A 69,418-nucleotide genomic window follows, 5' to 3' on the forward strand; every position below is an offset into this window, starting at 1 on the left:
TTTAGTCACCTTTTAGAAGTTAAAATTTTAGGAGGCTGGAACCAAATACCTCCTAAATATGCATTTGATTTTGCTGCTGCTCCCTCTCATAGGTAGGTTTAAAAAATAAAGTAGAGATCTGTTTGGAACAAAGAAATCCAGAACATAATAAGAAGGATGAGTGAAAAGTGAAAAACTACGGGATTCTAAAACATGGGAATGGAAAGTTTAAACTGTTTGGATCGCATAAAACTTGCATAGAGAGGTTGCATTGAGGTCCTTTACAGGCATGTCTCAGTACTCTAAGGTCTTTGACAATTGCCGCTCGCTGAGCTATGCTCTCCACTTCACCAACGAAGAAGCTAGCGAGAACAAGCTCGACCCCAATGAAAATTATGCTGATTCAGGTGTGTAGAAGCTCGATCCCGACCAAAAAGATGCAAATTTACGCGAGGAGTACTTCCACCAAGAGAGGTGATGATTCAAGTAAGCATAAGAGAGCAGTGGACAATGAGCAAACATTGGATAAGTGAGGAAGTCGATTTTTACATGCCCGCACGGGCAAAGAAAACCTCGCTAGACTAAGAAAAAAGCTTGTTCGATAAATCGATAATTTTCGTCGCCTCCAACAAAAGCAGTAAACGAAACCGATGCATGTACTACAGTTCAAACTAGTCCCTGAAGAAAAAAGTTCAACGAAACTTTGTGAAGTAGCACTAAGCACTGGCTTGAACATCTGGATGCCCACGTACAAGACAGATGCTCGTTGTTCCACCGTGTTTCTTGTATGAGATAAGTTTATATCAAATAAAATGGCAGTAGTATTTAAAGCACATGTGAAGGAAAGAACAATCGTTCAAGTTCCATGTAACATAGTTGTATATAAAAAAATACACACATACACAAGCAAAACAATTTAATTTGAATAGTTCTTAACCCATCTTTTGAGTCAATTCCCTGGTGCTTGCAAAAAGCATAATGGTCGTGGCGAGCTAGAACGACTTAAAAGTCTCCTAGATTTTTTGCATCATCGATGGACAGGTAGCCGAAGATCACGAGGTAGGGCCAGAAGAGATATATGATATTGGCGACGAATCCGGTACCTAGTTTCAGGAACGTCAGCTTAGTTCTTCCGCTAAGGAGGACCGTGGTGTCGTGGAAGCTGGTGATGAGGAACCAGAGCCCGTCGAGCAGCGCGAGCGACGTCATCACGCAGGCCGCGATGGCGGTGCCACGCTCCACCGGCGCGAGCAGCAGGTAGAGGGAGAAGGCGAAGGCGGCGCAGAAGCTCCGCGCCGCGCAGAGCAGGAGCGCCAGGGAGAAGGACACCAGCGTGAACCGCCGCTGGATGTCGACGGCGGCGACCCCGCAGTAGACGAGGCTGAAGGTGGCCAGGGTGGAGCAGATGAACGCCAGCGTATTGGAGACCACGAACCCGTCGAAGGCGTACTTCCCCGTGAGTAACGGCGTCCCGGCGGGGGCGGGGGCGGGGGCGGGCGTCGGCGCGGCGTCGCCGGGGGTCCTGACGCCCCCCGGTATGGTTATGGCCGCCGCGAACGTCGCCGTCGCGACGAGCACGGAGCCGATGCCCACGATCTGCGCGAAGTCCTTTATCTTGCTCGATTCTTCCTCCTCGTTCAGGCTCGGGTTGTACTCCTCCATCTGATCGCGCCGGCGGTTGGCGCTGGAAGTCTGAGCGTTCGCGAAGGTTAGCATGCCGAGTATCCTCCGAGGTGCAGTCTGCAGCAAGCAAGAATTAGTTAACAGACACAGCAAAAAAAAAGAAGCCTTCTCTCATACGGTCAAATTGGTGATTTTTTTACCAGTCCGAAGTAAAATCCAGAGCGGACTTTCCCCAGGGCGAGATCCATGGGAGTGTTCCCTTGGTTATTCTGCAGGTTTATTTTGACATTGCGGTTCCTGATGAGGCATCTGAAGATGTCCAGCTCCCCTTGCTTGACAGCCAGGTGCAAGGCGGTGTTCCCATCCTTGTCCTGCACGTTGAGCATCGGCTTGAAAGAGCTCGCGCGGTGGCACACGAACTTCACGACATGGAACCTCTTCTTCTCGACCGCGACGTGGAGGAAGGTCCGTCCCATGGCGTCGCGCAGCCCGGCGCAGCCGGGGTACTTGGTGAGCAGGACGATGATGGCCACCATGCTCTCCGCCGACGCGGCGACGTGCACCGGGTACGACCCTTGGACGTCCGGCTGGAACGCTAGGGATGGCTCGGCGTCGAGCAGCAGGGGGAAAGGGAGCTCCTTCCACTCGTAGAATCTTGTTAAGCATCTCTGAGGTAGAAGGAAGGAGGAGCCCAAGAAATGGCTCTCCAAGTTGCTCGTGGTGAAAACGAAACTTGTAAATTGGAAGGAAGGGTCTGCGGCTGATGCAGCGAAGTGCATCGGTGTGCTTCCGTTGATGTCTCTTTGGTTGACAAGGTCCTTGTTCCACTCCAGCAGCAGCTTTGTTATACCTGCAGTTGCAATGAATTGTGCATTAGATAAAGGAAGAGTAGAAATAAAATAAATAAATAAATACAATGCACTGCATTATTTAGAAAACCTTTAGAATGATACTACTACGAAATATGCTCCATTAGATCGAAAGGATATATGGGGGTGTTTGGTTTCTCGAGCTAAAGTTTAGTCCGTGTCACATCGAATATTCGGAGGCTAATTAGGAGAACTAAATATATAAGTTAGTTATAAAACTAATTGCACATATAGAGGCTGAACGAAGAGACGAATCTATTAAGCCTAATTAATCCATCATTAGTAAATGTTTACTGTAGCAACACATTGTCAAATCATGGACTAATTAGGCTTAATAGATTCGTCTCGCCGTTTAGCCTCCACTTATGTAATGGGTTTTGTAAATAGTCTACGTTTAATATACATCTAATCAGTATCTAAACATTCGATGTGACAAGGGGAGGAACCAAACACCCCATAGTAACGCAGTATGCAAGGTGAAATTTGAGTAATGATTATTCAGAATGATAAGTAGTAATGTAGTATACATTTATGCGATTAATTTTCACTCTTCTTATTTCTTTCCATGTTGACTATCAAATTAGAAAAAAGTTTGACCCACAAAAATCATAAAACAACTTATACATTCAATTGTGGTGTGGGGTTAGGTGTGTGCGTGTATCTGGAATGTTTGCGCATATAACATTCCGAAAGAAGACATACAGTACTTCAACAAAACAAGGGGCAGTTCACCTTTATGGTGGATGACAGCAGCATGCAAGGCATTTTGTCCATCCGGGCCGGAGTAGGACAGCCCGTGCCCGTCGGCTTTTTGGTGCAGCTCGCGAGCAATACCTCCACGGCCCAACGAGCAGGCGAGGTACAGCGGCGAGGTGCCATCGTTCGCGACGACGCAGGCGAGCCCCCTGTCCCCGGCCATCAGCGCTCGGACCATCTCCGGGCCGCCAAAACGGACGGCCTCATGCAGGGCCGTCTCCCCGCGCCTGTTCTGCGCGCGCACCAGCGCCCTCGCCTCGTCCTCGGCCCCGGCGAGCTCGACGAGGTGCGCGACCATCCCGGCGTTCCCGGCCCGGGCGGCGCAGTGCAGCGGCGTGTCGCCGTCGCGGTTCGGCGTGTCCAGGAGGCGCCTGGCCCTGCGGCAGATCTCGCTGGCGCTTTCCAGGTAGCGCCGGTCGTCCCCGGCGGCCGCCACCACGTGCAGCGGGGAGGAGCCCGTCTCGTCCGTGACGATGGCCTCCAGCGCGGGATCATCGTCGGCAACGACGACGTCGATGCCAACTTCATGAGTTGGCGGTGCCGCCGCCGCCGCCGCCAGGATGTCCCCCCGCCACAGGCACAGCTGCCGGCGGTCGCCCGAGCTCGCGGCCATGAGCATGCTGGCTCGACGCGCGGCGGCCGAGGCGCGGTCGTCTCGCGCGCACAGCTCCCTTGGTTCCTTCCACGGCGCTATGCTTGGCTTCGACTCCATGGCTGCAGGTTTTGTATGTGTATGATGGCCTGATCGATCGAGGCTATACCACACCGTCCCAGGACAACAGCAGGCTGCGTATGCATGTGTGTATATATAGATGGCCACCACGTAAAGCCGTTGTGCATTGCGTATGGCCATAAGCTATTTCTCGATTGTTCTTCTCATAAAATATGTTCGTTGCTTCCGGCGATGAGAGTAGGCAATGACAGCAGGACTAGATGCCCATGGACCATATCTAACAGGTACGGCAGTCTTTCTTTATTCTTACGTGAACAAGAGGAGATGCGCCAGTAGCAGCCTTATGATGCAGGCCCGGTTTTTAAGCTACTGTCACATCGAATATTTAGATACTAATTAGGAGTATTAAATATAGATTAATTATAAAATCAATTGCACAGATGGAGGCTAATTTGCGAGACGAATCTATTAAGCCTAATTAGTCCATAATTTGACAATGTGATACTACAGCAAACATGTGCCAATGATGGATTAATTAGGCTTATTAGATTTGTCTCACGAATTAGCCTCCATCTGCGTAATTAGTTTTATAATTAGCTCATATTTAGTCCTCCTAATTAGCCTCCAAATATTCAATGTGACATGAACTTTAGTCCGGACTAAAGATCCAAACACCCAGTCGTCGGAGTCGAAGGAGCACATGGAGACAATCAAGAAAAACCCAACATATCCAAGGCAGAATGTGTGTCAAATAAGTTTTAAACGTAGTCTAAACTGGTGAATTTTAATTTTATTAAAACTGGAAACATGCATGTGCCATGTGTATGTTTTTAAGAAGAATGGGTTCATAATTTGTTCTTTTCAACAAAAAGTTTTATGATTTTGAAGGTGATTTGGAAGACTGTTTTAGCTGACTTAACTAACTTTCAAATAAGGAATGCAAGTTAAAATTTGGTGTCAGAGGAAAAATTTTCAGAGTCATGAAAGTTAAAACTTGGTGTCGAAGGAAATAATTTCAGTCACAAAAGAAATTGAGTTATGTTCCGGTGTTAAATAAGGAGTTTCGTCCTCTTTCTTTCCTTTGTAATCATCTAGCCCTAAAAGAAATCAAGGAACCTTACCTTGCAAAGTCCATATAGAACCTCAGGCCCATAATTCTCTCCAAATGAGATCAAATTCTTTGAACTGTCTCGGTTATTTTATTTTATGTCATTTCAAATTAATCAACATCCAACATTGCAAAAACCTATAAAGTTATCCCCGGTAAGTGAATCATGCCGATTTCCATATCCAATATAGACATCAGTACTGATGTCCATATACGAAGGAGGCTGATTCTTAGGTTCATATCTTGCATGTTGTGTGTACCTCTAAAAGTGGTAGCTTATGGCTGACACATGCCGCGCAGCGTTTTGTGGGCTAGCCACACGATGGCTGCGACTTGGGCTGAGCAACGGGCCAACGGCGCTCAAGCCACGTGTGAAATAATGAAGTCATCGCCCGACTTAGACCAGAGACATTTCAAAAATGAGACAGACAAGCCCGAAGGTAAATTTGCAATAATAAAACCCATGTTGGCTATGTTCAGGAATAATCTATGTGGAATCAAGTTATCCTTTTAAGTTTTAGTGCTTGTTTGGTAGGACTGGCGGTGGTTGAAATGGCTCCGATTGTGTCTCCTCCGGTGGAGCAACTTCTCCAGTGGAGCTGAGGCTGTTTTGAATAGCGTTTGCAAAACGATTTCCCACGTCTTTTCATGAATGGATAAAAGTGATCAAATGTCAATTATACCTTCGTCTATGTGATTTGGATGTACACATAAGTACATGTTTGCCCTCAATTATAATGTATTATTTTCATATGAAATAAAAAATTAACGAATAGAAGTTAGATCTTATCTTACCTATTATTAAGGGGTGTTTGGCAGCACTCCACCTCACAAAAATTAGCTCCACTCCACCAGCTCCACTCAACCAACTCCAGAAAAATATGGAGCTGTTGTACGTGTTTGACAGATTGTAGTGGTTCAGCTCCAGAAATACGAGAATTTGGTGGGAATGTTCTATTTTGCCCATGGTGGATGGCTATTGTGTTTTAAATATTTTGGAGAGTTCTTATTTTATTTTTTTGTTGCTACAGTATTATTGCCAGTACTTCGGGGAAAAAAATAAAAACTAGCTCAACAATGAACATGGCAAGATATAAAACGAGACATTTGCTCCAAGGCTTTCATCCGTGATAAGATACAAAATTTAACAAACGCATCTGCAGCACCGCATAGCAGCACGAGTACTTTACAGCATTTTCAGTCTTTGGGCTCTGGTCATGCAAGCATCTCATCCCCATAGACTCTGCATAAAAGGAATAAAATTGGCCAATAGATGGCTGAAGGTTTGTTGGACATCAACTAAATAGTTCCCAGAAACTATAAAAAAGAAGTAAACATAGACATCTGGAGCATTGCTATGATCCAAAGATAATTGTTCAGAAATCCAATCAGTTATGGTGAATACTATGTATAACAACAGAGTGACAAATGACAGTATCACTAACAAGGCCAAAAAATTTGATCTGTTGCTCTCCAATTTCATGTTTCTCTAGAACAGAATTCAGCTTCACAGCACCATTATTCGACAGGAACTCTTTCGAATTAAACAACAGCCACATCATTCTACAAGTAGGTGAAGGTTGCATCAATTTTTGCTCTCGTCCTAGAATTGCAGAGAATCCGAATCGGTGGACGGACTCACAGATCAGCTCTTGACGAGCCTCCAGCGGCTGAGGGCCCTGGCGACGGGCGGCGTGAGCGCGATGGTGATGGGGACCCTCTCGGGGAGCAGCGCCTTGTTGCAGAGGAGCGCGAGCGTGAGCGCGCCGCCGCTCGACGCCACGAAACCTAAAGAGGCACGGCCGGCGGCGCCCAGGCCACCAAGGCCGCCATGGCCCAGCGCGAGTTGTCTCTGGGCGGCATGGGCGGAGGCCAAAATCGAGCTGGTTGAGGAAGGAATCGCCGGATTGGGTGGAGGAGGGTCGCCATCCATTTTCGCCGGGGACTCGGCCTGCGGCGGCCAAGGCGACCAGCGGCGCCGCTAGGGCTCGCGGGAGGGAGGGTGGGGGGCCGACAGGATTCCTCCGATGTTTTTTTTTCTTTTGTCGATCCACCGGTAGTTTGCGTAACGGGTGGCAATTAAATTAAATTAAGGTACTCAAAATAAACGTGAATCTGATTATCCCTACCTCCACATTTTTTCTGGAGTTAATGTTGGTGAAGCTACACATATTTAACTGTGAGTTTTGTGAAGTTGATGGAGTGGAGTTAATTTTTCTGAAATGGAGTGCTACCAAACACCCATAAAGTAAGCAACACTTCTACCTTGAAATTTTTGTTTGGTCCAACTTATGCTATTGACGAGTTGGTTTGGTCCAAGTTATGCCATTGACGAGTGGACCAGTTTCGATTTTTCCTTTGCCTTTTTCGCAATTTCTCTTCGGCTTTGTTCCTGGTGCGGCGGTGGCATTGGAAGCGGAATCCGCTCCTAGCACGGCGGCGGCGGCGGCGGCTGTCTCCTTCCCGCACGCAATTCCTTCCTATGCAATGCTCCTTCCTCTCCTCCCGTACACAATTCCTTCTTCTCCAGCCCGCTGGCGAATCGGACCGGTCATGGCCATGGCTCTCTCCTTCCCCGTTCTTCTCATCGGAAGTGGAATCGAAATCGAGCAGGATCGAAGTTCTCGCCAGTCATGGCTCTCTCCTTCTCCGTTCTTCTCATCGGATGCGACAAGGTCGAGTTTTCTTCCGTACGATCGTTCTTGTCAAGAAAAGACATGCCGTGACGATCAAGAGCAAACCATACTGATCTGTTATTGTCAAGAAGAAATAGGATTGGCTGCCCCGTGGAAGGCTGGCGCGCACGGCAAAGGTTGCAGGGCACGAAGGCGCGCGCGCGGCTAGCGGCAATCCTCCGGCTGTAGCAGGCACGGCGACGGCGCAGGCAACAGGCAGGCGCGGCGACAGCGCAAACGGAGTGGGCTATGCGCAAATCACGAGCGGTGCCTGACAGCAAGCAGCACGGCACGCCGGCGCGACACAAGCGCATAGCAGGCAGCAAGGGTATTGCGGCCAGGCTCAGCGCCATGATGCGCAACGCAAGGCCAGGGCACGGCGCTGCTGCGCTGTGGGCACTTGTGACAGTGTGGCACGGGGCAGGACGGCATGCGGTGCTGTGCTGCGCGGATGCAGGACGGCCGCTGGCTGGGCTGTGGCTTTGTGTCAGCCTCGTAGACCATGAGGAGCTGCATGCAAGAAGCCGTTCGACAGAATACCGTTAAAGATGCACAAATGAAGGTGGTGTCCGTAGATGCTCGGCATACTGGGCGGCCATGGGCGAAGGGAGTGGTGAACATCCGGTGGTGTGCCCGGTACTCCATATTGGATTAGTCTGCACAGTGCTGGAATTCCCCGTCGGCCACCATCCGGACCTTGCTGCCCGCTGAAAATCTATCACCCCAAAGTGAGCAGTAAGCATCCTTAAGTTAGCTGCTGCCCCAGCTATTTCTTATCTAGAAGCTATTTCTCTTCCTTGCTGAAAATTAGTCACCCAGACCATGCCGCCCGAGCTATTTCGCAGTGAATTGAATAAGACATAGATGTTCTTATGTCACAAAGTCTTTGTTTCAATCTCTATCTATTTCTGAACCATCTCAAATGCAAGGAATGAAGGGAAAACATTTAGATATGAGAATCTGAGAAGAAAGAAGCATTAACATAACTAGAAAACATGAGCCACCTTTGCTACGATTACGAGCAATTTTGGGAGCAATTAGCGTGGCTTATAAATCAAGTTATCAATTGAGCTTCGGACCATGTTTAAGAGGTAAGGAAAGTGCAATATTTTCTTCTCTCCCGTTGTAAAGCACGGGCATGTTTGCTAGTTAACAATAATGAGAAGATTGCTATATTCTTAAAACCGATTCCCTTTTCTTTTTATTACTTTTTTCCTTTTTTCTTTCCTCTCCCCATTCTTATCTCTTTCTTTTCTTTCTCTTCCTTTCTTCGCCCCTTCTCTTTCTTCCATATCCGCTTCTCCTCTTCCCTCGCAAGCTGCACATGGGTCGCAGCGCTCTGACCCCGCTGCCAGTGCTCGCCACGCCGTCGCCCTACTACAGCCTGTGCCGCGGCCACCCTTCTCCAGCCCCACCACGCCCCCCACGCTGCCACACCACATCCGCCAACACCACCGCCCTGCTCTGACCCCACCACGCCGCGCACATCGCCGCCTTGCTTCGGCCTGACCACCGCGTCACCCAGGGCGTCGCCCTACTTTGGTCCCGCAAGCCATCCTTCTCCAGCCTTGATACACACCATCGCCGCTCCACCTCCACGATGCTCCGCCCCCATGCTGCCACCTCCGCTCGCTGCAAGCCATGGTGCTCTGCCGCGCACTGAACACTTGGTGGGCAAAAGGGTAAGATGGCCCCTACATATGAGGATGAAGCCGCGGGGAGTCAGTTTTTTAGCTCTCCCTCTGTCGAACTGCTCTAGAGAGCATGTTTTCTAGAGCTTATGTACCAGAGCCATTTTGGGATGCTCATTTGGCAGGGCTTCTCAAGAAGCCGGTGCTGGAGCTGTTCAAGAAGTCTTGCCAAAGATACCCTTAGACATGTCTAATGGCATTGGTGCATGCAAGGATATTTGTTTTCTTGTTGCAATGTACGGGTCGTGTAAAGAAAAATACATCCATATAAGCACAAACAAAATACTTAAATACAGCAGGAGCTTAAGGTTGAACAACATATGACAGACAATTAAAAAAACAAAAACTCTTACAATGTCCAGTGCTAGCTAAGTGCCCTAGTATCTTCTTTTCAGAAAGTCAACAAACACATAACCAAATATTATGAGGTACGGCCAGAACATGTACACGATGTTGGCTACGAAGCCGGTTCCTAGTTTCAGCCACGTCCTCTGAACCCTTCTGCTCAGAAGCACCGTCAAATCTTTGAAGCTCCACAGCAGGAACCAGAGCCCGTCGAGCAACGCGAAGGACACGATCACGCAGGTCACGACGGCGGTGCGGTACTCCACCGGAGCAAGCAGCAGGTAGAGGGAGAACCCGAAGGCGGCGCAGAAGGGCATGAGCTTGATCCGGCGCTGCATGTCCACCGCCGCGACCCCACAGTAGAGGAGGCTGAAGGTGGCCAGGGCAGAGCAGATGAACGCCAGCGCGCTGGAGATGACGAACCCGTCGAAGGCGTACCTCCCGGAGAGCACAGGCGTCCCGACGGGTAGCACGGCGGCCCCGCCGGGACGCCGGCTGCGGCTTTGGCCCCCGCCGCCGCCGCCGCTACGTCGCCTGGGGTCCTGACGCCCCCGGGCATGGTTATAGCCGCCGTGAACATCGCTGTCGCGACGAGCACGGAGCCGATGCCCACAATCTGCGGGAACTCCTTTATCTTCCTCGATTCTTCCTCCTCGTTTATTTGATGCGGATTGTACTCCTCTATCTGATCGCGCCGACGGTTGGCGGTCTGAGCATTCGCGAAGGTTAGCATGCCGAGTATCCTCCGAGGTGCAGTCTGCAGCAAGCAAGAATTAACACCCCAAAAAAGTTCATTCATATGAAATTTCTGATTGAAACAAATAGTTATCAGGGTATGCAAGAACAATAGCAGAGTGTGATTCTTCTTTTTTACCAGTCCAAAGTAAAATCCGTACTGAACTTGTCCCTGGGTGAGATCCATGGGGGATTTCCCTTGTTCTGCAGATTTATGTGAACGCTGCGATTGCCGATGAGGCACCTGACGACGTTCCGCTCCCCCGCAAGGACGGCGAGGTGCAGGGCGGTGTTCCCTTCGTCGTCCTGTATGTTCAGCACCGACGACGTCGAAGGCTGCTGGCACCAGCGGCGCACGAAGCTCAGGACATGCTGCCTCTTCTTCTCGACGGCGATGTGGAGGAAGGTCCGCCCCCTGGCGTCGCGCAGTCGAGCGCAGCCAGGGCACCTCGTGAGCAGGACGATGACGGACGCCATGCTGTCCGCCGACGCCGCGACGTGCACCGGGAACGACCCGTGGATGTCCGGCTGGAACGCGGAGGAGGGATCGGCTCGGAGCACCTGGGGGAGTGCAAGGTTCATGTGCTCGTAGAGTCTGGTTAGGCATTTCTGAGATAGTAAAAAGTAGGAGCCCAAGGAACAATGCTCCAGGTTGCTCGCGGAGAAAACAAAATTCGTGAATTGGAGGGAGGGGTCTGCTGCTGATGCAGCCAAGTGCGTTGGAGTACTCCCGTTGATGTCTCTTTGTTTGATAAGGTCTCTGTTCCACTCTAGCAATAACCTTGTCATTTCTGCGGTTGCGATTCAGTATATTAGAAAAAAAAATCAGCTTCAGGAAACCTTTTGTAACTTACTATTAATTTGAGCCAGCCAATTGTAACTTACTATTAATTATTTTCTCTTAGGATACGTTTATAAAAATCCAATGATCCATAATATTATGATAATATTTTTTCAAAAGATAAATGCATTTAAATGATTTGGTCGGAGAAACATGGAAATTATTAAGATTTATTATAAAGTTTTTGAAGTTTATAAATATATTTAGGACGTTCCCCAGGGAAGAATTGATCTAAGAAAACTTTTGTGACGTCTCCTATCAAAATATAAAGATTTTGAAGTTAAAAAAATGAACACTCATGAACACATGGAAAACATACTTATACAGATGAATAAAATTGGAAGTTTCATTTCAAAGCCACTACTATTTCCAAATGTCATCGCCATAACTACATAAGGGATCAATACCAACCTTTCAGGTCAAAAGGGGCCGGGGCTAGGGGGCCCGACTACCTAGAAGCTCCATTAGAATCAAATGCGGGAGATGAGGAGAAGACAGGAAAAGAGGAAGGAAAAGAGGAAGAAGAAATAGAAATGAAGGAGAAAGAAGCAAGCACCTCTAGATGTGAAACCTGCCTCAATGTACATAAAAATTTAAATGTGCGGGTGGCTTACGTAGTACCAGACTGACATCGTTGCATCATCTATATTGCTGCTGAGAGTCACGTAGAATCAGCAGATAAATTTCAAACAGATAGTTTTTTTTTCAGATCATAAAGCAGAGACCTTATGCTAAAATGAAAACATATAAATGCCATAGTGGACACCACGATCGTAGAGGAATATGCTAAATCTAATACAAATACATCAGAATGAAGAATATATTAAATTGCACGGGCCATTTTCGTTGGTATATAGGTCCCGTTTGGTTCCTGCACCATATTTAGATCTTCCCTTTCTACGATCCGATCCAAGATGCCCCGCTGCAAGAAGAAGCTCTGAGCTCCTAAAATTCATATCACATCGAATATTTAGATATTAATTAGGAATATTAAACATAGATTAATTACAAAACCAATTGTATAGGTGGAAGCTAATTTGCGAGACGAATCTATTAAGGCTAATTAGTTCATGATTTGACTGCTACAGTAAACATGTGCTAATGATGGATTAATTAGGTTTAATAGATTCATCTTGGGAATTAGTCTCCATCTGTGTAATTAGTTTTATAATTAGCTCATATTTAATCCTCCTAATTAACCTCCAAATATTCGATACGATATGAATTTTAGTTCGGACTAAAGATCCAGACACCTAAGAAACCAGAGTTGTTCACCTCTGTCGTCGTGGAGAACAGCAGCATGCAAGGCGTTCTGTCCATCGGGGCCGGAGTAAGACAGACCACGGTCCTTGTCGTGCATCTCGCGCGCCATCTGGTGGCGGCCCCACGTGCTGGCGAGGTACAGCGACGAGGTGCCGTCGCCCGCGACCACGCGGGCGAGCTCCCCGTCCGCGCCCACGAGCGCCGCCACCATCTCGTCGCCGCCGAAGCGGACGGCCTCGTGCAGGGCCGTCTCCCCGCGCGCGTTCCGCATCCTCAGGAGAGCCGCCCTCGCCGCCGCCTCGTCGCCTCCGTCTTCTCCCCGGGCGAGGCCGATGAGGCGGGCCACCATCCTGGCGTGCCCGGCCGGGGCAGCGCAGTGCAGCGGCGTGTCGCCGCCGCCGTTGCGCGCGCCCAGCAGGCGCCTGGCCCTGCCGCAGATCACGGCCGCGCTCTCGAGGTAGCGCCCGCCGTCCCCGGCGGCCGCCGCCACGTGGAGCGCGGAGTCCGCGTCCTCCGTGACGGCTGGGGCGGCGTCGGCGTCGGCTTCGCTGCTGCTGCTGCTGCTGGCGACGTCGATGACAACTTCATGAGGAGCCCGCGGCGGCGGCGCCGCCTCCCCCTGCTTGTTGTTGCCCGTGAGGATCTCTTGTAGCTGTCGGAAAATGGCCCACGAAGAGGCAATGAAAGTGCAGTGTCGTTCAATAATTCCATACTGCTGTCAATTTAAATAGGATAGCACTCCCACTTCTCCGAATACGGCTTGGGTTATACAGTGCACGTGCGCGCGTATTTGCGTTCCTTTTCGTATAACCAACTGTGTGACTTGTGACGCAACGAACAGCCAAGCTAAGTTGGTGTAACCTTTTTGCCGTTTGCATATGATCTTTTGACAACAATCATTAGAGGTGTTAATCACGCAGTCGATACCTTAATCCCAAATTAATTGGATGGTTACTACTGCCAATTAGTGAGGCGATTTTATAGCAGAAACGATCAGCAGAGTTTGGCCGTGTTCTCTATAAGAAGTCCTGGAGACACCCATGAATTCCTTATTTTCTCCCTTTTGCATCCGGTGAAGTGTCTGTTGCCAGCTCTTCTTCTTGGCGTGCACTAAGAAGGAGGGTGAAGACCTGCACCAAGATTTCCTTGGTCATCGAGGACAGCAGAGATACGCAAGCAATTGCTGATCTTGCGCAATCCAGGTCATGTAGGCTGGATTCTCCTTCCCTTTTGTAGTCTTGTCAACTTTCTTGATGCGGAAAGTAGCGGCCGGTTGAGTTAAGGAACCATCTAGAGAATCTCCAGCATGTGGGAATAATGAATAGAATCTCCAGCATGTGGGAATAATGAATAGAAGGTGGAACTTGTACTCGCCACACAACAAAATTATCCCACGTGAGCCTTTACTGGTAGGGAACTCGGTATTAGTCTCGGTTGGTAGGATGCAAATCTCCTGAAAATCCATCCGGGATAAACCAACCGGGACAAAGGGGGGGTCTTTTGTCCCGGGTCACTCAACCCTCCTGGGAGGGCCCCCCACACGCGCACGCCGCAAGTCACACAAAGTCACGCGATTTTTCACGCGAAATATGCGCGTGCTCGCTGCGTGGGATTTGAACCCACAACCTCCAGCCTCGCGCGTAGCTTCCTTGCCATCCCACCTACACAGCACATCTGACTATATAGAGGATGCAATCCTTTTTGTATTAACTCGTGGGAGACCCTTTTATCCCGGTTTGTAATACCAACCGGGATAAAATCCCCTTTTATCCCGATTGGTATTACAAACCGGTATAAAAGGGTTCGAGGGATTTAGTCCTCTTTCAGCCACCCCGTTGGGGACCCTTTTATCCCGATTTAAAACACCAACCGGGATAAAAGACCCTATTTTATCCCGGTTGGTATTACAAACAGGGATAAAAGGGGGGTCTTTTATCCCGGTTGGTGTTTCAAATCGGGATAAAAGGCCTCTCGGGTTTTTTTTTTCCACTAGCCTTTGCAACCGGGATAAAAGGTCCCGGTTGGTGAGCCCCCTACTAGTGACCAAGCTTTAGTTCCGGTTGGTGAAACTTTTATCCCGAACCAACTTTAAATCGGAATAAAATGGGATGCATGGAAGGTGGGTTCTCTCCTTAGTGTTTTTAGAGACAGGAATATTGAACATTGTCGAAGCCGAAGAACTCGTCGACGCCGTGAAGTCGACGGAAAAAGAAAGTCGCAACTAAATAATCCTTTAGAGGAGTGGCTCTTGTACCACGTAAGATGTTGTAGAACGGCTTACCCCGTATGGCGCCGATGGTGTTGATTACATAGGTCGGAGGAACCCGACATAATAGGTACAATGTAGACTCCTAATAGGAGACGATTACAAGAAATAATAGAACTGTTATAGAACTCTAATGTACTTCTACAGCCGGAGCTCGCGGCCACGTGGTGCTCGATCGATGAAATGTGGCAATGGATACGGTCTTTATTCTTTCGTGAATTGCAAGAGATCACCTCGGCGTATAACAAGAGGCCACCTCGGCGTATACCGCGACAAGCCGCCGCGAGCTTCGTAATACATAGCCGCCGCGCCGTGACAGTATACGAAGCAACGTTCCCTTTACGGTCTGTGTGTGCTCTGGTGGGCGGGGCATGATACTTTTCCTCAAGGACAAGCCAAGTTGAATTTGTCGTAGCCCTTATCCAAAAACCAAGATGTCAATTTGTCTTATGGCGCGCAGTTCCTTGAGCGAACTAGCTCGGCTCATATCGGAACTGACCTGTACGGTAATCTTCTTTAGCCTTCTATATTTTTTTCCATATGATTTTTCCTTGCTTCCGTATTTCACCATTCTTGGGAAAATGCCATAGGAAACTGAACCATTTCTACAGGCGGACCCTTAGGCCCCGTTTGGGTCCAAGGAATTGGAATCTATTTCATGGAGTAGATTAATTTATGTTGGAATGTGGCATTCCACAACTTTCCAAAGTTTAGATATAAGCCTATCTTAAATTCATGGGGTGGGAGATGGAAATTGATTCTATAGATTATGGTTATTAGAATGGAATTCAATTCTTATAGCACGCTCTTAGACTCGCTTCTCTATAGTAGAAGTGCAGCATACAAGTATCTCTCCCATATCACCAACTATAATATACAACTATATTCCACATACAATTATATTAGCTTAATTAATTTGTGTCTAAATTATGATTATTAGGATGGAATTCAATTCCAATGATCCAAACGGGGCCTTACTGAACTTTCTTGAAATTGTTCCATTTCCACAGGTGGCCCTTATTTAGTTCACCTCCAACTCCCAACTTTGGCACTATGCAAAAAGAAGATTCTCCATCACATCAAACTTGCGGTACATGCATGGAGTACTAAATGTAGACGAAATTAAAACCTAATTGCACAGTTTTGTTGTACTTTGCAAGACAAATCTTTTGAGCCTAATTAGTCAATGTTTGGACAATAATTCATAAATACAAACGAAACGTTACAGCATGCTACAGTGCTGTAACAGTAATTTGGCACCTCCAAACTTTGGCAACTAAACAAGGACGTGGTTCATTTTACTCCTCAATTGTGGGCCGGAGGGAACAAACGTTCCCACAAAGATTTCAATGAAGCCATTTCTAGGTTTGGTCCTGAGGGCTCGCTTGCGAATATTCTAGTGGGCTTTTCTTTGTTCCCTCCGGCCCAATGAAAGCTGCCAAAAGCCGATTTGTGGGCTGGCTTTTGGCAGATTTCAGTTTCTGTTGCACCGGCGATCTTTTTCGGCCTCGCGCCGCCAGATTTGCGGCAAGCAGTTCAGCGCGCCGGGGACTCGGGGAGCAACGCCTGCCTCGCCACCGCCCGGACCGTCGTCCTCTCTGGCCACGACTTCCGCTGCGGCGGATTGGAGAAGGTTCTCGGCGCCGCCTGCAATAATGCAAGGTCTGTTCACCCATTCAGTTTGATCTAAAATCTCTAGAATTCTTTTCACTCTATACTAGGACCAATTATACATCTTTTGCACACTATATTTGTTCCTAAAAGTAAACACACAATCCACAAAACTATAATACCCTGCATTTCCTGCATTCGCCGAACAAGATAGCAAAGGAACCAATGCCACTCTAGTACTCTAAGATATACATCTCATCTCGTGCTATGATAAGTAGGAGACCCAGCCTCCTACCGACCCTCAACCATGGTGATGGTCATGCTGTCGACAATGCTGCAGTCGGGCTTGCTCCACGACCTGTCTTCGGCAGCAGCTGTTCTTGCAGCGAAGCCCGGCTGCTTGGGAGTTGGCAACGAGGCAGTGTCAGTGCTGGCCAACATCATCAGCACCTGGGACATCAGGGGACGGTCGTCGGGGTTCTCTTGCACACATAGAAGCCCTACTTTGAGGCATTTAAGCACTTCATCTGAATCGAAGGAGCCATCCAGATTTTCATCGACTAAATCTAGGCCCTTCCCCTCATTCAGCAAGCTCCAGGCCTGGTAAAAATTCAGAAAAGTTACCAAATCAAATAGGCGTTAAGTTAAATTAATGGCTGTTTACTTGTGTAGAATTGGTGAATTGGGTGGAGGTTGACGCTCACATGTGCTAGAAGGTTGAGGTGGCCAGAGTAGCTGTAGACACCTCGGTTCCTTATACCAGTAATGATTTCCAGCACTATGACACCAAAGCTAAATACATCTGATTTCACCGAGAACACTCCATCCATTGCGTACTCAGGAGCCATATAACCACTGTAGAAAACCATGTAAATGTCATCATTATCAGGAGATTTAATTGCACGGTCAACATAATAGATGATTAACTGATCTGTCAAAACTCTTAGTTACTTACTATGTACCAACTACTCTGAGAGTATTGATTTCTGTATCGTCATTGCCAAACATTCTAGCCATGCCGAAGTCTGAAATTTTAGGAGTCATCTCCTCATCCAGAAGAATATTGCTCGTCTTGAGGTCTCTGTGGATGATTCTATATCTCGAGTCCTGGTGAAGATACAGTAAACCTCGGGCGATCCCCTCAATTATATGATATCGTGTTTGCCAGTCAAGTAGTTTGCTCTTGGTTGTGTCTGGTAACAAAGATAGGTTGTTATTTGTTTCTTGATAGATTTTGAATTTTGTTTCTCAGAAAGGTTAGTACATACCAAACAGAAAGCAGTCCAAGCTTTTGTTTTCCATGTATTCATATATAAGTATCTTTTCGGGTCCAGAAATGCTGCACCCAATCAATCGAACAAGATTCCGATGCTGGAGTTTAGCTATCAACAAAATCTCATTCTTGAATTCCTCAAGACCCTGTGTTGATGTTCTTGAAAGTGTCTTAACAGCTATTTCTTGTCCATCCTCAAGCTTGCCCTGTAGTTATGAATTTCATGCATTTTTAATCAGACATAAAAGTCACAGTAAGTCTACAGTTCTTTTATATAAAAAATAGAGCACATTTTTAGTTTTTGGGACTACCAGTGATGTATGTTTAATACATCATCATTACATAAAAGAACATTCTATTTGGAAATGCTTGAAAATCTTGTGCTTGCTGAAATGGTGATATAACATTTAGACATTTAGCCAGCAGTTGAGCCATCCTGGTGCCACTTTTGAACTGTTTCTAAAATTTATGATGCGACGGCACTACACCTATCATTTAGGTTGAGATTGTTACCTTGTATACAGGCCCGAAACCGCCTTCACCAAGCTTGTTCTCAGTTGAGAAATCCTCTGTGGCTTTTGCTATTGTCTCATAATCGTATACTGGCAGCTCCAGATCATCCCCATGATCCTTTCCTTCACTCCCCTCCTTACTGCGTGGACCAGCTCTCCATGTGCTTGATCCTATTAAAATGCCGAGTTAAATTTGCATCAACCATAAAGTTGTCAGTTATTTTGTCTTTTAACATTTGTACTGTAAAATATAGAGATCCCTTTAGAGGAGGTCAACAGTCTGTAGTGATTATATGTCACCTGGTTTTCTTGCTTTGGTTTTCTTTGCTTTCCAAATGAAAAACCCTGCGACTGCTAGAAGAATTGCCAGTGCAGTTATGCTGACAACAACTGCAATCACAATATTGACCTTCTTCTTTGACTTGCTTGTTGGAGCTGCACAACAAATCATAACATATTAGTTTGATCACAGATTTGCTTGCACCTATCTTAGAAAATAGTGTACACAATAATATAATGCTGTTTATGAATTGTGAGTGTTACAGTTTCTGATAGACATGTAAACATTCATGGGGCTCTTGAATTTTGCAGAAATAAGTGCTCACTCATTGCTGTGAAGCATTCGTAATGATGTATGAAGTAATTTTGTCGCATCAGTTTACTGTAAATTTTGCTTGTGGATAACAGGATATCATGGGATCAACTACAGTTGGTGGTCTTGTTCTTCCAAATTACCAAGCTCTTAAATATGTGGTCCAGGTTTGTTAAATCATGGAAAAAAGCATACAGCACACAGGGCCCATGCCCACCCTGGACCATGGCAGTATGAGTAGGGGATGCCTCGATCTATGTTCATATGGAAAAGGTGTTGTTCATGATATTGCAGGGGAAAGAGAAGCCGAGTGTTATCACTGTTGGCACCCATTGGTCCAGTGATGTCCTTCGCAACCAAAATATCAGCACGATGATGTCCCGGCCCTGACTGATGGAATGGGTCCAGCTCCATGTGGTGCGCCAAGTCGCATGCCGATGAATTTTACCAGCTGCAAGAAGGATTGATCCACATACATAACGGCACTAATAGTGGCAACAGTCTAACAGATGCTACAATGTCCATGCAACAAGGGGGTGATCTGCAGTTAATGCTCATATGTACCATGATTAGTTCTAAAGGAAACAACGCCCTTTGTTATGTCAAAACTAGTCTTGGTATGTTTATTAACGATTGCTGCATACTTTTGTGATATTTCCTTAGAGAGGAGCTTAGTTACTTGTGTGACTTGGTGTTCTTTCTTTTGATGCATATGGTTTAGTCCTACTTAATTTTGATGCAGCCTTGCAGCAAGCAAAGGAGGAGATGTTTCAGGTTTGTCATTTACCAATCTATTGCATCTTTATTTGGTCACAGAACATGCAAAAGTTGGCTATTTTTTTTATCTATCTTCTAGCTGAATATAATGCACATCTAGTAAAAACAGAACCTCGGTCGCTATCTATAAGGATGTTTCCTCTTTCCTGCGTTTCTTTTGTTGTCTTATTTATCTGATTGACCCATAAAGAGAACATAGAGTTAAAACACTTCTCCATGGATTCCTCATGCCTTGCAGTCTACCGCACACCAACCTCATGCGAAAACCACATCTGCATTCACAATCCAGGACCACATCCACATGCACGCGACCTGGACATTGTTGACTAGCTGATCTGATGCATTGCTGTCGATCCGTTGTTCTCAATGTCTCACTATTGTTTCGTCACGGTACCTAAGAAAACCTACCATTTGGTCACCATCGCTGTTGCCAAATTTGTACTCGTGCACCACACTATCATGTTCCACACCAAAAAAAAAAAAAAAAAACAGGGGGTTTAGACGAGATGTGTCGTCTGCAATACGGAAACCGTGTGTGGGACTGGACCTGGGAGGAAGATGCTGCTGGAACAGTCTTCCAGCAGCTAGAGCTAGCAGCAGCACACTGCTATAAAGTGAAGCTGAGATGCTGTTTAGTTTCGTCGAAGTCAATCTCACTGTGCTCTCATGTGCAGCGGTGTGGATTATGAACTGCGTGTCTGCCTGATTACGACAGGCACCGAGATGAAGGTCTTCTCAAGAGGGCCAGGGTTGCTTGGAATGGAATCTATTATCTCATCACTAATCCTGCGTTCGTTGGGCTGCACCATCAGGTGACATCGGGGGATGGAAGTACGAGACGTGCCCAGAACATCTGAAAGACACGGGACGCGGATGCTTTTCTACATGTGGTTAGGGACCTGGAGACCTGCCTGAATATCATTGCGCTGGAAATTGGAACCCTACCGGATTCAGGTAGCGAAGTTCAACTTGTACCCAGCCTGCTGACTGGTCAGTGTACGTCGATTTCGTCCGTAGATTGTGCTCATTCGACCCGTCTCTGTCAACAGTGGACTCGCGATTTTGTATGGCAAGTACGTGTACCTCGTGCAACGAGGTCACAAGAGATTGACAGAATCTGTTCCGGGATTGTGGTCCGGAACTCTTCTTGTGCAGAGACTCAACTTTGCTGGGGTAGTGTGTAAAGGATTTTGCTCATTGTTGGTATGGCTACGATCCACGAATGCAGGTTACGACCGTCTTCTGGCATTTGATGTCGATGGCAGAGGATGTGCCTCCCAATGACACTGACACGTACTGAAGGAGAAAAGAAAGACAAGCCTTAAGGGTCTGTCTGTCTACCGATACATACGTTGATGCTTCTTTTACTGTTTGATGGGGACGAACTATAGATGCTGGAATTATTGAAGAAACTAAAAGATAACCCAGATCATGCTGCTAATGAGGCTAGTCTTTTTTTAGTGGTATATAGCCTAAGTAATTCAGTGCACGCTGTAAAAAGGGGTCAGGGTGGACAGCTGAATTGGCTGGTACCAAGTTATTCAGTTTTCAGTCACCAACCAACCTGCATCATTTTTTTTAAACTACCAAACTGCATCATTGCACGGCATAAACTGAAGAAGTTAACGTCCTCTCTCCACTAATCAGTAACCAGCATGTGCATCATCGTACGGCAGGACAATGAAGAATAAAATAAGTTTTTTTTTCATGACGACTAAAGAGGAACTAAGATTGTGCATGTGTACGTACAAAAGACACGAAGTGATCCGAGTGAGGAGGTGTGTAAGTAACGTACCGAGGTCGGCGGCGGCGAGCCGGAAGTAGAGGTCCTGGCCGTAGCCCGGGTACACGCGGAGGTCGTCGAGCCCGCCGGTCCACATGACGCACCCGCGGCGGCCCGGCCCGCCGGTGAGGTTGGCGCTGGCGTACGCCGTGCAGGAGCAGTTCCTCAGGCACCGCTGCCGGCACTGCTCCAGGCTGGACCCGTAGTCCACCACCGCCTCCGTCGTGTCGGGCACCTTGGCGTGCGGGAGCACCGCGAAGCCGTCGGTGCGGTTGCCGCAGTCCAGCGGCGTCGCCCGGGCGCACCCGTCCCGCCCGTCCCGGAGCGCCCACGTCACCGGCGACCGTGGCGCGAACCCTTGGAGGCACCGGCAGGGGGGCACGCTGCTGGTGTCGCACACCCCGTTGGGCCCGCACGGCGACACGGCGTCGCACTGGTCCTTGGGCGCGTACCAGTAGAGGCTCCACGCGCCGGCGGTCTCCAGCCACGTCCACCGCTGCATCAGCCCGGCGGCGCCGCCCGTGCCGTTGAGCGCCAGCCGCGTCACGATGCTGGCGTCGCGGACCTGGAAGCTGTAGGTGACCTCCTGGGGGGTGTTGACGAAGCGGAAGCTGAAGCCCAGGGGCTTGTAGGTGATGGTGTCGGGGACGCCCGTGAACTGCACGCCGTCCCAGGGGCCGGAGCGCCACACCTTGTCGGGCCCGTTCCAGACGAACACCTCCGGGTCCCCCGACGTGTCCATCGCCGCCACGACGGGGCCCGGCGACGGGTCGGAGGGGCTCACCCACGCCGTCAGGGTCATGTTCTTCCCCGCCGCGAAGTCCACTCCGAGGCGCATCCCCGGGAGGAGCGTGTCGGTGGGGTGGTCGAATCCCTGCCACGCCACGCGCCCGCGCCCGTCCGACACCACCAGGTTGCCGTCGTCGCGGATCCGCGCCGTGCACGGCCTCCCCGCCGTGTCGGGCGGCGGGGCCGGCGACGACCACACCGCGGTGCCGTTGGCGTCCGCAACGGCGAGCGCGCAGCCGGCGGACACGGAGAGCGTGGCATCGGCGTTGTGCGACACCGCGCCGGGGACAGGGTCGGCGCGGTTGGCGACCCAGACGACGGTGCGGACGGGCAGCTTGGCGTACCAGACGCCGACGTAGGTGTTGTTGGAGCCCGGCGGGGAGAAGAAGCCGAGCGCGAAGGTGCCGGTGCCCGAGGAGACGAGGGTGTCGTTGCCCCGGAGCGGCTGGCCCGGCGAGATGGTGTCCCTGGCGCGGGAGGCCGCGGGGAGAAGCAGGAGAAGAAGGAGAACCACGGCGAGGCGGAGGGGGAGCCGGTGGTTGGGCGCCATCACGGCGAGGTGAACTAGCGCAGCAGCAGCAGCAGCGAGGTCGCTGGTCGACGGCAGCTTGACAGCATCTTATGATTCTATCGTGTCAGTGCCAATGGGAGACTGGGAGGACACGCACTTCTGTTTCCAGCGGAGTGGCAGGCAGATCTGGGCTCCGAGAGGTTAGGTCGATCCATCTGGACAAATTCTTTGGGCCTAGGAAGTCTAAGATGGGCTGCTCGAGTTTTGATGGCATCTCAATAACTAGGCGGGCCATCACAAGCCCAATGATTATTTCTTTAGGAGAAATAGGCCCAGTGCTTATTTCTTTGTGCTGATATGATAGAGTTCACTTCAGCAAATTGGGCCACTGTATAGTTGGGCAATGGAATCCTGAAAAAAAAAATGATGGCATCATTCCCTTCCCTCCTCTCTGTCGGTGGGTGACCACGAACGAGCTAGAGATCTACCGATTATTCAGTGCTCCGACCTCTGGGCCGGCGGCCGAAAGAGGAGCAGAACTCGTCGCGAATGATTGGGTGGCGAGACAGCCTTGAGGTTGAAGCCACACACACACACCGGAACCAGAACGAGCGTCGCATCCATCAGGGCAACAACACAGGCACAGGCGCCATGCCCAATCCGTCGGCGGCACGGGTTCTTTCTCGCCTCCGACGGCCATCATTGACGCTGCTGCTTTACAGCAAAGAAACGTGGCACCGGAGGCGATGGACGATGGGTGAAACGGCAGCTCAGAGGTGGAATGAATGCTCCGCCTGCACGCGGGATCCATGCATCCTCCCCTCCGATCGGCTCGATCAAAGGGTCATGAGCACGTAATCAGTCTGCTTAACGGCCTGATTTCTTGTCTGAAATTGCAAAACGCCAAAACCAATGGACGAGCTAGTAATCTGCCTGTGCCACCCTGCCATAGCCTATAGCTTGGAGCTTCCAGAACCCGTCGCCGTCAGGGTTGTTGGTGGCGACAGTGAGAGATCATGGAGGCATCTTGGCATGGTTGGAGATGAACCCTGCAGAGATTGAACTGGTCCATTACGAAATTGCTATGTTCCGAACTTGCAAAGGAAGCTCCAAAATTCGTGGTTCTCCATGCTATTTGGTCTCTGCACAGAGCTGTCAAGCTTAGCTAATGCACGCGGTAATATTAACTGCTGCCGAAAGTGTTTACGTACAACCACGAAATCTCGATCCTGAATTTCTTGCTTCCTCACGAGGCCAAATTTCTGAATTCTAATGCAACCCTGAAGTACAGATGGGCTGACGTGGCGTCTGCCACGCTGGATCACAGTTGGCGCCACGGCACCTGCGGCCTATAAATACTCTGCCCTCCCTCTCCCCATCGTCTGCATCTCGAACCCATTAAACAAAGAAAACGCCAGCGTCCTCGATCCTTCCTTTCCCTGCCTCCAGATCTCAGATCCGAAGAGCTCCAATGGCGGTCAAGGTCTACGTCGTGTAAGTATCCGCCGCACCACCCGCCTACTGCCCTAGCTTGTTTTTCTTTCCTTTACGAATAAAAAGCCGCCGATGCCTTCGAATCAAATTAGACCGCGCGGTGCTGAACTCAGTTGTTTTGGAATTAAATCGAAAGTCCCGTAATCAGAATTCGCAGGCCATTGCTGTGCCATTTCTTTTTCCTTCAAAATTGCTCTGCAACTTTCGATGATGCTTCAAGAAGGTTTAATTTCAGTTTCGATCACTCCGGTTGTGTCCAGGATCAATGAACTTGAGGCAGTTGGGAAAGGGTTTAGATAGGCTACTGAATAATTTGGTTTCTGGCTGTCAATGTCTCCATCACGGGGGTGGGTTAGGCCAATGGCCCCTCCGTGATGCCCTGATGGTGGGAACGTATCCTGCACTAGTTTAGTCATGGCCGTGGCCGGTTGGCTTTACTCGAAACCTTTTCTTGTCGTGGGAAATGCTGATAGATTTTCGCCCCGATGGAGTTATTGGCGATGCCGCGAGCGTTCTTGCAATGATTTCTAGTTTTATACTGGTGGCTCACATCATCACTGATAGTGAGACTCACGGCGATTTGATTAGGTTTCTATTATCATGAACGGCTGCTTTGACAGACATTTGATTTAGTCATGTATGACAGCTTCACCGACTCCCTGTTCCCCACCAGCTACCAAGTCTAATTGGTCATGACCAATTACAAATCCATCTTCTTATTTTTTTCAATGCTGGGAGCCGGAAACATTTAGCATTTAGCAATAGCGATGCATTTTTTTATTTTTATCATACTGCAAGAAGTTAGAGTACTCAACATTAAAAAGATGGAATCCACATGTTAACTGCTGTCAAGGTTAATCTATCAATACAAGATCATGTCCAATTTGTATCAGTCATTCAAGATGAAAATCCTAGCAAAATAAAACCTGGCTTAAAATTAGAAGGAATCATTAAATTTTACATTGTCTCCATCTAAAGGGAGTTTTAAGCGTGTCCTAAAATTGTTTTCTGTAGAGGAGCAAATTTTATCTGCTCATTGAGCTGAAACTACAGTTCAATTGCAAACTGACCTAAAATTACAATTAAAGCATATCCTAAGAACTGTTTTTGTTTTTTTCAGATTTAATAATCTAGCTTGTTACAATTTCTATTCCTTTCAATGATCAAAATTCATCGGTGCTTCTTACATATATTGTATGCCTATTAAACTTTTGATGCCGTTGTTTCTGTCTGTATATGCAAAACTTCTAGAAAGCCTTAATGATACATTACTTTTCTTTCGTGGGCAATTATGAAATCCACATATGCCCTTTTATGTTGATGTGGATTTTCCACTACAACAGTACAATCCCACTCTGTCTTCTGATGGGCATGCATGTTTGCTACCTCTTGTTGCTTCCCACTTGCAAATCAACGCATGGACCCTTTACTTGATTCACACTTTTTCATCTCTTCTTATTTGCATCCCAAACCCAAACAATTGCATTAACTAATATCCAAATATTAAGACCATGAAGTTCATTGGTCTTACTGAATACTTGAACTTGGCATACTTGACTGTTTAGTTTTTGGGTGCATGGATCCTGTTATTGGCACTTTGGCAGACAACAGTGTATCTGTCAGCCCACATCACATCTCTATAGTTGAAGTCACATGTATATGACAGCTTGAAAAGGTAAACAACCACTCTAATATCATTTAATATAAGTAAACAGTAATTCACTTAGATTTTTCTGCCCGAATGAGATTGTCCAACTACCGAAAAAGTGAGAGCGTCTAGAAACCTTTCAATAAAAGATGGGGAACACGTGTTTCTTTCTAGTACATCTTTACACCTAAATACCTAATTGACACTTGAAATATTTTTCAGTAATGTTATTGCGGAGCAGTAATTTACATAAAAAGAATACACCATTTGGAAGCTTGGGGCAAAAATTTGTATCCATAGGATACCATCTTTGCTGAAGTAACTATATCATATATTATGTGTTAAGTTATGGACTTACATGTAACCTCTTTTTTATCATGAACAAACATCCCCAATACAATTTGGCTTATGATACCCTCATTCCTTCGGTGTAAGCTTTACTCTGTTCTTCCTTCCTAAAGAGTTCCCTGAGTGTAAATTGTGCATATACCGAAAGTAAGAGTGATCGATATTCAATCATTTTAGTTATTGCACAGTCGTTCGCATCCATCGTAAAAGCAGTAAAAAACTGTACCCATTTTTTTCAATAGGTTTTACTCCATGTACGGGCATGTTTCCAAGCTAGCTGAGGAGATCAAGAAAGGCGCCGCCTCTGTCGAAGGTGTGGAGGTGAAGATATGGCAGGTCAGTCTCAACATCCATGTAGTGTCGTAAGTTGGCAACACTGCAATAATCTCTGGTTTGGATGCCTGTCGAAAGCTAGAGCTAATAACGTGTTTCTAGTGGGCATTCCAGCCTGCATGCTTGGCAATTGTCACTCTGCTTCTGACGAGCCATGTAAAACCCATGCCAATAGGTCTCTGAGACTCTGTCCGAGGAGGTGCTCGGCAAGATGGGCGCGCCCCCGAAGACGGACGCACCGATCATCACGCCGCAGGAGCTCGCGGAGGCCGACGGGATCCTCTTCGGGTTCCCCACGCGCTTCGGCATGATGGCCGCGCAGATGAAGGCCTTCTTCGACGCCACCGGCGGCCTGTGGCGGGAGCAGAGCCTGGCCGGCAAGCCCGCTGGCATCTTCTTCAGCACCGGCACCCAGGGCGGCGGGCAGGAGACCACGCCGTGAGTTGTCTTGCACACCTCGCGTCGCACAAGCTGATTGATCACGTCCAGAGAGTGATAGGGACAGCCGGTAATATGTATGTGCATGCTAACGTTTTCCCTTGGTCAGGCTGACGGCGGTGACGCAGCTGACGCACCACGGGATGGTGTTCGTGCCGGTGGGGTACACGTTCGGCGCCAAGATGTTCGGCATGGAGAGCGTGCAGGGCGGCAGCCCGTACGGCGCGGGCACGTTCGCCGGGGACGGCTCGCGGTGGCCGACGGAGGTGGAGCTGGAGCACGCCTTCCACCAAGGCAAGTACTTCGCCGGCATCGCCAAGAGGCTCAAGGGTGGATCCGCCTGAGCGCCATGGCCATGCCAGTGCTCGCGCGTACCTGCACCTACATATACACCTTGTGCAGCATCCATATATAGCTGTTCTTGTGGATCTCGTTCGCTACTCTACACTACGATGGCGTGTTATTCGGCCGGTATTGTTGTGGTTTGGATTGAACTGCTTGTGAATTTGGTACGCGGATTGTGCGTTTGTGCTTGATATACCACTGTGTGCTTCTATTTTCGTTTTTGACAGGATCACTGACTCCCTGTGCTCTAATATCACCCCCGCTTGCTTGGGCTAAGGAACAAAAGTCCTTGGTTTCGGCCTACTTACTACCCTTTTTGGGCGCAATCCGGTAGGCAGCCGAAGCTAGCGCGGCCCAAGTGTTCATATATATAGCGTGCGAGTGTCAAGCAGGCCGGCCCAAGAAAAAAGACACCTAAAAATTGGATTTCCTTTAATATTCTTCCGGTAGATACATAATTAAACATTATAGCCCGGTTGTAGCCTAATAACTGGCCCACAACGATCCAACTAACTATTTCAACATTTACATGAACTATCTCAGCATTTATTCTTGGGGCTCGCTCCTTCCTATCTACATTATTCTTTCTTTTTTTTACGCAGCTGGCAAACGCCAAAACAATATTGGTGAATGCAAAAAAAAAATGGTGCGTGTAAAAATTGTTGAGTAATAATATTGATGAGTGTAAAAAAGTTTTTTAAAAAAGTTGGTAACATCAAGAAATGTTGGTAACAATTAAACCATCCCTTTTAAGAAAATATTGATAAATGTCAACAAATATTGATGGATGTTAAAAAAATATTGTACATAAGTTTAATATGGGTTTAAAGATAAGTTACTTGTCTACCTTCCGGAAACCATATAGGAATCCCATAAAAGATCACCCTAAGATTTTTTCCCCAAAATATTTTGGCGTAAAGAACCCTACAATCCCCCCCCCCGGATTTAACCCCTTAAGGGTATATGGCATATGTATGCATACTTGTTTCTATTATTAGGTAGTATAGCCCGATGATAGATAACAACTTTAACCTCAATCGTGAGTTGTTTCTATTCTTTGTATTATCACTAGTTTTATACTCATGCATTGTTACAGGCAACAAATTATTTCACAAAAATCATTTGTTATAACTAATATGTTTTTGTTAATAAAGACAACAGAGTACTAACTAATATAGTCTACTAATCGTTGAATGATGTGGTGCAACCGTCCGACTTAAATTGGCTTAAGTGCGCCTAATCGCTGTCGAAACAATAATTATACGAAACACACTTAAAACAGTTTAAATTCGGTAGTTTGTCGAGTGTCCCTAGGACGCCTCGAATCATCCACAACTTGAATCGTAGCCATACATCAGGATCGCTTCCACGAAGGGAAAGCATCAACAAATATTACATTTTTACATATATACTGGAGGTGTGAATTATTACAAACCATATATTGAAACAATCTTAAAGTGTAAGTTAGACCATTCTAAAAGTTTCGAACATCAAACAAGTCCGAGGGGTAAAGTGATTATACAACTAGGTTTCACTCTAGGGTATTACGAGACCCATAAATACCCTAGTTCTTCGGGCCTTCCTCTTTAGTTGGCCCCTGCTGTGCATCTGAAAACAATAACAAGGGATCCCCTGACTACAAAGGTACTCGGCAAGAGTGACCCGACTAACCAGTATAGGTAGATTGAAAATAATGTTTCAAGGAATATGATAGTAGTGTACTAGCTGACTCACATTTTTCGGAAAGCTTACTACTTGTGGAACCTTAGTTTTGTTATTTTATTCAATATTAGTTCTTTACCTAACCAGTCTAGGTGAATAAAATATTTTTATCAATCAAGTGGAACTAAACATCATACATCAATATTAATTCAAGGAAAATACTATATTCAACTTGATTACTCTATGATGCTTAAATGATGATCAAGTGCATTTATAACCGAGAATTGCGGCGATGTGGACTGATTTACATCCTGCAGGAGATACCCAATCACCAGCCATGCATAACTGATCGGGTTGCGCATAACAACCTTTCGATTAGCCGTACCCAAAGATTTGAATTATAATTACCCGAACCCAAGGACGCACCCCCACATGGGACCCCACGTCTGGTCTGATCTCCATGTGAGTTTCAGGCTATGCCCCTGCCTTTCTGCCGCACGCCAAGCACGGGTAAGAATATTTCCAATCAGAGAACCAACTAACCTACCGGGCTTGCTGGTTCCCAATGGCAGTAAGAAACCAGGTGAAAATCACTCGTCAGCGGTTAAAATAACGAACGGGCCTTAAACAGATTAAATTCAGTGGACAGATCCAAAGCTATTTTTTTCTTGATCAACATGTATGATAATATTAACCTTAGGTGATTGAGTAACAAAAGTTACTTCAAGGGAGAATCTAAGCATTTCTAAGCATAGGATGGTTACTAATTATTTGAACAGGTGGCAAAGATGTCCTACAAACAAGGTTGTTTTATGCATAAGAGTAGGTTTTAATCAACTCCTAGGAAATAACCAATAATTTGGACCATGAATAATAATTTCAGAAATTAGATAGGTATGGATGCACCGGGGCTTGCCTTGGTTCACAAAAAAAATAGTTTCTTCTGAAGATCCTTCAACACAAGGAATCAATTCAACAACCTCCTCAATTTCTTGAGGTTCTTCTGAGAAATCCAAGAAATCCACTTCCGAGGCTTCTCGTTCTACGATATGATGCATGCCAAAGTTAGATATGTAAAGTTTTTGGAAATAAAGACTATACAACTTATCTTCATGATAAAGTTGCAAGCCAACACTAATCTACCAATAAAAGATTAACCCACAATTTAATTTCTTTAACTAACCTAACTTAAGCCTTTTCTTTTATTGAAAAGCATTATAATTAATTTCTAATCTGAAAAACTTAATTCCTATGGATTTATAAGTATTTATGAATAATAAAATATTATTCATAATTTTATACATTTCATAAAGATTAAGTGTTTATTTAAATAACTTAATTAAAGGCACTAAATAAATACTTAAATTTTTATTACCTTATCCTAGGGTTTAAGAATTTTTAATGCATAAATAAAATAAAATACACCTAATAAAATTGGTTTCACTTGATTTGGACAATTCTACAAATTATAATGAATTAAATATGAAAACAGAATCTAAATCTAATTTCTAAAACTATAAATCAACATTATCCCGAAAACCCCTTCTGGAACCTTTCTTACTCACCCCCACCCTAACCCACTCCAACTGACACACGAGCCCGGTCAACAGACCGCTTTCCCAGCCTTGACCGTGGGTCTGTCGCGGGTAACCGTGACGGTTCGTCCCCGGCAAGGCCTCCGGCGATGGGAATACCATGACTCGACTCGCGTTAACCTAGCGCACCTACTGATGGTGCTCTAGTGGTGGTTGGGTGAACAACGGTGGCGAGCAGCGGAAGACAACAGCAGAGCGGGCGGAGCGGGCGGCGCTAGGCCTACCAACAGCACGAAGCTCGATGGCGGCGACCTGATGACCACAAGCGGCTCTGAAGGCTTCAGTAGGACCTAAGCTACGCGGCGCGCTCCCGGACCAAGGCTCACCATAGCCGGAGCAAGGAGCTCCATGACGGCGGCCCTGGTCAAGGCTTGCGCACGGTGGCGCAGGAGCCTCGGCCAACCTGGCCAGGCTCCAAGCCAACAAGCGGCACCCACATGACCTACGGCTCACGCTAGACACGAGAGGACCTTAAAATGGCACTGACAACCATGGCGAGGTACGGCTCCACGGCGGCAGCTTACCCAGAACAGAGTGGCGGCAGGCACTGAAGAAGATGACGGTGTAAACAAGCTATGGTGGATGGGGATGGACGACGACTCGTGAGACGGATTCAGGAACTCAAGGTGGTGGTTCTGGCGGAAGGGAATGGCCGGCGGTGGTGGGATTGCGCAGAGCGCACCTGCGACCGAGCACGGTGAAAAATAGAGCATGCGGTGAAATGGATAACTCCGGCCAACGGGAGTGGTAAATATATCAATTTTTCATTGCCCTTCTGACGGACACGTCCTGCCTGCTGGCTTGGTTCGCATCGCACGGCTGTGCTGGCGCGTGGCATGGCAGCACCGCTCTGCTCTCCCCCCTTTTCTCCCCATTTCCGCCCAAAAGTCCAACTAATCTTGCGTCCGATTTCCAATTCAAGCTCCACGATTCCCGTTAAGCAAAATTGTAGAGGATCCTTAGTACTTCATCCTATAGATTCATAGTTTTGGCTCTGGATCACTCTATCTCACGAATTTGAGCTCCAAAAATCAGCTAGGGTTCGATCTTGTCAAAGTTCAATTGAAAGCCTCATTCAGTTTCATCAGAGAACCTCTAGACAGCAACGATGCTTCAACTTTGAGCTCAAATTCAAATATTCAAACTGAGTTTTGCTTGTCCAATGATTACTGGAACTTGTTAACCACATGTTAGAGATTCCATTTTGCTTGTTATGATCCAACTTTTCCATATAGAATCTTCCAAAATCTCGAGCCAAAGTTGGCCACATTTCACTGTCTTTAAAGCTGAATCGGCTATGGCCATTCAGTTTCGTCAGTCAAGTCGAGACATTGAAATCTTCAAACTTTGGGCTTCAATAAAAATTTGAATTCTCTCTTTTCTTTACCAACAACCTGCCCAAGATGTTCACTGCACATCAATGTTCACTTAGGGTCCAAAACCTTTCAAAGTGTATATGAAAAATGCTCCAGAAATTAATTTCAAAGTTGTATGATTGACACTGTTTTCAGACTTGCATTTTCAGACAGTGATTAGTAATTTCCAGTCAACCTCTTTGACTCTGAATTTGAGATGCCTATGACTTGAATTTGACTTCAAACTTGATGCCTTTGAATTCTAATCACCTTCAAATCTTGATTCCACATTTTTGTCAAATTTTTCCAAATTAAAATCTTGAATTTGAATTTTTTGGTCAAAATTTGACTTTGGCCCATAATACCTCCTTTTAATCCAAATTTCACCATTAACACCTTAATGACCATTCTTAGGCTTTTAAGAACCCTGGTTGTTACAAATGAGTAGTGATTGTTATTAACACAAGCAGTCGCATTAAGACATCCTAACATCCCTTCTCTTTGATCACATATTGTTTTGAGGTTTATTGGTCTGTTTGAAGAGCTAAACTAGCATCAAAGGGCGGAACTTACTATATAGCTTGTGCAAGTTAGGATTGTACAAAACGCACAGTCCATATAGCTCACAAATTCACTGCAGCAAAATTTTTACTATTCTAACTTCTCCACATGTTGTTCTCATTATTCTAAGCACACATAGCCCAAGCCCATCTGCAGCAGAATGGTCACATATGCATGTTTTCCAACATTTTTTTAGATTTTAGTTGTTTCTTCATTTGTAATGCATTGTCTTGTGTGCGCGAAGTTGAAAACAAAGATTTGAACCTAACGATTTAAAATAATTGATTAGACAAAAGTTCGAGTGTGAGAGGCGAGCAGACGCTCCTAGGAGAGATTGTAAAACACGCGTTGCAGATGATGGTTTGGATTTAGCTGTGTACTAGTGTTGGTGGAGGACAACGTGGCCGGAGAATCCGCATTGAAGGTGCGTTTCCTTGTGTGTGTGTGTGGTGTGCAAAAATACTGGATGGAACTGATCAAATCAACCAAATTTTAGGCCAAAAGAAGCTGAACAAAAATATGAGACTAAAATGCCACGCGCAAAATCACATAAAATTAATTTCATTTCGTAATCTTTCTAAGCAACAGTAAGTCTAGAGAATAGTAATTGTATCAAGTCCTAAATCTGATTGTAAAATGAAGTTCTGAAACAAAAATAGAGTTGGATATTGTTGTTTCACCATCTTACAGCTAAGCCCTAGTAAGATTAACTCCAACTAGCAAGCTAGCACTAACTTTAGGGCTAAGAGAGACTACTAGTACTAACTACGTAAAAAAATATCTTGAAAGCATGGGCTAGAAGAACAACAGAAAAATAGAGATTGAAAAGAGAGCACCAACCACAAAACACACTTTGCGCCGTCTACTATTACCACTAGACACTTTGTGCTTCATCCAGAAAAGCTTGCACCAAGAACCTGAGTTTTTCATGCAGGTGATGCTCCAGCTCCAAATCCTTCACCATTACAGGTTGCTCCTGGTGGTGCAGAAACACATAGTTCTGAAAAGAACATCAGTTAATTGAGGAATCTGTTTGCCAAAAAGTTTCTGAGAAAGACTAGCCAGATAGCGCAAACTTGTTATCCATAGAACCAATAGCTAACAGGAACATCCGTATAAAAGAGAACAATAGGTGAGGGGAAGGATCTTTCGTCTATAGATCTATGGGCTCACCAGAAGGTTTGGACAGTTCTACATATGGGACTGTACACCGAGACGTGTCAGATATGGAGACTACAATACAGGACGGCGTGGTCTACGTGGAGGACAAGAACTAGTCGAGGATTAGGAAACTACTCGTAGCAGTTAGAGTAGGACTCTCTAGTCAAATCTGACTAGTATTCTTGGAAATAATCGACTTGTAACCCTGCCCTCCAGCAATATAAGGCGAGGCAGGGATCCACTCCAAACTAGTTCAATCAATACAATCCAACCAACGCGACATAAGCGGCCCAAACTTGTCTAAATCGTGTGTTCGAGTTCACCTTCGAGTTCCTGATCTCGGCGAGCCCCACGCATAAAACACTACCTCGGGTACCCCCTCGGTAGGTTGCCGGGTCTAAACACCGACAGCTGGTGCGCAAGGTAGGGGATCTCACTGAAGATTCACTAGCAAACTTGATGGCTCAAGACATCACAAAACCCACCATTGCTTTCAAAGCGGGCGCGACATTGATCTTTGACTCCTGGGTTTGCGTCGCAGATGGTGCTGGAAACTTCCACCGCCACATCACGTCGGTCCCAGAGGAGAAGCAGTACAACATCAACCTTCATCGCCAAGCTTTGGAGGATTTCGTTGAAAAATTCAACAAAATTTTTGACCTCTTCCGAGGCTCCAGGGACGAGTTTGAGTACAACTCGACTTCTCCCACCATTCGGACTGATTCCCACGAGTTGGCACTTCAGCCATCGTGCGAATCGGTCTACGATACAAGTCGATTCCCTATCAGACTCCGAAACTCGGGTACTACCTACCAAGCTACCCTGTCCAGATCGCAATCCAACTCGGATTTGATTGAGGACCTCGATTACTACTCGGATCTGGATGAGGAGACTCCATTATCAGGTCCACAACAGGGTCTGATCATCACATCTACTCTACAATGCAGATTCATCTACTGGCCCTACATGAAGCCACCTGCTCTCACCAAGGATGACGAGTCACGCCTTGTCTCCTACCTTGACACTCTCCCATACTAGGAGGGAACTCCTCTGTCGCCCATCTACGAAGAAGACAACCCTACAAAGATCATTACATCAAGTTCGGGTAGTTTCTCTCCGGAGCGGGAACTCCTCGCCATTGTTGCTACACAAGAAGGCGATGGTGAAGAACCAGAAATAAATCCATGATGCGAACGTCATCAAGATGATGTCTCGCAGGATGAGCTCACCGCTAACATAGAAGGAGAGGAAATTGAAGCTCAAAGGAATCAACGACGAGCAAGAAACGCTGCAAGGGAAGAACATCGTCGTCGCCTTGCATCCGACCTACCCATTATGAACTTGGATCCCGCGTTTGAAGCAGTTCAATAGCGTCAACACCATACCCCTCTCACCACCATCGCATCCATTGATCTGATTACTAGGGCAGTGCCACAAGACAAGTACACCAGGCAACTAGCCCGGCTCGCGGAGCACGCATATGAGCAGCTTGATCAACAAAGCCCAATCCACTCAGTTCGACACTCTTCATCCCAGCATGGCAGGCAGCCATAGGCGAGTCAAAATGAGGGTACGAGAAACGAGCATCCCAAAATTGAGGGTGATAGGCCAAGCCAAAACAGGGTAGAGGGTAGTTGGGCGGAATCTCAGGAGGCCGTGGCCACCGTGGGCACCACCTTGAGCCCGAACCCCTAGTACGTGACCTTTGTCAGAAAATCAACAATATCCGCGACGCCCGTAACATCATTGAAGGGCACCGCCGCGAGCGTGATCAAGAAGTCGAGTACCTAGGAGAGGATTCTGACGGGTTCCTCACTTTCTCAAAATGAGTACGGAAGACGGTTCTACCCGACAAGTTTAAACCTCTGGGTACCACCAAGTACAACGGCAAGCAGGATCCAATCCAATGGCTGCGGTGCTACTCGTTGTCGGTTCAAGCGGCGGGAGGAAACGACGACACCAAAGTCATCTACTTCCCCATCTGCATGGAGGCAGGGCCACTCAGATGGCTCGAGTCCCTAGAAAGGAACTCCATCGACACATGGAGTCATCTCAAGGTGACGTTCACAAACAACTTCGCAGGGGCAGTGCAGCGTCCTGGCAGGATTGACTTGTGTCAAGTCAAATAGCAACAAGATGAGACCCTGCGCAGCTATCTAAGCCGTTTCTTTGACAAGAAGGCCACTATCATGGACATCACAAAACAGGATGTCATAGATTGCTTCCAGAACGGTCTCTATGACTGCCGGATTTTTCAAGATTTTGGCAGGAGACGACCGGAGGATATCAAGTCTCTCAAGAACATGATACAAGCCTAGGCAGATGAAGAAGGAAAAGAGATTGAGAGGTTTGAGTCTAGTCGTAACAGAGGCCAGAACAACAATAATAAAACTAACGGCCAATCCAACGACAAGAACCGCAATGATCGACCCAATAATGACAACCAAGGCAACTACTCGGGTGGTCAAAATTGCAAGAAAAAGCCATATAATAATGTTGCGGCGATGTCCCAGACTTCCAAGAAAGGTGATAGAAATCAAGAAAGGACTCCGTTCAAGGAGCTCCTAGAAAAGTAGTGCATGTGGCACCCACACTCTAAGCACTCTGCGATGGACTGCTATAGCCTGCGCAGAGTCATGAAAGATCTGCCGGAACCTTATTGAGCCAAGGACAAGGGCAAGGCCGAAGAAGACAAAGACGATGGCCACAATGGCAAATTCCAGAACCCGTCCAACACTGTCAACGTCATCTTCGGTGGCACACCAGGTACTGCTACCAGGCAGTCCCAGAAACTAGCCCTCCGAGAGATTATGTCCATTGAACCTGCAACGCCTACATTCCTCAAGTGGTCCGAGGTGCTAATCACCTTTTTGAGGAACAATCAATGGACTAGTTTCTCCGACCCAGGACGCTATCCTCTCATCCTAGACCCAGTAGTCGCTGGCTCTCGACTCACCAAGGTCCTCATCAATGGCGACAGTGGTCTCAACGTACTCTTCGCCAAGACTATGAGGAAGATGGACCTAGATGTTACGTGCTCACCCCGATGAACTCTCCATTCTATGGGATTGTCCCAAGCAACGCGGTTGTACCCCTTAGTCAGATGGTTTTGCCAGTTACCTTCGAGACCAAAGAACACTACTGGACAGAGTATATTCGGTTTGAGGTAGCATATTTCGAAACTTCATATCACGCTATCGTCGGAAGACCTGCACTAGCCAAGTTCATGGTCATCCCGCATTACGTGTACCTAGTGCTCAAAATACTGGGACCCAAGGGAGTACTCTCCCTAGGCGGAGACTTGAAACGATCATATGACTGCGACACAGAAATCGTGGTGATAGCAGCAACTACTCAAGTGCTAATTCGATGATGCAAGTCTTTGCCACCTCCAAGAAATTGTCCTCGGCAGAACTCGAGATTACAGAGAAGATGTTGGGGGCGACCAAGGTCAAGCCGGCAAGTGAAGTTGATATTAAATCCATTAACCTTGAGACTGGTGATAGCTCAAAGACATCCTTGATTGGCTCAGTGCTGGACCCCAAAAAGGAAGACGTGCTCTTCAGCTTCCTCTAGGCCAACTGAGACATCTTTGCATGGAAACCATCAAATATGCTGGGGGTGCCCGTGGAGTTGATCAAGCACTCACTAAATGTGGATCCTAAAGTTACGCCAAAGCGACAACGACTACGCCGTTTCGCCCAAGACAGAAGGGAAACAATCAAAAAAGAGTTAGCCAAACTACTCGCGGCTAGCTTAAAAGAAGTCTACCATCCAGAGTGGCTGGCCAATCCTGTCTCGGTGCGAAAGAAGAATAACAATGGGTGGAGGATGTGCGCTGACTACACGAACGTTAACAAGCACTACCTTAGGATTGATCAAGTCACTGACTCGACAGCTTGATCCCTTCTGGCTCCTTAGGATTGATCAAGTCACTGACTCGACAGCTTGATGCGCTCTACTCTGCTTCCTCGATTGCTACTCAGAGTATCACCAAATAGCTCTCTAGGAAGAAGATCAAATCAAAACCACGTTCATCACCCCTTATGGAGCTTTCTGCTACACTACTATGTCCTTCGGGTTGGAAAATGCAGGCACCACCTATCAACGAGCCATCCAGGAGTGTTTGAAGAAATAACTACACCGCAACATAGAAGCGTGCGTGGATGACGTGGTCGTAAAGTCCAGAAATCCTGATGACTTGATTGCGGATCTTGAAGAAACTTTCACAAGCTTACGAGAGTTCCGGTGGAAGCTGAACATGACAAAGTGCGTGTTCGGTGTTCCCTCTGGAAAACTACTCGATTTTATCATCAATCTTCGAGGAACTGAGGCTAACCCCAAGAAGATCGCCGCTAACACAAATTTGCATGCTCCATCGTGCATCAAGGACGTCTAGAAGATGACTGGGTGTACGACGGCTCTCAACAGATTCATCTCAAGACTCGAAGAACGGGGACTACCTTTCTTCAAACTACTCAAGTAGTAAGATAAACTCCAGTGGACCAAGGAGGCAGATCAAGCCCTTCAATAGTTAAAGGACTTCCTATCAAAGCCACCAGTCCTCACGACGCCTAATCCCAATGAAGACTTGCTGCTCTACAACACCGCGACTACTAACGTCGTCAGCACGGTGATCGTGGTCGAAAGATTAGAACCAGGTCATGTATATGAAATACAAAGGCTCATCTACTTCGTCTGCGAGGTGTTATTGGATTCCAAATCCAGGTACCCGCCAATTCAAAAACTGCTATATGCAATACTACTCCTCTCGCAGAAGCTACGAAACTACTTCCAGGAACACAACATCTCCGTCTTCACTGATTTCCCCTTGGAAGAAATCCTCCACAATCGAGATGCAACAGGAAGAATCTCCAAGTGGGCAATAGAACTCAGAGCCCTGTCCCTATAATTCAAGTCAAGGACTGCTATCAAGTCACAAGCATTAGTCGATTTCATGGCAGAGTGGCGGGAAAATCAAGTACCAACACCAGCTGAGCGTCCAGAGAATTGGGTCATGTACTTCGATGGATTACTCAAGCTCGAGGACGCTGGCATAGGGGTACTCTTAATCTCTCCCAAAGGCGAACAACTCAAATAATAACATTGTCTCACTTCAGCTCTCATTAGACTATCTTCTTTCTGGAGACATGGAAGTCCATGGTGTTCACAACATTGGCATGTTCCTGGAATTTCAACATCCTCATGTTGTCTTTCCATTTCCAGCTCTGGCGCTACACGACCTGTCTTATTCTTTTGACAGTTCCCTGCTTCAGCAACTTGTCTCTTCACTGGTTCAGTGGGAATTCCAGCCTTGGATATCTCCATGTTAGTCTGCATCCTTTCTTGTAAGACTTGAGCTTGCATGGATAATAGCTTCTCTTTGGCGAACGGTGGTGGAACAGACAAAACTTGATTGTCATCACTGGTGATAGGGTTGCGGTTCCGAGGAAGTGAGGCTTGCTCTGTGATATACTGACGGATATTGACCATGGTTTGAGCCATTGCTTGTAAAGTCTGAGTTTGTGTTGCCATATATTCTAACATCCTACGTTCAAATGATGAGGCTACAGATGGAATGTTGAGGTCACCTTCATTGGCTCTGTCTTCATGATTTCCATTGAGACTCGCCATCTGATTAGGTGATAAGGATAGGATCAGAAGAGAATAAACACAATTGAAGAATAGGGTAGAGTAATTCATGATATCTTCATCTTTTATTAGGTTGTCATCAGAGTGAGATAGATGGGAGGAGAGAAAGCAACAAGGTAGCAAAGAAACTGGAGCAGGGCCTTCTTTTCTTTGACTTGCTTCTATTCCGATAGTGGTGGTGGCGATAGCATATGCTTGTTGACATTAGTGTTGCCTTCACTTTGTTTTCTTGATGTCCATCAGAATTAAGAGATAGAAGGATAACAAGGATGTGGGAGGTACAAACAGATTCGAAGAGAGAGCAAAGGAAATGAAGAGGAGGGAGACAACAAGATTCTTATGGTAGAGTGGATAGTCTTTTATCTTTGCTTGTCTCGAGTAGAATCTTCCTGCTTTCTTCATCTTCTTGGTTCTTGTGATCATCATTAGAGTAACATTAGGGAGATTAGGGTAAAGCCTTCAAATCTTCAACTTGCTTCCAGCGAGATGGTGGTGGTGATGTTAACTCTTGCTTGTTGTCATTGGTGTTGACTTCAGTTCCCTCTTTTCTTATGTCTTCCACTGGCTCGGGTAGAAAGGAATGGATGACAAGGATATGGGAGATTCAAAAGAAGAACCCAGCTGGGCAATTGATGTCATTGCAGGTAGAAGACCCACAATACACCAACAATCAATACAAAGAACCAACTCAATCAAAGTCATAAAGACAGGCATCATCATGCAAACACAGAGCTTCACCAGCCAACACACAGTCAAGGAACGACGCTAAACGTTGTTAGTAAGGCTGCAAAGGGGTACTCCTAAGAAGGGATGGCTTCTTTGGTTCCTGAGGCTTGACTTCTAGTGGTGAACTGGTAGCTTCATTCTTCATATGACTTGAACAGGCTTTAGGATAGGTGACGCAGATCATCTAAACATTTTTAAATAAAAGAGACACTTTGAAATCAAAATTCAAGGGAAAGATTCCAAGGTATTTGAAAAGCAAGGAGAGGTACAATGGGGAGGATGGATGTATTGGAAATAAAATCAAGGAGACAAATTTGCAAGGATAAGTAGGTCGCCAACGAGATAAATAAGCAAGAGATGAGAGGGTAGCAATATCACCCACAAATCAAGGAGATGATATGCATTAAGATCAAAAGGCAACAAGGAGAAAGAATAAGTATACAAGGGTTGAGGATTTAGCAAAAACAAGAAAGGTAATTGACCAAGGTGCGAGTAGCAAAAATAAGTTTTTTTTAAGAAGAGAGTAAGTCAATAGACAAGGATTGAGGGTTTAGCAATAGCAAAACAAGGTGGGGGTAAAGGGTTAAGAGTCAAGGTTGATCAGAAATAAGCAATTAAGGTGTACAAGGAGTGACAATACTCATCAGATTGGTCAAGGATAAGGTAGGTATGGTTTTTATAGCAAAACAGACCTTGGAAAGCGACCATTTCTATCTAGGCTTACGACCTACAGTCGATACAGCTCTGATACCACTTCTGTCACACCCGGTTTGAAAATAAAATCAAGTGCTACCTATATGTATGCCAGGATCAAGTTTCATACATATAGTGATATCATAAGTGAATAACAGGAACAATATCACGTAAAAAGATACAAACAGACTTACAGAACTATCAGAGACACACATCTTAAACCTTGGAAACGGAGGCTCCAAAGTTCACAGGTAAACGACTGGTGGTTGCGTACGCCTAGAACTCAGCATTATCTTCATAGCAAGTTCATAGCAGCTTCTTCTTTTGAGCAGCAGTAAGTAAGGGTGAGTACACTTATGGTTGGTACTCAGCAACGGAACAGGAACTAACCAGAATAACGATTTAAGTCCATCTTCAAGTTTAATTAATCATGTGAGGGCCCAGGCCGCTCTTAACCATGAGCACGGCTGATATATCAGTTTACACTCTGCAGAGGTTGTACATCTTTACCCACAAGTCACGTAAAAATTCAGAGAACTTTGGACCCAACCATGCTGTGCTGATCAGGCACAATACCACACTTCCGATGTGTGATTGCATAGGGATGCTACGAGGCCTTTACAAAGATTCCCTAGTAAGTGATAACCCGCTAAGGTTTCTGGATCAGTAGCAGGGCATAAACCCTCCCTAGTGGGTTTAGTATCTTAGCAAAGTCCACTTCCTAAGAGGACCGAGTTATACTCCATCTGCTACCACCCCTCTTGCCCTTTTGGTAAGGTTACCCCAGACTAAGATCTCTAATTAATTAGCCAAGATCAGAGCCATGATAGTTCTTGTGGTTGTACTGTTTTCCTGGGTGGTTCTCCATGTTCCAATTACCATTATCATGATATTATGAACAAAGCATAGGCAGAAGGATGGTTAGGGACACTTGCCTTTCTCCAACATAAAGTTACTCTTACTGCCTCTTCAGATCTTGCTTTGTTGAAACTCTTAATCTTTAAAGCTTCGAACGGCGATCCTTCTAATCGAAGCAAACACCGGCACAAACATACAAGCAAACAAATGAGTACAACTAAGAGCAATACACCAAAATAAAAGAAAGCTTTAAAAGAGCGTACTAAAGGACAAGGCTCGATCTAAGGTCACGCAAACGCAGGAAATGCTGAGATCGGAACTATCGAGAAGTTTGATGTATCAAAGAAATAAAAAGACTATATGCTTGATCCATTTTAATTAAATAAAACATGGACATAGGTTATTTCATAGAAATACCCTATTTGGAATTAAGCAAGTCATTTTTAATCATTGAACACGCGGTAAACTTAATCATATTTTATTTATAAATATTCAAGTACGAAATATGCCAATTTAACAATTAACTTTAGAAATTCAGAGCAAGTATAACACATCTAATCGAATAACTTTGTATTTCCTGTTCAACTAAACATATTATTGTTGAAAATGCATTTATGATATCATTAAGCATCTTAACTTTATTTATGAAAACCGATGTATAATCTAGATATCTTTTATTTAGAAAAGCTAGTTATAATTAGGAATTAACCAATTAAACCTTAGTTTATGAAAATCAGGATAGAACCTACTCACTTTTATTTACAAAACTAATTGAATAATAATTATTCAAATTAATATTGATTATGAAAAACCGTTGTAAATCCTACTTAAATTCTTATTAGGAAAATTTATTCCACTAGGCATTAATCAAATTAACAATGAATTTATTTTCAAAGATAGGAAATTATGTTCAACATCACTACTAATGTGTACTTTATGTTGTGAAGAATCTAACGCAACTTGAACGAGGTTAAACGGAGCTAAAACGTGGAATCTATGGACTAAACAAGGTTCTAGGGACCTAAACAGGATTAACCGTAGACTAAGGGGTTAGCAAGAAAGATTACTGAGACACAAAGAATAGAGCCTGCGAAAAGCTGAAAACTCGGGGTTAGATCTGCAAAAGGATAAGGCTGGATTAGATTGCAAGGGACTAAAAAGTTCAAGGTGTTTTCTGAAGATTGATCAAGGTAGAAAGATATTGAAGGAATTACATAGTTTGTCACGGTTAAGACGCAAAACGGCATCTTATCCCTTTCTTCTTCCTTGCGCAGGGGCTTGCACTGCTCTGGCCGGCGGCGCTAGAACCGGGGGCTCACTGGCGCTTGACGCGGTAAGGAGGGGGGACCGGCGCAGGTGAGGGAGAGGAGAGAGGTGCGAGGAGGGAGCCTCACCGGCGACGAAGGAGAGGAAGCAGAGGCGCAAGGCCAGTGAACAGGAACCAGTGACGGCGAAGCTTTTGGGCGGCGGTGCTCTGGAGCGAGAGAGTGGCGAGCGAGTGGTGGAATGGAAAAATTAGCTCCGGGCGAAGGTGTTGGGGGATTTATAGGGCGCGGGGAGGAGCGGAAAGGGTGCCCGGGGGAGGCCAACGGTCCGGCTGGCCATTAATGGCCTTTGGGAGTGGAGCGGCAAATTCTGCTAGGAAGAGGAAACGAGGGGGCGGCGGCTCTTGTGCGCGTAGGAGGCAGACGGGCACAGGGAGCCGAGGGGGCTCGGGAAGCCGAAGTGGCATAGGAGAGGTGAGGGATGCGGCGGCCAGTAGAAACCGAGCGGGCGGCGCCGGGGGTAGAGGATGAGCCTGACTTGCGGGGCCCACCGGTCAGCGAAGCAAGAGAGAGGGAGAGGAGGTGGGCCAGGCCGGTGGAAGAAAGGAGAGGCCGATGGCCTGCTGATGAAAAGAAAGGGGAAACGGGTCGGGCCGAGATAAGAAGAAAGAAAAGATTTCAGAAATAATTCCTCGTGTAAATGAAAATCTAGATAAAGCTAGATAATTCATTTAAACTATGAAAAATAATCTGAAAATCCCAAAAATTCTAGGAAAAATTCCAGAGACAATTTGGGACATGAGGAACCAAAATAAAATATTTGTTGCTTGTGAAAAGGATTCTAGAACCATCCAAAAATTGGATTTATCTCTAGGAAAAGGAAAGTCAATTCCAGAAAAAGCTGAAAAATTCTCAGAAGAATGGACAAAGTCTAAATGCATTTTTAAAACTTTTTCACTCATGAAACACCTAGATGCATCAGCATGAATGCACAGATAGAGAACAACATTATTTAATTCCGAAAAACCAACAATTACTTTTCCTATACTAAATTTCCTCTAAAGAAAATAAATGTTGTGAAAAAATTTAAATTATAGAAAATTGTTGTTTAATTATTTCTCTTAATCACATCCTGAAATTTGAAAATTTCAGGGTGTGACACAGACGATTCGAGTCGAGTTTCTTAACCTTGCAAAGGTGAACCTAATCCCACGACATTGCGTACCACGACGGGTCCACACATGTTAGCCATCCCCGTCAATCCCTGAGCACGTGGACAGGACCTACTTCCCTTGGATACAAGGCCTCACAGTCCCGAAACGACGTCGTACCGTGACTGCACTTGTACCCACATGATGCACCTGGGGAAACTCCGTTCCAGAGACAGTACGGATAAAGCTACGCCCCGGTTCGCTCAGGTACTAGCTTCCCCATCCTATACTAGGAATGAGATTAGTACTTTCAAACACTTAACCACGAATGCCGACACATTTCAGCCTTAGCATACTTATCGCTAGACAGACGGGACAAATCCACCAAGTCGGAACCAATCCCGGCTCCATCCGTCATCCTTATAGCATAAGTAAGCAATCAACTCCTATAACTCGCGAGTGAATGGAAATCACTCGACTTTTACCGAATCGTACTTTAGCATTGCAGCTACTCGGCCTACCATACTAGTGGTCAACCATAGGTACTTAAGATCATGCAACTAGGTTTTCAATCAACTCCTATGAACGTAAATGCACAAGCATAAGTATCATAGATATTGCATGAATTTAGAAAACTGGGTTATGCTCCGGGGCTTGCCTTCCTGTTCTAAGTTAGTCAGGAGCACGTTGGAAGCTTGGCTCGGGTCTTGCTTGGCCTTGACATGGTGTAGCTCGACAAGTACTTCCTCGGTCGTCGGGACCAGTTCGTACGTCCCGTCGACGAGATTCGCTTCTACACGAGATGCATATGCAAGATTTCAGTTACATGCTTTTATGGATAGGTTTCATCTTGTTAATTATTGCACAAGCATAGGGTGTATTTTGGACCACATTCACCCAGACAAGATTCCCAATGTTCATTTTCTTCATGAAGTAAGGTGTGTTGTGATTTAAAACCCGGGGTTGACTTTGATGGTGATTGTGTACACATATAAGATTTTAGAAACTTAGATTTCACAAAGAAAAGGTGGGGTCACTTTAGGGTCGCTCAAAACTCATTTGGAAAGTCAATCTATTTCTAAATTTTTAAACAACTCAAATCATCATATTTTAAGTGTATTTAACTACATGCATTTATTCGAGTAAGGCAAAACATGTAGCAACCAGAAGCTAGTATTTTTCCAAGTTAAACAGAGGGATCAAGAACCTAACAAAAGTGATCTTGCATTTTTATTTGTCTCCTTCCATTTATAGACCAAATAACAAGATCACACCTAGCATTCAAGCATTTAACTCAACTTAGTGAGGTTCACAACTAAACTAGTGCCACAAAAATTATATTCAACATAAGCTCAACATAACCAAACTAATAGAAGTGGAATTGGCTTTTTATCATTTTTGTGTGATTAAAGGGGCATTTATTGGCTTAAACACAAAATAAAATCTAGAGAAAAAAAATTACAACAGTGACATGCTCAAAATTATTTTTTAGTGAAACTACACAACATACGGAGTCTAACAAAGTTGGTTTTGCATTGTTCCCATTTTTCTATATTTTTCTACACATTTTCAAAGCTTCAGCCGATTTAAACCATTTAAAGCATAAAAAGGATAAAATGTTTTACATGGGGGCCCTCGGAAGGAATCGGGGCCTTTCAAATAGGTCCCTGGGTGGCTGGCGGCTCTCCGGCGAGATTGCCGGCGAGCGGCGGTGCTAAAGGGGGAGGGAAGGGCTCAGACGTGATGTGTTGCTCACTGTGGTGAGGTGCGCTAAAGGAGTCAGGGGCGGAGATGGCCGGAAGATGGCTGTCCGCGGCAGCGCTTGTCACGGCGGCGGGAAGGTTCTGCGCCAGCGAGGTCGACGACGGAGAAGAGCTGGTTGGGGCTTGGTGAGCTGCGGTGGGGTGCCAGTGATGCGCTGGAGGTGTTAGCGGGCGGCGGAGGCCACCGGAGGGTGGGGCTCGACGGTGAGGGGCGCAGCGGCGCTCTGCTTTTGGGCGGCGGAGGAAGATGAGCTTGGGTGAGCGCCGACGAGTGCAGTTTGAAGGCTTTTATAGCCGGGAGAGGGTGCGAGGGGGAGAGCCAATCGCTCAAGGCAGCTTGAGCGACGGTTGGGCGCGAGGGGACGGGCGGAATGCCACTGGTGGAGTAGCAGGCGAGCGCGACGGTTGGCTGGTGGAGATGCGAGCACTTGAGAGCGATCTCCGGCCATTGGCCGTGCAAGATTGCGAAGCGCAAGGATGCTTTGTGTCGCGCGCTTGGGTTGGGCGGAGAGGGGGGGCTTGAGTTGTCCCGTCACGCCGGGGAGAGGCGGAGCTGCACCGGCGGGTGGGGAGCGGTGACATGGTGGTGAGCGCGCTCAGAGCAGCATGGCGCGTGCGCGGGAGTGGCCGGAGGAGATGCGCCGCAGGGGGCGGAGCGGAGCTCGCGAGCGGGTTGGGTGAGCGGCCGGGGCTGTGCTGTCGCGTCGGTGGAGGTTGGCCAGCGGGGCTGTTCCGGCAGGGTGGTGCCGCGTGGCATGCCACGGCTCGCCATTCGCGATCACCGGATCGGCGGCGCACGTGGGCAGGCACGTGACGTGCGGGGCAGCAAGATTCGGACGAGGTTCGCGCAAAAACTTTAAACCAAACTTGAAAATTTTGAAATCTAAAACTTGTTGTCCACACTTCAAACTCCAATCTTAGAAAGACATCAAGTTCAAAACTAGTTTAAATTTGGAGATATAAGCCAGCAAAGTTTGGAGGAACGCCAGTTTTCAGGACTTAGAGGAAATTGAAAAGAGTTTGAATTTGGCTGATCTTTGACTCGAATTTTGAAAGCATTCCACTCCAAACTAGTAAAAGCTCAAATAATAAAAGTACTACGTACGGGACTATACACCGAGACGTGTCAGACATAGAGACGACGGTGCAGGATGGCATGGTCTACGTGGAGGATAAGAATTAGTTGAGGATTAAGAAACTACTTGTAGCAGTTAGAGTAGGACTCTCTAGTCGAATTCGACTAGTATTCTTGTAAACAACCGACATGTAACTCTGCCCCGGCAATATAAGGCGAGGCAGGGACCCCTCCAAACAAGTTCAATCAATACAATCCAACCAACACATAGGACGTAGGGTATTACGCGACATAAGCGGCCCAAACCTGTATAAATCGTGTGTTCGAGTTCACCTTCGAGTTCCTGATATCGGCGAGCCCCACACATAAAGCACTACCTCGGGTACCCCCTTGGTAGGTTGCCGGGTCTAAACACCGACAGCATCTGACAGGTGGAGCCACGCAGTCTTCTGTATTGTTCAGAAACTGAATCAACAAAATGTAATGAAAATTAAATGTAAGTGATCCATCGATTTAAAAATCTGATGATAGGATTAGCACATTATCATAGTATGAGAATGGAAACATGCAGGTCCATGAGATACAGCAACGAAATGGAACGCCTGACTTTGTTAGCGACTCTGCATGGTCAGATATATACATCTGATATGGCCACCTGTTGTAGGAAAATGTGATTTGGAAGGACGGTGATTGCAAGCAAGGGTCGGTGTGCAGATATTTTTTTTTTACCCAATTGGTCTTTTCAGGAAGAGTGATTATCTCTTGTTTTTCATAATTATCTATATGCATCCTTATCTATATTTAGACACTTATATATTTAACCAATTATCATGCAAGATTTATCTACAAGTAACGAGTAATTATCGAAGCATACTTTACAAAATGACGATGTCAACAAATGGAAAGCACATGGAGTGGGTCCGCCTGGTGATCGATGCCTTTTGGTACACCTTATAGACTGTGTCAGTATCTTAAAAGTTTATATTTGTGATTAGATGGAGTGCCATCAAAACTAATTTAAAAAAAACTAATCATGATATTTTTTGAAAGTTTATTTTTAAATATTGAAAATGACATATGTGGTTCTTCCAAAAAAATGGCATTGGCGGTCGAAGCTTAAATGCTTAATCAAAAGTGACACGTACTTAAGGGCGGAGGAGTAGCGTGGAGTACATGCATATTCATCCCGTGAAAGATTTCAACTTTTTTTGAAAGGAAAGATTTCAAGTTGCAAATACTTTTCAATAAATTATCCAATTGAGAAACACATCAGTAGGCTGTGGGGGTGGTAGTAAAATACTTTCCCAATTGTGAGTTAGTATCTAGGTACTAGGTACGCTTTTGAATAAGTTACTCAATGTGCAACTTGTCTAATAATTCGTGATAACTTGTTTTTTAAAAAATACCAACTGCTCAGTGCTCACTATGGTTGCAAAGCTAACCTCTCCGTTTTGCTTCCATGTTTTAGCACCATTCCACCATCCTCCACCCCCAACCTATCAATAATAGCGCTAGCATATCATTCTCTTGAACCTGCCCCCAACAAATATATCCATCTTAACCTTTGGAACTCATGCAGGGCGTGTGTGCACAAGTGCACGTGGTCTTTCAGCATCTCCTCTTGTGGGTGTATTTCTTGTGTTCAATCCAACTAAACATCCTCATAAACAGGTTACAGCTCAGGTTTTTCATTTGCTTTTGCTTCAACACTACTAACATGTCTCTACCTTAGAGCTATAAGCTTCTAGCCTGTCTGTCTCTACCGAAATGTTCCCCCAAAGTTAGGGTGCCAGAACTCCGGCGCCGTCTCGCTCGCCACCGCGTAAGTGCTCGCCACCGGGACAAGGCACAGCCCTCGGCTTCGCAGGTCCTCCTTCGCCTCGCCACCGTCTTTGGCGTGATACGAAACCTTGTTAATTCACGGGGGAAAGTGTGATTCTTACATGGTAAGAGTAAATAAAGAACAAAATTCTGAATAATATAGTGAGGGAAACAATTCTGACAGTATAATGACACTCAAAACGATGCTTAAGAAGTGGCAGATGTATATTACCTGTTGTTGCTGTAGCTGCTGCACCTGCACAGGGCGTCCACACCTCAGGTACGGAGAGCTCAGGGACTGCAGCGGTTGGTTCATTATTAGCTCGAACCACACAAATTGTGCATGTTGAAAACATGCACTAGTATTAACCATGAATTTGTTCAGTCATTATTTGATCACCGTGAGCTATAAGTTCGTGTACTTACTGCTACTTGATCGTGTAGGAACCTGATGTATTCGATGGCCTCGTGAAGAACCGATGCAGTATCCGTCTAAATTTCGTGGAATGCGATGGATCGAAAATTTTGATCAACTTGGAGTGAGATATTTGCTCGAGCGAAATTCAAAGGATGACGAACATGAGAGAAACCGAAAGGAGGAAAAAAGTTACAGATAGAAAAGGGTACCTTTCCAAAAGGCGAGACGAGTTGCTGGAGCGCGGTGATTCTGTCCCCGAGCTTCTCTTTCCTCACCTGCCCGCGGAGAAGAATTCAAATTAAAGCAATCATAATCCAATCGATGATCATCATAGCTAACGAGAATACATATATCTAGCCTGAATTGCAAGTTGAGCTGGAAATCGAAAGATGTCCGAACAATTGAAGGTGGAAGATGATATAATCTCTTTCGATCGATTGCGTCACAGGCCGGCCAGCCGGCCGGTGCACACCTTGAAGGTCGGCATGGGAGACGGCGTCGCGATCCGGAGCTTCTTAGCCGCCGCCGGTGAGTCGGGAACGCTTCTTCTTGTGGCCGAGTAGCAAGCGTCCTGAACATGCTCCTTATGGGACTGCACCAGAGGCCGAGTCGTCAGAAGAAACCCTAGGTAGCAGCTATCCGGTAGGTGTGCAAGAGAATCGGCGGCGCCGGCTCCGCTGCCAACCCATGTCGTACCCTGAAAGCTTTCTGCTCTAAGGCCTGCAAGAGAAGCGGCTTCGTCGTCATCGGCCGTGGCTCTGACGCCACGTCGCTGAAATTCCGCGTCGACGAGGCAAAGAAGCCGGAGACGAAGTGCTGCTGCGAGAACGGCTTCGTCGTCGTCATCGGCGCCGCCGGCACGTCGCCGTAGCCGGAGTACTGATTTTCCGCGCACAGGGACGCGCTTCGCGACGCCGCTGCTTCTGGTGCCAAGGGCGCCGCGCCGTCGACGACGTCGGGCTGTTGATCGAGCAGGAAGTGGCGACCCGCGTCGTCGCCGTGGAGTCGGAGGAGCGCGTTGAAGCTAGCGGTCGCTTCCGCAGCCGCTCTGCCGCCGCCCCTGCCGTGTAAATCGCCATGAATCACTCGTAGAAACGGTAGAGGTCGATCGATCAGTCATCAGTGTGCCTTTGGTGTAACAAGCGATCACGCCAAGATCGAAGGCACACACAGACACAGCGCGGCAAATTGAGATTCTCTACTTACACGTAGGCTTGTGTCCAATCCGCCATGTGGGGTGGATCGGCGAGGAAGGACGATGGTGGCGAGGCCGCGGCATCGACGTGCAAACCTGACCGGAAATAATCCGTCGAGGTGGCACTCGTCGCCCCCGGCTCGGCAGCGTCCTGGTCCGTGGAGCAGGCCGACGCGCCGTCGCCGGCACGCACGGAGCTCCACCACTCGTCTGCCATGAGGAGAGCTTGCTAGAGGGCACGCCAGCGCCTTGTTGTACGCAGCAGTGGAATCTCGTCGCCGATGATGTGTGTGTGTGTATATATCAGAAGTAAGTTAACGTGCCATACACGGTGGACTCTGATCGATCAGCTTGTGGAGAGCACAGGGGTCTCTGACTCGTGAGTTCTGAAACTTCGTCTGACCTTTGGACTACTTCTATAGGTAAACACATAGTTTATGGTCGTGAGGCCCTTACCTTTTTTGATTGGATTGGGACGGTATCAGGCTAGCTAGTCCTGTGCGTGTACAGCCACGCACTCATGGTGTAGCCACAAGCAAAAAAACCGTGTCGATGAACAGTGCGGCCGGCGACATTTTGGGACCCTAGCTAAGTTGACGCTCTGGAACGGGAATGAGGCCAGCCCCAATGGCGACGGTGGCAGATGGCGCTGCCGGTGAAGGAGAAGAATGACATTACTGGTCAGAGCACAAGAACATAACCAAACGCGGTATTGCCGATCGGGGAGGGTGCGATTATTTTTCAAATATTTTAAAATATAGATTTTTTATTTTCAATTTAATATACTAGTCCATCGACCCGTGCTCCCGCACGGACCAATATTTTTAGAAAATATTGTATTTTAAAATTATTCAGAAATTAAATTTCTCGCTAATAATCAAATTTATTTTACCTACTACACTCTCATTTTTTGAATACTTCAACATAATATTTAACTTTGTCTCGTTGTGATTAATTTTTAATTAGTAATTATTCTATACACTTTTTCATCCGCATTCACACTCTTTTCATTGTGAATCGCACCTTCATACACTGTGTTTAGTATAAAAATCAATATTTTTCATCACTTCCTCACATACATGTATAAATGGTCTACATGGTGACACTCATCATGCCGATATACCTTGACTTTGTATTTCTATACTATAAATGATATAAATAGGTAATTTAGAATCATATATTAGTTTACTTTTGGATATTTCTGTATGATGCACATGAAGATAATTAGATTAAGATTTAGGTGTTTATTTTAGGCTATTTGTAATAACGGTATATGTGGGTAACTTAGATACAAATTTAGAATGGCTTTTAAGTTATGCTTTTATAATAATATGCATGAGTAAATTGGATAAAGATTATGAGGTTACTTTAGATTATTTTTTATAATGGTATAGCTCGGTAATTTAGATATATGTTTAGTATTATATTAGAATATTTTCATAATGATAGCCATGGGTAACTTTTAAGAAAATATAATAGACCAGTAACTATGATTATTAGAGTTTATAGGATTGATATTTAATGTTTCTGATTTTTGTGAGAATATCTAGGATTTGTCTTTTTTCTGGCGTGTCTCGTAAGAACTAATGTTGAGTCTCTAATGAAAAAAGGCCACATTGCTACAAGACTGTTACCTTGAGCTATTTCTCATTTGTTAAATATTCGAACACAATACCTATGTAGATATATACTTATAATCTTCATCCGATTATGATAGATTTTGGTTAGTAATTACTGTATAACATTTTCATCCACATTTTTAATCTTTAGCTTTTCACTTTGCATCGCAGGTATGCGCTTGAATTTGTTTATGGGCCTTAAGTTTAATCTATAATTTTAACATAGAAATCTATATTCTCATTACTTCCTCTATATATAAATGGTGACACACATCATGCCTATATACCTTAATTATTATATCATATATCAACAGTGTAAGAAATGGACAATTTACAATCATATATTGGTGTATAGTTTTAATTAAGGTAATTTGTATCGAATGTAGGGTTACCTCATGTTATTTTTAATAATGGCCTATGTGGGTAATATAGATGTAAATTTAAGGGTTACTTTAAGTTATTTTTTAAGTATTAGTGGTGGGCAATTTAGTTTCAAATGTAGGGGGTTATTTTAAATATTGTTTCTAATGCATAAGTGGGTAATTTGTATGAAGATTAAGGGTTACATTAGTTTATTTTATATAATGGTAGAGGTGGGTAATTTAGATATACATTTAGGGGTTACTTTAGACTATTTTCATAATGGCATAGGTGGGTAATTTTTTAAAAACATAATATATCGAATGGCTACGATGATTTGAGTGTACCGATTGATGACTAGATGTTTTGCTTTTTTATGAGAATTTCTCTCTTTTTCTAAAGTGTCCACCTAGGATCCTAGGTAGCTTCACCTAGAAAGCTTCAACAGGAACCTTCAATTAGTAAGAGTAAGATGGTGGACCACTTGAACCAAATTAAGACCCAAAACCATCCAAACACTTGAAGACTAGCAAAACAGCATCACTGTGATGATTTGCACCTAGCTTTTGTAGGTTGTTATGAACATTATTCCTTTTCTCTTGTGGACCATGGTCCGTGGATATAGATGATTGTAGCTTATGTTTGATTTGCCTCCGCTCCGCGTGATTTATGGTATCGCTTGCGACCAAGCAAAGCTAGCTAGTTTGGACGCGCTGGTTTGCATTAAGTGTAAAGCAACGGTGATTTACTATGGTCATGGATTGAAGCTTCAGATTCGGTCAACCTCATACGCGTCTTTCGTTTTCCAAAATAAAAAAGACGTGTCTTTCATTTTCTTTTTTTTTAAAAAAATCTCTAGATGTCAGCTGATGTATGCATTCATATTTTGCTGGGTGTCCGGTTTTCAGACCGAGCCATCAGCTAGAGGGGTACAGGGACTGTACATCTTTTTTTCTTTATGAGGCCGGCACTGTTGATCGCGGTCTTCGTGTACGTGACGTCGGCATGGCGTGGCGCCGGGGACGGCGAGCGGGGCCCAAAGGCTCGCACGCGTGCCTCCGCGGTCGCCGATACCCGTTGGCCCGGCAGGCCGACGCCGACGGCGACCGACGACCAATATGTTCCGGTCGGAGTCAAAAGCCCCGAGAGCGACCGTCGCCGCCGCCTGCACCATCCGTGATCCGTCCACTGCACCCTTCCAGCTGCAGTGCACAGCACTGCGCTGCAACCCCAGCTAATCCAGCACTAGTTGTCTGCTACCCGTCTGACCTTGTAGCAAGCTGTTGCCGTGGAATCCCTGCACGTATCGCCGCTTTGCCTGACAAAACCCTAAAGATATTGGTTATTGAGCCTTGACGATATTCAGAGTTCAGCACCAATCCGAGACTCGCTTGCCTGATCGGGTGAAATTGACGGACCGAATGGACTTTTGGAGCAGGTCTAATAGCCACTTCTTGCTTAATATAATTACTCGAGATCGGAGAGGGATCGTCAACGAGAGCCGCGTGCAGGAGCATGTCAATTGTCAATGCGAAACCGAGAGAAACACATGCACCTGCACACAAATGACAAAAGCAGGGAGGAAATCGCACGCTCTCGACAATGCGCGTCGCCAGAATCCGCTATGGTTGGCGGCCGGTGCCGTGGACGGGGACTGGCTGTCGCCGGAGAAGACAAGACAACAATAGGAGGTCGATGAGACGACGACCACGACTCTAATCAACCAAATTAACTACTTCATGGCGGCTATACAAGCAGACAGGGTTAGTTAGACACTTGCAGGCTAGAGCGCAACTGCTATGAGGAAATTAAGCCCGGTCAGTTCAGTGTTCCAGCCAACGCAACGGGTTTAGCTAGCTGCTTCGCAGAACTAGCTAGCTGCAGAATATTATCCCAACGAGTCAACGACAGCGCACCGGCAAGTAGTAAAGCATGACAACAAGTTCTTGTGCTCTAGTGGTTGCGACTGTTGATTTTGTATGTAACTGCATTATTGCACACTTTCAGAGAATGCCTGTTCCTGCCGCCATAAGCCTTGCCAACGAACCTTGTACCGTTCTGCGCATCGTATCCCTGCAAACTGGAGTATTCTATTTCTAGTCCATCAGATCGTTGTGCCAAAACCACCCTTCTTCTCTGATGTAATCCCTTAGTTATCTATGCCGTTTTTTCCTTTGCTTCTTCTTTTTAAAAAAAAAAAACATCAATGCCATTTATTTTTTTCCGCTGGAGTGTATGTCTAGTGTTTATTGTATATGCTTGAGCTTTATCCGGTAGGGTAGGATGTGACCAACTGATCAACCATACGGCGATCAAGTTCGGTATCTTGTTTGACTCGATTATTGTGAGCTCCATTTAGTTCAGGTGAACCATTCATCTCAAGGTCTAATTTTTATTTATACAGTACTGCAAACTGAAGACCTACCAATGCAGTTAGGAGGTTATATAAGAGATACAGAATTACAGAGATAGTCCTTCACAAAGTCAAGACCTCTCGGGGGAAGAAAAAGTATGGCCAGCAATGCAATCAGAAACCTCTTGTCCTTTCAGAGATCGCCTTTAAAGATCCGCGACCATGACTGCCACTCTCAGGAAGAGTCGTCTTGACTGATTGCCGTCCAGTTCTTTCAGTCAAGCTCGATCTGATTTTCCTGGAGATGCAAGTGAGTGGACTAGTTTGGCCGGTTTGTCAACACGTCCATGAAGTCAACTCGAGGAGTTGACTAGGGCTATGCATGCTACGGGCCTGTTCGCTTCAGCTTATTCAGCCGATTTATTAGCCACCAAACAGTATTTTCCTCTCACAACAAATCAACTATTTCAGCTTTTCAACCGGTTTATAAGCTGAAGCGAACAAGCCCTACAGCACCATCAGTCGATACCAAGAGTCGAACGAAAGTAGGACGGCTAAGGCATTTGCCAATAAATCTAGATTCCACGTATACAGTGATATGTGGTCCAAATTCCTTTTTGGGTTTTCTCTGTAAACACAAATCATAAGATTTTTTTTCTTTTTGGAACTAACACAAATCATAAGTTGGTCATCTTGGTCGCTAACTTAGCTTTTCATTTTTTTAAAAAAAAATCTGCTGCGTATGGTTTAAAAGCGCAGAAGTGAATGATAATCTTAACTTTTTGGGTAAGTATTTATTTTTTGAAAAAAGACAGGGATTCTGTACGTCTCCAGCAACACATACAACGGAATGGCGGAAGAAGGCTCAGAAACCAGCTGGGCCTCTCTCTCCTTTTAGCTCTCGCTAGGCCGGCCGGCCGCCCCCACCACACAGCCCACGACCACCACCAGCCCACACGAGATGTGGTTGGAGGTCGAACACGGGCCCCGGCCGCCTGGCACGCTCGGCCCAACTCCAAATCGTTCGCGGAGGAGGAAAACTATGTGGGCGCTGGCTGTGTATGCGAAATTGTCAAATTGAGAGGTGAAATCGGCGGTTTCGACTTGATCGCGTCGCGAATCGCGTGCTATCTGCCGTGCCGGCCACTTGCCCGCTCCCGCACTGTACGCTACAGTTCCCGTGATCCCTGAGCCGTGACGCTGCACATGTCACGGCGCCTTAGCTTATCTGAACCAAAGAATCCGCGGACCATGCGCGACGAATCGATCCGTACGTGCATCGTGCACGTGTCTCATGTCTCTCTCTCCGCGGGCAGACGGGGCCATGGAGCTGCGTACTTTCGTACGTACGATTTGTCACGAGGACAACGAAAGCAGCTGGGCTGCGTGGCCGGGCAAGCGCACATGTCGCGTGTCTGCGCCCTGCAGTTCGATACCGTACCGAGGGCGCTGTTTCTATGTGTGGCGGGCCTACGCGTCTATATTGGGCCTCTTTAGCACAGGTTCGTGCGGGAAAACCTATATGATTTTCACGAGTTTTACATGCCTCGCGGTGGTTGAGATCCATGCTACGGTATGCGATGTTTATCATGGTTTGGGGATTGTTGAATGAGATGTAATAAAATGTTGAGGTGTGCATCACATGTGGAAAAATTTAGGTGAGATTGGGGGAACAAGTCAAGCATACATATCCGATCTCCGTGCAACGTTGAGTTAGCCTATTTGAAATGTTGAAATAGTATTTATAGATTGTTGAATCAGTTGTAAAAAAATGTTGAAGCATGTACCACAGGTGGGAAAATCTAGGTGAGGTAGGGGGAACAAGTCAAACATATATATCTGATCACCGTGCAATGTTGAGTTAGCATATTCAAAATGTTGACATAGTATTTACGAATTGTTGAATAGTGTAAGAAAAGGTTGAATAGTATTCATAGAGGAATTATTGAATAGTGTAAGAAAATGTTGAATAGTATTTATAGAGGAAGATTGATAGGCTGCAATGGTTTTGCTAGATGGGTATAATGGGCTTTAAAATTGTATAGTTTAACTGACTTCCATAAGTCACATAGGAGCCTCCAGCTTCGTATGCTCCGGCTCCAAATACTGTAGGGTACTATTAAGCACTGTTTCGGGGAGCCATTGAAACCTCCTTAAAACTAGATTCATCGGCTCCTCCTTTTCCTAGTTCATTTTTGCACCTCAGAGCTGAAGCCACTACAATTGCATACGATAGGGCACAATGCTGAGGGAGTCCGAGACGGAGCTAGGCACAACCCTATCAAAAGGGCTCAATATCAGACGAAATATATTTTTACTAACCAAACAATGTACTATATTTATCCACTTAATATCCTAAACAAATTTTAGTTTAGATGTACTTCTCAAATCTTTTCAATTGGTCCAATCGACTTTGAATAATATCTTTGTTTCATTTCTCTATATTTGGAGTGAGATCCGATAAAGAAAGAAGATAGACATTCTTGCGATAAGGATGGTTCGATTTGCATCAAACGGTAGGAAAAATGGATTGTTGGAATAGCCGATTTTGTCCTCAAACTATTGCTCACGGTTCAATTTCGTCCCTCAATTATGAAAACGACCGTTCTAGTCCTCCAACTTTCTCAACCGGCTCAAATTCGTCCTTCTGCCGACGTGAAGTACGCTGACTCGTCTTGTCATCGTCCAGTCAGCTCCGATGATTAAATACCCTTTTTACCCTTTTCTGCTCGTACCCCTTCACTCCCTCTTCTTTCCATCTTGTCAGCATCCGCTCGTGGCTCGCCTCCCCCAACAGCTCACCAGCCCCCAACAGCTGACCGACCCGAAGAAGTTCGCCGCCCCCATCAGCTCGCTCTCTCCAATCCCATCCAAATTGCCGCCCCGGCGCCCCCAATCAGCTCGCCGGCCGATTCAATCCCATCCAGGGATGAGCATCGGGAAAATTTTCGAGTTGAATGAGAGCACATGTAAAATATCGGAGATTGAAGATCATTAGACCTTTCGGTTGGTTTTCTTATAAAAGGTCCGTATCAGTGTAGCATACATCTCACGTAGAGGAGACATGAATTTCACAAAGATCCTATTTACAAAAACCAACGGGCAAATCAAGACACGAGCTACAGACACGGTGCATAAATAAGAACCCGGATATACAATTGATGAGTTGCGTCCGGACTCCGGAGCCAGCTGTGCCGCTGCCGATCCATGGACGCCGACCGCGCTGCTCCGTGTGTCGGCAGACTACGGGGAAAGACCGGGGGACACGAGCATGTACAAATGCGAGCGCCCGCCGGGGACATTCCCTTTTGCGATCTGCCCGTCCGTCCATCCGTCGCTCCCCATCTGGGCGGGGCCTACCCGCCGCGACATTGATTTGATACCCCTATCTGCAGCTAGCTAGGTCTAGGCGGAGATCTGCTGGTGGCGCTACTGCGCTCCGTCGCCGCCCCGAAAGTGCCACCGGCGCCGCGCCACCGCAGTTATACCCCGGCCGGGCCCTGGTGCGGCTAGACAGCGCGGCGAGCAAGTGACCAGCGCCGCAGAGAACTGCAGACGCATGGTGCAGATGCAGATCGGATGATTGATGCATGGATGGATAGAGGGAACGTGAGGCGAGAGCGAGCCAGCGCGCACGTTGAGAGGCCACGGCCACGGGCACAGATGCTGTGCCCCCCACCCCTTTCCGAAAGGCGGGGCGCGGACAGCGACCGCACGGGCGACACCAGTTCATACTCGCTGGTACCCGCCGGCGAGCGAGGGCACCGGCTCCGGCTCCGGCCGGCTGGGCGTCGTCGTCTGTAGCGTGTGGCGCGGAGACAGAGCCGGGGCCTGCCCCGACGGGCTGGGGAGGACTTGGGGGAAGTGGGGCACACGGCGAGGGTGGCACCCATGTGCGGGGCGAGGCACAGGGGAGGGGCAGCCAAAAGGAATGTCCCGACATGTCGCCGGGCGCGGACACGCGACGTGATCGGTCGCCGCCGCGCGCCCCGCACGTACTTCCTTCCCCGTCATGGCCCGCCCGGCCTGCAGCCTCTGCCCGTGTGGGCACCCGTCGCGGTCGCCCCCGTCGCCAGCCATTATTGGCAGCCGCGCCACCGTGCACGGTACCCGCCCGCCCGGTGCAGCGTACGAATACGTACGTACGCGCGCACCGGTCGGCCGCTGTGTACGCATGGACGACGTCGTTTATATTATATGGCCCGGAGCCCCCGGCCCTCGACAGGGTGACACGCTCTAGCCCTCTAGCAGGTTTCGGAAAAAGTCGTGGCATTGGCACGGCATCCATCCATGCAGCACGAATAATCTCTGGGCACTGTGTCATCGTCAACGGAAATGCGGCGAGCTTAATTAGGCCAGTCAGCCTCGGTGGCAATTTCACGGGCACCGTTACCGAGACAGTCACATTAACTCTACAATGGAATGAAATTGTCACTCTCAGTGCACAATTTCACTGCACAGTTTTATAAACATGGTACTTTCGTATTGTGTTGTGATCAAATGTGCCATTGGAATTATGTAGCCTTTTGCATAGTAGAACATGGTGATATTACCAAACAAACATAGGTTGTATATGGCCATCTCTCATATTAAAAAATTTATATAGGTAAATAAACATTGCTTCCAAAAAAAGTGATGTTTAACTTCATATGAAAATGATTACATATAGTATAGCTTAATCTATAGATATATTCCGACATCATCCGTGCTTGTTCCAAATGTGCTCCACCAAGCCCTTCTTGAGTTGAGTTGTATATGAGTCGAACGATCTTGAAGGTCTTCATTTTTGTCTAGCACCCTTTCAAATGGAACATAGTCTTCGAGGGAGAATTCAGGTTCTTCAACGATCACTGTACTAGGTGCCTCATTTAGATCAAAATTCTCTTCGATCTCTTCTTCATTTTTTTTCATCTTCAACTATCATATTATGAAGTACAATGCAAGCTAGCACTACATTTTCAAGATGACGGCAATCATATAGGCGAGCTGGTCATTTTAGAATACACCATCGATGACACAATACTCCAAATATGCGTTCAATATCCTTTCTCTTCCCTTCTTGTTCATGTGCATATAACTTGTCCTTGTTGGAGATAGGTATGGATATTGACTTCACAAATACAGCCCATTCCAGGTATATCCCATCTACGAGATAATAACCCGTGTTGCATTGTTTCCCATTGACCATGTATTGGACTCTAGGAGCTTGAACCTTTAATTCTTCAATAAATAGAGTAGATTGGTTCTTCAATAAATGGAGTAGATTGGTTCAGGACATTGATATCATTATTGGTTAAGTACTAGCAACCTGAAAGACCTAACAACCTCAAATTGGTAGTGTTGTACACCTTCAAATTATATGCCAGTTTTAATTTGTCCATGACTGCTATAGAAGCTATGCCTCATCTACTATCAGGAGCATCATGCAGCTCAGGTATGCACACACTATCATTGCATCAAACAATTCTATGAAACATTAAGCAACATTATGTCAAACAAATTATGCTAAATCCAAGCAAAACTAATCTAGATTTCACAACCATCAGAAAACAACTCGGATCTACCATGGATTGGCATGGCCACTGCTACCTCCACATCCAGGCCACCATGGACCAGTTGGTGGTTGTGGTGGCGATTCCGATTGCAATGGCACTACCGGTAGAGGAGTTGGAGCTGTTGGGGAAGAGGATGCGCCGCCGCTGTGCTTTAACGGGCCGCCGCCGAGCTGGGGTGCGGATTTACCCCGGCGGGACATCTCCCCCACCAATATGAGGTTCTCCTTCACTGAGACGGAGGGGAAGAGGGAGTACGACATCAGTTCGCCGTCGGCGACTCCGATTTAAGGGCGGTGAGTCCGGGAGAAAGAGGATCTGGCGGGCGATTTGTAGGGGAGAGCAGAAGCTTTGGCACGCGATATTGAGGCGAGCGGGAATACAGGGAGCTGCTGAGGGTGGAGGAAGCGGGGTGCGGTGGATCCAGGCGGAGGCGGGGGAGCTACGCACGTAATCCGACCATGAAACGAGGAAGCTCTCAATGCGCGTTTCATATCATTTCAACAACTAGGTAACTACGAAGGAGTGTCGTGGGGATGAAACGGGAAGGTTCTCTCCTATTGATGATGTTGCCAAATCAACAAGATTACTGACGTGTCCTACGAATTAATGCCCATAAAAACTTTGAGGAAACTGCCTGAGACTGGCCCTGGGGACACGGCAGGACAGGTTATTCGCGACGATTTCTGGACGAGACGACGCGACGCGACGAGAGCTAGGGCGTCGTCTTTAGCCGTAGGTAGGCCAGCCACCATGCGCGCGCGCACTAGAGAGCCAGCCGCGAGCGAGCTACCACCTCGCGTCGCGTCAGCCGGAAAGGCGCGCGGGGCGTGATCTGGAGATCGTGGCGCGCGGGCGCGCCCAAAGAAGCAGGGCCCCGAGATCTTGCCGGGGCGCACACAAGTTGTGGCTCGCTCGCGCGCCGCGGCCGCTTTTTGACCTGGCCACTTCACTTGCGGGCGGGTTGGGATTCGTCGGGACGTACGGGCAGCCGGTGCCGGGGCTCCATGATATTCCGCGACAGGGCGCGCCACGGCCGTCGCCATGGCCATGCCACCAACTGCTCCGCACCGGCTCAGTGGCCGGCCGTGGGAAAGGCTATGCTACAGGCTAGCTGCTCGTCATGGGGCCGGGGGCCCTGCTTGCTGGCTGCTAGCCTTCTAGCTGGCTGGCTACCGACGACGGGACGGGTTGGATCAGGAAGGCGGCCAGCCGGCGCGGTACCCGCTTCCGTGCGACGTCGCCGTCGTCCCGGGAGCTAGCTAGTAGCTCGATCTAGCTCTCTGCCGACGGCTCGCACCGGCCGGTCGCTATCCGCCGCCGTGCCGTGCACCGGCGCCAAAAGCGGAACCAAAGCATGGATATGTGGTGGATGAAGCACGTTACTGTCGTAGGGATCGATCAAGTACAGCTCGTGAGGTACACGTACGTACGACTTGACACGGGTCCATCCATGTGTATATGCACATCATGCGTCTTCGCTCCTTGGCAGCAGGCCAGATGCTAACTGATGATCGAGCGAGAAAGGAAGAAAGCGGCGATGCACGCCTGTTTTTTTTTTTTTGGTTCTGTTGTCGTGACAGTGCGTGCAGCGGCACTAATCAGGGCTCAGCATCAACCATCAAATTATTAATATTAGTTGCGTTGTTGCTTCACTTAAGAAAGACAAGATCGTTACAAAAAAGCCAGCCGGCCGGATTTTCTCCCCCGGAAAGATTGCAATCATATTGTCCCAGCAGAAAGCATTAAGGGCGTGCTTTATTAGCTAAAGCGACATTTAATTTGACCAGGCAATGCAAGAACAACTAACTAGCGGTCCAAAAGCTAGCCAGTGTACGACCAGGATTTCAAGAATTTGAGCTAGTCTCCATTTGCCACTGATGCTAGCAAGAACACCAATCGATCACTAGCTAAGCCTAGATTGCATTCTTAGGTACTTAGATCTAATCATCACCGAGGACCTATATGCTTGTTTTTTTTTGAAACGAAGGACCTATATGCTTGTTGTTGGCAATGTTAACCAGTTCATGGCGGCCATAGACCCCTCACTGTGAACACAATGCATATATGCAATTATTTGCCATCTCCGGCTGGAATCAGCAACACGTACTATAGGTGGAGTTGCTTTCATCTAAAAGAGAGAGCATCCATGGTTTATGGCGAGCAGATAAGCTCTTTATAATTGCCGAAGTTGCCTGTAGGGAGTAGTGGAGTACATTGATTTAAACTAAGTGGCCGTTGTTATTACGTGCTCTACTTGATTGTTAGTCGTTGGTTTAGGGCGAGAGAGATACGGCCGTCTCCGTGCCTCTCTTTAGAGAGGTGACAGCATGATGCGTCTACAATCAAGCATCCTTCTCGACAGCAACTGGGTTCTAGCGTGCACCTCTAGTCACAAATACACTCCGATAATAGTTATTACATACTAGTCAAACTTTCGAAACATCTTGTATCAACATCTTCTGTCTCTTTCTTCAAAAAGGATGGCAGGATCGGAGATCTACCTATTTTATTAAACAAGATGTGAAAAACAAATAGAAAAATAAAATACAGTTACGTGCAAATCTCCGTCCCAACCTGAGGAGGCAAGGTGCCAAATGCGCTTATCTTTCTATTCCTGGCTGCAAAACCACTTGAGTTAGGAGGTCCCAAGGTTATTGGAATTCACCGAGAGCACTTGCACTGAGGGCACCCTGCAAATCAGTGATCCAAGTGTGATCAGTTTAGCGCCTCTAATACTGATCGTTTGTTTGCTCTTCTCGTGGGCACTAATGCGAAAACAAGGGGTGCCATGTCCACAATGCTCTGGCCATGGATCCACATGTCCATCCAAAAGAGGGTGTGAATACCATTTCCTACCTCAGTAGTCAGTACAAACATCTACGGAAAGGAAGGAATGCACGCGGTGGTGAACTTGAACCGGGAACGCTGACCAAGGTCCATTAGACTCGGTTTTTCTTAACTAAAGACATCTCATGCGGAGAGCCCATCCCATTTTTTGAAGATAAGAAATACCAAGACCTCCTAGTTCAGGGGGGCGACACATGATGCAATTGACTTGATCATCAAGGCGTAATTTTGGCCACTATTTTCTAATAGGATATACTTATAATATCTCGTAAAAAACATACTTTTCAAGAAAAGTCTGCGCATGATTTTTATGCCTCCAAGTTCTTTTTTAAAAATTGACAATCAAAGTTTCGGAAGCATGCATGATCTGATATTTGGCCAAAGTCTCTGAGTATTCATATCTAGAGGTAGTATTATTTATATCAGATTATCTGTAGTTGTCAACGTGCGAAAGCATGGAGTGAAGGAGCACTTGCGTAAGAATGCATGGAGTATCAGTAGTGTAAAATTCGTCATAAATAACTCCATCGCCACCGGGGCGACTTGTTTCATTTTTGAGAGTTAATTATAGTGTTTGCATTGCTTGGATAGAGCTGGATCGGAGTAGTTCAGACAGAATCCCTTCATACCTGAAAAAAGAAACGGTTTATCTCTCACGAAACCAAATAGAATGGGCAACCTCCACCTCACATACAGGCCCTAAATGTGATATGAAACAGACCGCGCGGAACTTGTAAATTTAGCTCCACCCAGTGGATACATACATAAAGTCAATTCTAGTTAGATTTACTCGATCCATTTGGGAAAAAAAAACAAAAACCTGTCTCCTGTGCCAGCCAGGAGAGCATGAACGTGCTCAATGTCATAGGAGACTTGGAATTTCGTACACTGACCTGGGGATTGCAGGAGAAAGCAGGATATGAGATTAGTCAATTGTAGTACTACGTGTTGAGTTTGTGTCGAACGTGCGTATGGAATCAGTTAGCAAAAGTGGACTTGAATTATAATAGAGACAGGGATATTGTGAGTCATCACGCTCTATCTCCTATGTAGTAGCAAATAAACAAAAAAGGATTTGGTCCTAACTCCTAAGTATACTAACCAAGTTGCGAACTATTGTATGTTTTTGCATCTAGACGAAACCAATGTGAACATGAGGACATCGAGTAGATAGCAGTACTGACCATTCTAGAGTATTATGATTTATGAGAGATATGGTGCTAGTTCATTACTTGAGGCTAGCTAGGTAGCCTAGCTCCGGGGGACAATGCAAAGACAGTGAAGCTTAAGCTGGATTAGCCATTACAATACTACGCTGGCTGAGGTCCGGGACGTGGTTACGGGGGACAGGAGCCGCGGCAACGGGCTCATCAGTAGTGGCGTTAGCCGTAAACAAGTACGCCTAAACCTAATCCTCATCCTGAATCCCTACGCCTACTAAATTCTGCGAGCTGCATCTAAAGCTACGTACGAGATGTGTGCATCGCGCGTCTCGGGCTGTCAGCCCCTTGCCCGGCCTCTCGCAATACCCAGAGCTTGGAGCACATTTGCTGCAGCCTGTCGACCTTCTTTTTTTTTTTGAATTATGCGATATCTGTCACGATAGAGGGTTTTATCCGTGTTAGTAGTACATGTTTTCGAGCGCAGCGCAGCACGCTGTTGCTGAGCTTGCGTGCGCGAGTTTCTTCAGTTCAGATCGACCACTTCTTTCAAAAAAAAAAGTTCAGATCGACCAGGGATGGGCTGGTTGAGTTGGCGGCTGGCGCGGATTTGGCCGGCCGGGCAAAGCGCCGCCGCCACTGGCCGCCGAGGTGTGATTACTGGCCAGCCGCAAATCCGCAGGCTTACAGCGCGCGGTACGTAGCTATATATCAAATGTGCGTAATGATCCACGTAGGTTGTTGCCGCATGTATTTGGGAGTGTCGTTATTGGGATGCCGTCGCTGGTGTCATCCTCAGGATGGCCGGATCTGGACCAGCATCCTCTTTCCGGCGGATACGCGCCGATGGAAGGGCCGTCTATGCAAAAATAAAATGCATTGCCGTCGTGGAGAGGGCCGTCAATACATTTGGTGCACCTCGATCCGGAAAGGGAAGTGTGGCGGCGCATCACAGGACTTGCGGCGTGTAGCATGTGGTAAGCTACCAAGATGTGCAATACGAGACAGACAGAGACAGTGCCTGATGAGACGACAGCAGTTTATACCTGCCAAGAATGGCCGTCGTCTCTGGCACGGCAGGCGCGGCGTGACCGATTATCCTACTTTGTCACAGCGCACAGCGCTGGGCCACTGTGTGCGAGTGCAGCTGCAGAGTTTGGAACGGCACAGCATGTCTGTTCCAGCGTTCTCGCGTGCTGCGTGCGCGTGGTGGCTGAAACTTGGAAGGTATGCATGCCAGGGTGGTGTTTGTTCTTCTGCTGGTGCCGCCGATCCCAGAGGACGACGTACGGCGACCGATAAGCTCTTCTGGTTTGTCTGTTTCTTTGTTTGTTTGAGATGAGATGATCTTTCTCAAAAGACTACACCCACTTCCTTTAACAAGACGACGCCATTCTTTTTCCCAACTGATGACTGTGAGATGATGCATGCGCGTAGAAAATGACACCTGGACCGTCGCTAGACGATCGCCTCACCCGAACTCGACCACCCCAACTTTTCCTACGACGACTCCATCTCTCCATGTAATGTAAACAATCCACGGCACGTCGTATAGGACAAGGACAGAGGCGCATGCATGTGCGGATGTGCCGGGGCGAGCCAGCTGCGAGCAGTAGGCATTTGCAAGCGCGGCACGGTACGGGCGAGGACGAGACGAACCAACGCCCCCGGCGGGGCTGGCGCGCTGTCACCGGGAACCGCTACTGTTGCCGACCCATCTCCCGGCAGCGCACGCGCCACCGCGGCGTGCGAAAGGCCCGGCGTGTCTGCGGGGCGCTGCCGGCAGCTGCTCGCTCCGAAAACCCATTTACTACTTCCAGCTCCAGGTGATCTGCTCGCCTGCCTGCCTCGCAATCCCAATCTCCTTGGATTCAGCTCCACCAACCTTCGCTGCAAAACAGCTGCAACTCATCGATGCATCTCTCGATCCTCTGCAATGTCCGGTCGAGAATTATTGTTATTTTCTGAATAACAGTCCGGTCGATAATTCAATCTGGAGTACATATTCAGAATAGTATATATACATACACATAGCTTTCTACAAAGCTGCATGCATGTAGTACTTAATGTCTAAGGAGAGCTATGAGCCATCGGATCAAGGAAACGAAGGCTAATCGACGGCCGACATGCTGCGACACGCGCGCGCGCGCACGCACACTGCGTTCAGCTACGATGATGTATCGATCCCGTTTTATCTGGGCTGGGATGGGGCGAATGGGCATGGCTACCTCGTCGCCAGCCGGAGCCGGGGAGATCGATCGAGATCGACAGCTAACTTTTTCCTCAATTGAAGGGGCTTCGGCGTGAAGGTACGACCAAGCCATCCGAGGATCATCGATCAGCTGGTCCCAAAGCCGGCCACGAGGCGTTGAACGCAATACAAAATCCCTCCGCTGTTAGGACCACCGGGGGCAAGGTGAAAGCTCTGATTTTGTAGCGCCTGCAGTATCATATCAGCAGGATATATTCTTGTATCTCCATCATCCACTACTTCGGCACTGCTGAACCTAGTAGATCTTTATTTGGGCCAACCTATGTTTCGGTGACTCGTGAGGGGCGAATTAAGATTTTTTTTTTCTTTTACAAAAACTGAAACCTTGTACTCCTGATCACAAATTTTCACCCCAAAACTCCGCAGAAAATATTTACGATTCTCTGCAAAAAGAAAAATCGTTCCCTTAACGGCCATTGCACTAGGAGAAACACTTGGAGAAGCGAACATCACACGCACCCCACCCCCACACCACAATCATATGCCATGAAGTCGAAGTGTGCTAAGTAAATCATTTGCATTAGTATTGATAAAATTGGTGGGTGGAGTCACGCCTCTACCACCTGATCCAAGAGAAGGTTCCCCAGCAAAATTAATGATTATCCGCGACACTGAACATTACCGCTTTGGGTTAATAAGAGAGTGCGACTTTAGCCATGGCTGTTGTTGAAACACACCACCAATTGAAATATGGATAGTGTATGGATCACCCAATGCTTGAGGCACAATAAGAACGTACAGTACGGATCAGCCGGTACGAACCAGCGCCGCCAATGATTGATGCTGAAATGTGGAACATTACCATCATTCCCCATTTGTCATTTTTGTTAAAATATTTTATCTCAAACTAAGATAGGAAAGAAATTCGAGCAAATATCAGACTTTAAATCCCGGCAGCTGCACACCTTGCATTGCCATGTTGTCCCTAACGCATGATCACATAGGGGAGAGAGGATCATGCAGATCGTATGCCGGCTAACCTGAATCGCGCCGGAACTGAACCGTTTTGCCACTTGCGGCCCTGCACGTCATTTATGTGACTCAATCATAGAAACCACGCCTCTTCCTGTCTTCCATATACGTCCAGCTCGTCGCCATGAATTCGAAAACCTCACACATATATTACTCCTTATCCAAAATACAATTGTTCCTTTTTTTTCCCTTTCGGAAAGTGATATTCCATTTCGTACGTACGGGACGAGCGCTACAAGACACGAAACAGTGCCAGCACGGGCCAGACCGCCAGAGGCCATGGCACCCGCCCCAGCCTCTATAAATACCGCACACCCCACTCCCGCTTCTGCCACACAAGAAGAACAAGAGCTTGATATGAGCTCAGCAAGCCACTGATCGCTTGCCACTCGAGAGCGAGCGAAAGAGAGAGAGCGTATCACGAGCTAGTAGCTACGCGACACAGCTAGCAGCCCGCCACAGAGTAGTAGCGCGTAGCGGGGAGAGGGACATGCCGGAGGCGCCGGTCGCCATGCGAGAGACGGCGGCGGCGGTGCTGCCCGAGGCGCACCGCGAGGCGCTCGAGTACATCGAGCGCGTGACGGCGGGCGCGGCCCAGGTGCAGCGCCGCGTGCTGGCGGAGATCCTGGCGCAGAACGCGCCGGCCGAGTACCTGCGCCGCCTGGGCGTCGAGGGGGACGCGCCGGGCGCCGTCGAGGCGTTCCTCCGCGCCGCGCCGCTCGTCACCTACGAGGACATCCTCCCCGACGTGCTCCGCATCGCTAACGGCGACACCTCGCCCATCCTCTCCGGCAAGCCCATCCGCGAGTTCCTCACCAGGTACGTTGCTTAACTGCCTTGGACGTGTGCGCGCGCAGCATGCGGGGGGCCGACGTGGTAACACGACTGATCTCGATCGATTCAGCTCCGGCACGTCGGGAGGGGAGCGGAAGCTGATGCCGTCGATCGCCGACGAGATGGACCGGCGCTCGCTGATGTACACCCTGCTCATGCCGGTTATGAGCCAGGCCGTCCCCGGGTTGGACAAGGGGAAGTGCATGTACCTCTACTTCGTCAAGGCGGAATCCCGCACGCCGGCGGGCCTCCCGGCGCGCCCCGTGCTCACGAGCTTCTACCGGAGCCGCCACTTCCTCGAGCGCCCGCACGACCCCTACACCGTGTACACGAGCCCCGACGAGGCCGTCCTCTGCGTCGATTCGTACCAGAGCATGTACGCGCACCTGCTCTGCGGCATCGTGCACCGCGCCGACGTGCTCCGCGTCGGCGCCGTCTTCGCCTCGGGCTTCCTCCGCGCCATCCGCTTCCTGGAGAAGCACTGGCCGCGCCTCTGCCGCGACATCCGCTCCGGCACGCTCGACGCCGAGGTCACCGACCGGTCCGTGCGCGCCGCCGTGGAGCGGGTGCTCCGCGCGGACCCGGCGCTCGCCGACGCGGTCGAGGCCGAGTGCGCGAGGCCGTCGTGGGAGGGCATCATCCGGAGGGTGTGGCCCAACACCAAGTACATCGACGTCATCGTCACAGGCGCCATGGCGCAGTACATCCCCACGCTGGAGTTCTACGGCGGCGGCCTGCCGCTGACCTGCACCATGTACGCCTCCTCCGAGTGCTACTTCGGCATCAACCTCAACCCGATGTGCAAGCCCAGCGACGTCGCCTACACCCTCATCCCCACCATGGGCTACTTCGAGTTCCTCCCCGTCCCCTCCTCCGGCGGCAGCCCCGCCGCCGAGCCCCAGCCCTGCGACCTCGTGAACCTCGTCGACGTCAAGCTCGGCCACGAGTACGAGCTCGTCCTCACCACCTACTCCGGTGCGTGTGCCTGCCTTCCTGCCTGCCTCATATTTTCTCTTGCCGACTGATAAGTGTGCAGCGACACTGACCGTGACTGCACTGCAGGGCTGTACCGGTATCGCGTGGGCGACGTGCTGCGCGTGGCCGGGTTCAAGAACCAAGCGCCCATGTTCAACTTCGTGCGCCGAAACAACGTGGTGCTGAGCATCGACTCGGACAAGACCGACGAGGCGGAGCTGCACGCGGCAGTGGCCGGCGCG

The 69,418-nt window shown here is 47.3% G+C and overlaps 7 protein-coding genes across 7 annotated transcripts in view; 2 read left to right on the forward strand and 5 right to left on the reverse strand.

Moving 5' to 3' along the window:
• Positions 1 to 816: 816 nt before the first annotated feature.
• Positions 817 to 3,989, reverse strand: LOC101785344 (protein ACCELERATED CELL DEATH 6). The gene is made up of 3 exons (XM_004961539.2): positions 3,204 to 3,989; positions 1,803 to 2,452; positions 817 to 1,719 (listed from the first exon to the last, which is right to left on the reverse strand). The coding sequence occupies exons 1-3, from the start codon at positions 3,937 to 3,939 to the stop codon at positions 982 to 984; spliced, it is 2,124 nt and encodes a 707-aa protein (XP_004961596.1). The 5' UTR covers positions 3,940 to 3,989; the 3' UTR covers positions 817 to 981.
• A 2,350-nt stretch (positions 3,990 to 6,339) lies between these two features.
• Positions 6,340 to 7,044, reverse strand: LOC101785749. Its single transcript, XM_004961540.2, has one exon. It carries the CDS (start codon positions 6,939 to 6,941, stop codon positions 6,654 to 6,656), a length of 288 nt encoding a protein of 95 aa, XP_004961597.1. The 5' UTR covers positions 6,942 to 7,044; the 3' UTR covers positions 6,340 to 6,653.
• A 4,877-nt stretch (positions 7,045 to 11,921) lies between these two features.
• On the reverse strand, positions 11,922 to 13,712 carry LOC111256736 (ankyrin-1-like). The gene is made up of 3 exons (XM_022825225.1): positions 13,689 to 13,712; positions 12,571 to 13,273; positions 11,922 to 12,240 (listed from the first exon to the last, which is right to left on the reverse strand). The coding sequence occupies exons 1-3, from the start codon at positions 13,710 to 13,712 to the stop codon at positions 12,119 to 12,121; spliced, it is 849 nt and encodes a 282-aa protein (XP_022680960.1). The 3' UTR covers positions 11,922 to 12,118.
• A 2,792-nt stretch (positions 13,713 to 16,504) lies between these two features.
• LOC101786552 (receptor-like serine/threonine-protein kinase SD1-8) lies at positions 16,505 to 22,833 on the reverse strand. Its single transcript, XM_004961542.4, has 7 exons — positions 21,385 to 22,833; positions 18,521 to 18,655; positions 18,222 to 18,391; positions 17,704 to 17,914; positions 17,391 to 17,628; positions 17,140 to 17,290; positions 16,505 to 17,035 (listed from the first exon to the last, which is right to left on the reverse strand). The coding sequence occupies exons 1-7, from the start codon at positions 22,709 to 22,711 to the stop codon at positions 16,727 to 16,729; spliced, it is 2,541 nt and encodes an 846-aa protein (XP_004961599.1). The 5' UTR covers positions 22,712 to 22,833; the 3' UTR covers positions 16,505 to 16,726.
• Positions 22,834 to 24,017: 1,184 nt separating this feature from the next.
• LOC101786155 (NAD(P)H dehydrogenase (quinone) FQR1) lies at positions 24,018 to 27,504 on the forward strand. The gene is made up of 4 exons (XM_004961541.4): positions 24,018 to 24,166; positions 26,405 to 26,498; positions 26,671 to 26,933; positions 27,043 to 27,504. Exons 1-4 carry the CDS (start codon positions 24,144 to 24,146, stop codon positions 27,275 to 27,277), a joined length of 615 nt encoding a protein of 204 aa, XP_004961598.1. The 5' UTR covers positions 24,018 to 24,143; the 3' UTR covers positions 27,278 to 27,504.
• A 20,897-nt stretch (positions 27,505 to 48,401) lies between these two features.
• On the reverse strand, positions 48,402 to 50,621 carry LOC101786946 (transcription factor bHLH112). The gene is made up of 7 exons (XM_004961543.4): positions 50,241 to 50,621; positions 49,731 to 50,094; positions 49,507 to 49,626; positions 49,244 to 49,309; positions 49,043 to 49,108; positions 48,849 to 48,914; positions 48,402 to 48,704 (listed from the first exon to the last, which is right to left on the reverse strand). The coding sequence occupies exons 1-7, from the start codon at positions 50,444 to 50,446 to the stop codon at positions 48,555 to 48,557; spliced, it is 1,038 nt and encodes a 345-aa protein (XP_004961600.1). The 5' UTR covers positions 50,447 to 50,621; the 3' UTR covers positions 48,402 to 48,554.
• Positions 50,622 to 67,706: 17,085 nt separating this feature from the next.
• LOC101752806 (probable indole-3-acetic acid-amido synthetase GH3.1) overlaps positions 67,707 to 69,418 on the forward strand; it is a 2,426-nt gene continuing 714 nt past the window's right edge. Inside the window, exons 1-3 of the mRNA XM_004961544.3 lie at positions 67,707 to 68,186; positions 68,272 to 69,176; positions 69,264 to 69,418. The exon at positions 69,264 to 69,418 is cut by the window's right edge and continues 714 nt beyond it. Of these exons, the coding sequence (XP_004961601.1) occupies positions 67,858 to 68,186; positions 68,272 to 69,176; positions 69,264 to 69,418 (1,389 nt within the window). The 5' untranslated portion in view covers positions 67,707 to 67,857. The remainder of the gene's footprint in view (positions 68,187 to 68,271; positions 69,177 to 69,263) is intronic.

The sequence above is a fragment of the Setaria italica genome, chromosome III (genome assembly GCF_000263155.2).
Source record: "Setaria italica strain Yugu1 chromosome III, Setaria_italica_v2.0, whole genome shotgun sequence".
Classification (NCBI taxonomy): Eukaryota; Viridiplantae; Streptophyta; class Magnoliopsida; order Poales; family Poaceae; genus Setaria; species Setaria italica.

What these genes read in the sequence shown, in the direction of transcription:
- LOC111256736 (XM_022825225.1), bottom strand. Translation starts at nt 13,712, where the DNA reads ATGACCAAGGAAATCTTGGTGCAG. An exon ending in CCAAGGAAATCTTGGTGCAG is followed by an intron (nt 13,274 to 13,688) that starts GTCTTCACCCTC and finishes TTAAATTGACAG; the next exon opens with CAGTATGGAATTATTGAACG. An exon ending in TGTTCTCCACGACGACAGAG is followed by an intron (nt 12,241 to 12,570) that starts GTGAACAACTCT and finishes TATGAATTTTAG; the next exon opens with GAGCTCAGAGCTTCTTCTTG.
- LOC101786946 (XM_004961543.4), bottom strand. Translation starts at nt 50,446, where the DNA reads ATGGCAGACGAGTGGTGGAGCTCCGTGCGTGCCGGCGACGGCGCGTCG. An exon ending in GATTGGACACAAGCCTACGT is followed by an intron (nt 50,095 to 50,240) that starts GTAAGTAGAGAA and finishes TTTACACGGCAG; the next exon opens with GGGCGGCGGCAGAGCGGCTG. An exon ending in TCCTACACGATCAAGTAGCA is followed by an intron (nt 48,915 to 49,042) that starts GTAAGTACACGA and finishes CAACCGCTGCAG; the next exon opens with TCCCTGAGCTCTCCGTACCT.
- LOC101785344 (XM_004961539.2), bottom strand. Translation starts at nt 3,939, where the DNA reads ATGGAGTCGAAGCCAAGCATAGCGCCGTGGAAGGAACCAAGGGAGCTG. An exon ending in TGCTGTCATCCACCATAAAG is followed by an intron (nt 2,453 to 3,203) that starts GTGAACTGCCCC and finishes TTGCAACTGCAG; the next exon opens with GTATAACAAAGCTGCTGCTG. An exon ending in CTGGATTTTACTTCGGACTG is followed by an intron (nt 1,720 to 1,802) that starts GTAAAAAAATCA and finishes TGCTTGCTGCAG; the next exon opens with ACTGCACCTCGGAGGATACT.
- LOC101786155 (XM_004961541.4), top strand. Translation starts at nt 24,144, where the DNA reads ATGGCGGTCAAGGTCTACGTCGT. An exon ending in TGGAGGTGAAGATATGGCAG is followed by an intron (nt 26,499 to 26,670) that starts GTCAGTCTCAAC and finishes CCATGCCAATAG; the next exon opens with GTCTCTGAGACTCTGTCCGA. An exon ending in GGCGGGCAGGAGACCACGCC is followed by an intron (nt 26,934 to 27,042) that starts GTGAGTTGTCTT and finishes TCCCTTGGTCAG; the next exon opens with GCTGACGGCGGTGACGCAGC.
- LOC101785749 (XM_004961540.2), bottom strand. Translation starts at nt 6,941, where the DNA reads ATGGATGGCGACCCTCCTCCACCCAATCCGGCGATTCCTTCCTCAACC.
- LOC101786552 (XM_004961542.4), bottom strand. Translation starts at nt 22,711, where the DNA reads ATGGCGCCCAACCACCGGCTCCCCCTCCGCCTCGCCGTGGTTCTCCTT. An exon ending in AACCAAAGCAAGAAAACCAG is followed by an intron (nt 18,392 to 18,520) that starts GTGACATATAAT and finishes GCATTTTAATAG; the next exon opens with GATCAAGCACATGGAGAGCT. An exon ending in CTCAGAGTAGTTGGTACATA is followed by an intron (nt 17,291 to 17,390) that starts GTAAGTAACTAA and finishes GGTTTTCTACAG; the next exon opens with TGGTTATATGGCTCCTGAGT.